The following is a 72,089-nucleotide window of genomic DNA, read 5'->3' on the forward strand; positions in this document are numbered from 1 at the left end:
ATTGACCATGGAACACATATCTTATCAACAGCTGCAGGTAACTTTTCACCAGACGAAACAATCTTTGGCAATGGCACTGCGAAAGGTGGTTTTCCTAGAGCACGTGTAAAATCTTACAAAGTATGTTGGTCAAAAACTGATGTAGCTGGATGTCATGAAGCTGATATTCTAGAAGCATTTGCTCATGCTATAAATGACGGTATTTATGTGATTTCGACTTCGTTGGGTGTTTCTAATGTTAAAGTTTTGTTTATATATGGGATTTCGATTGGGGCGTTTCATGCTGTTGCGAAGAATATTGTTGTTGTTTGTTCTGTGGGGAATGATGGACCTGTTTCTAGCACTATTATGAATGTTGCTCCTTGGTGTTTTACTGTGTCTGCTAGTACAATTGATAGGGAGTTTGTTAGCCAGATTAATATTGGTGGCAAACAATACATTAAGGGCTCCAGTCTTAGTAAAGGCTTACCATCAGGTCCAACACATATAATATATCCATTTTTGAAGTTTGTGTTGCAAAGAATCAGTGACAATTTGTTATTCAAGCAATGGGATCCAGGAACAATATCTCTATTCTCATATTGATTTTAGAACCTTGAGGACAAGGTTCAAGTGAACCCGGCAGCAATGATAGAGGGGTGTAACAATAGAATATATAATATTAGTTATTAGTATTGTTAGTGGGCTCTTGTTGTATTTGGGATATATATATATATATATATATATATATATAGGGGACGACTCAAGTGAGAACACTTGGTTAGTATGAGAAATGAGAACAATGAATCACGACCATTGGATTTGATTTTAATGGACTGGATTGGTTTCTCTTTCTGTGTTGATTTAAAATAAATGTTAAGGATCATGGAAAGAGAAACCAATCCAGTCCATTAAAATCAAATCTAATGGTCGTGATTCATTGTTCTCATTTCTCATAATAACCAAGTGTTCTCACTTGAGTCGTCCCCTATATATATATATATATATATATATATATATATATATATATATATATATATATATATATATATATATATATATATATATATATATATATATATATATATATATTGTCTTTGACACAATTAAATCAATCAATGAAATCAAAATTATTTTTATCTCTATTTGCTTAGCTTTAATTTTAATGACTTTATCTTTTATTGTTGAAATCCTAGTTCTATAGACTTGGTAGGATTAGCTTCCTATCATTATATGTTGCACAAGTGCATTCACCATATCTCACATAATCAACGAAAAAGCATAAGAAAGGATCAAACTCAAAATGAAATAAGAAATAATCAAAGAGAGATCAAATAGCTCTCAAGCCTTTGTAAGACTATCTTTAAGTTTATCATATCTCTAAACCTCAATGAATTTAAAGTCATAGCAAGAAATGGCTCAAAAATTTACAAGGATAAAAAAAATAGGATTTTGCAAACCACACAAACTTTATGCTCAAGGTAAAAACAAATGATCAACTCACAACTTCCAATAAATGAAAACAAGCTGACATATCATTAGATTACTCAAATGATCATAACATACCCAAATATAGGCCTTAAATTATATCTATAAGCTTCAAAAGAAAACTTAACTCAATTACACTAGGCCAAAGGGACATGTTCACAACAAAATTCCATGAAAAATTAAAAAATAGAATATAAAACCCAAACAAGAATGATCAAAGGAGCTCGAGCTCTAGAAAGTCAGAAACTAATCCTTGCTCCATTTAAAAGTACATGGAAATATAAAAATCAAATCAAAGAACTCAAAATAGTTAACAATGTTCTAAATTGACTTATTTTTAAATATCATTTATTTAACTTATTTCAAAAAAATATTTTACAATTATTCCAAGACAATGTGACATTTTAATTGAAATCTATTTACCGTGCGCTCTTGTGAGAATCAACGAATCTAAAATAGAAGAAAATTATTTTAAATCTATTTGGCCAAACACTTATGGGTCCGTTTGTTTTGGCTTTTTTTAAAAATGATTTTTATAGTGTTACAAAATTTTATGAAAAAAATTTTTACAAAGAATTTTTTTATAAAAACTTCAAATGAGAATTTTGTTTGAATAGTTATTCTTAAAATGTGATTTTAGGTATTTCATCTATCTATGGAGAAATAATTTGGATATCAAAATTTCAAAAAATCACTTAATTTTGAAGCTATTTCAAATAGATTTTCATAAAAATCATTTTTGAAATACAACTTTTTGAAAAAATTGTGATTTTGACTAAGTTTTAGTCTTCATTAATCTATGTTTATGTTCTAGGATGTCAAAATTATTGTTTCATTTTAGAAAAAACGAATATAAAAAAATTTGTAATATTTTGAAAAACGGTTTTGGAAAATCTATTTTCAAAAATACAAAGAAAAAAGTCATTTTTTTAAAGCTGAAACAAACGGGCCAATATCTAAGGAACTTTCCAATCTGTTCTTGTCCGGTAAGTCAAATATACTTCAAATTTGTGCCCTATTATCATAAGTTAAGGAATTAAAAGTTTAATTTTTTTTTTGAAAAAATATTTTTAAATTTTTTAAGAATATATATTTTTTATTGAGTTATTTAACATTTGTTTTAAGAACATATACCTTAAGTCTTTGTCATGTAAATAAATGTTTGATATTACCTCTTTCCATATGTATACTTTCTTATATATTTTTATGAGATAGTTTTAGAAAAGGGTTTTACATTATTGATAAGTTAAATATTATTTTTTAATTCTTGTGGTACTTTGATATAGAATATAAAATAAAAATAAAAGTTACTAAATATAATTTAATTTAGTATAACTATTTTTTTAAATACTCTGATAAAAAATTATGATCAAATACAATATTAAATAAAAAGAGAGTGTTAATTTTGAAATATAAAATTCTTTTATGGGTCAAGAGTGCATTATGAAGGATAGAAAAACACTTAGAAGGGGGGGTTGAATAAGTGTAGTCTAAAAACTTGAACGATAAAAACAATATGCACAGTTATTTTTATCCTGGTTCGTTGTTAACTAAACTACTCCAGTCCACCCCCACGGAGTGATTTACCTCACCTGAGGATTTAATCCACTAATCGCAACAGATTACAATGGTTTTCCACTTAGTCCGCGACTAAGTCTTCTAGAGTATCCTGATCACAACCTGATCACTCCAGGAACAAATGCTTAGACACAAGCTAAGACTTTCTTAGAGTATCCTGACCACCACGTGATCACTCTAATTACAACTGCTTAGACACAAGCTAAGACTTCCTAGAGTATCCTGATCAACACTTGATCACTCTAGTTACTTACAAATTAATGTAATCAATTCTAAGAGTATTACAAATGCTTCTGAAAAGCTATAATCACAACAGTGATATTTCTCTTAACGTTTAAGCTTAATCTCACTAATATATTACAACAGCAATGTAGTGAGCTTTGATGAAGATGAAGTTTCTGAGCTTTGAATTGAACAGCGTTTCAGCAAGTTAATATTCACAGAATTTGATTCAGAGTTGTTAACCTTGCTTCTCATCAGAACTTCATACTTATAGGCGTTTGAGAAGATGACCGTTGGGCGCATTTAATGCTTTGCGTGTTCCGTACAGCTTTGCATTTAATGTTTCACGCTTTTGTCAACTACCTCGAGCCTTGTTCACGCTGTGTCTACTGACGTTGCCTTTAATAGCTTCCAACGTTCCTTTTGTCAGTCAGCGTAGCCTGCCACCTGTACTTTCTTCTGATCTGATGTTTGTGAATATAATATTTGAATGTCATCAGAGTCAAACAGCTTGGTGCAAAGCATCTTCTTGTCTTCTGACCTTGAAGTGCTTCTGAGCGTGATACCATGAGAACTTCAGTGCTTCTGCTTCTGATCTCAAGTTCTTCTGATGCTTCCATAGACCCATGTTCTGATTCTGCCTTGACCATCTTCTGATGTCTTGCCAGACCATGTTCTGATGTTGCATGCTGAACCTTTTGAGACAAAGCTTCTGAGCGCTGATTTGTGCATACTCTTTATATATTTCCTGAAAGGGGAATTGCAATGTATTAGAGTACCACATTATCTCACACAAAATTCATATCCTTGTTATCATCAAAACTAAGAATATTGATCAGAACAAATCTTGTTCTAACACATTATAGGGGCTTAAAAAGTAATAATCATTAAAGGGGAGAATCTTATTTAAACAAAAAATTCAAAAGGGGAATATTTTATAAAACTATAAACATGATTTTAGTTATTGTAAGGTATATTTCAAGTGTTAATGTCAAAACTCATGAGTATATAGATTTGAGTATAAGACCTCTTTTAGTTTGATCAAAAATCTTTGATTTGATTTCAATCATGAGAATACAACATTGCTAAAAATTTTGAGAGATTTTTATTATTCATTATGAACCTCCTTGTCGCTACCGCGAAAATTAACAGAGTCGCCACTAACATATTTATCCTGAAAAGGAAGGGAGTGCCAGCAAACCACAAAAGAAAAACAACGGTCTCACGACCAGAAAAGAGGGCAAGGGAGTCGGTTACGCGAGGAGAAGGTGCTAGCACCCCTCACGCCCATCGTACTCGATGGTATCCATGCTTGTGTCTAAAACTATGGGTGTGTAAGCAAACTGCGCTAATCTGGACTAAAATGCATGCAAAATGTAGGGAAAAGAAAGAGTTATACTCGCACGGGCCCTACCCTCCTGCCTACGTATCCTTTTTAAGGAATCAGAGGTACCGTATCTCGGCTAACTAGTTTCTGTTTGTTTTGTGTTTTTTAGGTGAACGAGTTACATTCGCACTCCGCTGCTCGACCTTTGGAGACTTATGTTGGGAATGGAGCGGAAATAACAAGCTCTTAAGAAAAGAAAATCAAAGAGTGTGGTTTGTATTTTAAAGAATGCATGAGGAAAACCTAAGCTAAGGGGGAAAAGCTTGCTACCTATGTTATCATACAAAGGTTACAAGTCTAAACTTAGCTAGCAACCTACGGGGAAAAGCGAAAGGCAAACAAGGATATCACACAAACGAGATCCGCTCGTAAGGCAAACAACCTACTGGCACTGGCCAAGTAGTATAAAAGCGGTCCCGCCATAGCTAAGGGGAGCGGATCACCCGAGTCAACCAAGCATTAGACCTCGCGAAAATGATCGGGCCATAGACAAGAGGAGCGAGTCCCTCTTAGCAACCAAGCCGTCACGGATCTAAAAGGAAAACGATGCGTGCGTACACCGAGCATCAACGTCGAGCGACGCGAGCTATAGGAAATGTGGGGGTCTGATTGCATGAACCATTTTCCTGACATACTCGATAACAAGATCTTTTGCTAGCTGTTGCACCCCAAAATTTGCCCTCTTTCTCTGTGCTATAAGTTATGAAAGACATTTATTTCGTCTCTCAAAAATCCAGAAAATAATAAAGAGTTTTCGCTATTTTTAAAACAGTTCGGTACATAGGTCTTCTCCAATTACTTGTATAAGTCATGATTATATGATTTAACGCTCAAGGATTAATGGTTGAGAATTTGCATATGATGATCCCTTGGTCGTCCCTGAATCGAGTTTTGAATGCAAGTTTAGTCGGATCAAGGTGATATTGAATTGCTTGGAGTCCCGATTATAAAAGCAAAGCCCATCCAAATTCTAATTCAAATTCATCACAAAATTCATTCAAAATTCATTTCAATATAATATCCACCCATTATTCCATTCATTACAAAGAACCAATATTATCATCCAAAACTCATTACATTTACGCCTAAGGTCCATCAAATTTATAAACATCAATTCCAATACTTCACAAAATCATATTCGTTACAAAATAGTCCATGCCATTCATTACAAAAAATTGAATTATAGAAGAAAGAACCCATTACAATTCAGAAGTCCAAAGTCCATACAAAAGCCCATTCAAAATTCATTGAAAAAATCCATGTTATTACATTCAACTTCAACAAAGCCCTAGTTCATGAGCCCATCTCCAACTGATATGCACAATTTTGCAACCCCAACAAAACCAGTACAAATAGAAGCAATACAAAAAAAAAGAGGCCTAGAACCAATGAAAACAAAACGAGTGAATTCTGCAGCGTAAGGGTAACCAATTCAATCCTGCATTCTTCATAATAAACCATAAGAAAACCGAACCTGTAATTGTCAACACTGAAAATGGATCCTCTGCTGTCAATGTCTGCAGCTATGCCTCTACTGCTTGATCTAATGGCCCAGAATCAATACAAATCAATAAAATAAAATAAATTTGGTTTGAAGAGAGAGAAAGAAGATGAATAAATGGCTTAGATGAAGGCAGCATGGGCAGCAGTAGAGAGGACACAGGAGAGGATCTAAATCCGTCAACACTCTTCACTCACAAAGCCTGCATAAACACGATAAGCAATTAAACCATCTGAAAAAGGGGAAGAAACTGAAAAACAGAATTGGGACTCACCTCTAACAAAAAACATAACAAACTTTCAACGGAAGAGGACTCTCTCTCGCTCTGAGCAACACCCTGTAACAAAAATTCTTCAAACCTCTCTCAATCTTCTTCCTGAATAATCATCTTCTTCAGCTCTCCAATTGAATGAGCAAACAGTCATAACAGAATTTCAGAGCAGAAGAAAATGACCAGACGTAACAGAGAGAAAATCTGAAAGAAGAGCATAACAGAAAAAAGATAACTCACCTTGAACCAAAATGTAACAAACTCTTGGAGCTTCATGGTTCTTCATCGTTCATCATCAATCACCTCCAATCTTCTTTCTCATCACCTTCATCGCATCCTCATCTTCATTCAATCCTCACCAGAAAACTCAGAAGTTTCATCTTCAATCTCCTCCATCGATCTCTCTTCCAATGCAACAATATCGTCTTCACCAATCGCGCTTCATCATCTTCATTATCTCTGCACTTCAAACTTCAATATCGCTCGCAACAACAGTAATAAGGGATTTGACATCATCGCAACGGAGTTGATTTCAGAAGGATGCAGATGAATTCAGAAGAGGAAAGACAACATCACCTGAGTTCTTGAAACGATTCTTCGATTGTTCTTTGTCGTCGAGTTCAGAGGCACAACAACGTCACCGTTCATCATCATCTCCGATTCAACCTCATGTCATCGTCAACTTCGCCTCAGATCTGCAAATAACGACACTTATCATCATCGTCAACTTAAGAATAACAACACGCATCCGCACCTTCATCGTAAATCATCACGTTCAACTTCACTGAACCGAACTGATAAGATGAATTCAGCAACTATTAATTTGTAGATCTAGGGTTCTTCAAAGGATAAAAACAAAACTACTTTTGCATAAGAAATTAAAAAGGAAATAAGATTTGTGTTAATTCTCTACTTCATTCAATAGCTAGCCACCCATTAAATACAATAGAGTTCTTTTGACCTAATGGACTTGTTACAAACGGGCCTGGCCCAAACAGCAACTAAACTTATCAAACATAAAAATTATTAATTTGTAATAAAGCCTTGTAGCCATTTAGGCTTCAATTTAATTCTTGTGGGCCTACTATTATCAATACTATCCGGCCCAAGACAAACCTTGTCCTCAAGGTTAAGTTTGTTGTGATCCAATCCGCCTTGGGGAGATGCGGCCCAATCCAAGGGGGGCCCAAGCGCTGCAGAAGATTTTGGAACATTGGGAGAATGTGATACAGCTGTATTGGGAGAAGTATTCGGTGGGGACAGCTGTGGAGTAGATTTGAAATTGGCGTGGGAAACAGGCTGTAAAGTGGCATTGGGAACCCGCATAGCCACTGTAGCATCACGAGGCTCAACGGACAGATGAGGGGACGGTGCAGATTGGTTATCAAAAGAATCCAATGTAATGGATGGTGGAGATAAGGGCTTTGCGTGGGAACTCACAACAAACCCACGTGATGTACTTGCGTTTGGATCTGATAGATAATATTTCTTGGAACCATAGTTCAAGTCATAACTCATATTACTTTCCCACTTGTCTTCTGGTACTTTCAACTCTCTCTCCTTCTTTGAATCTTCATCACTTACTTTACTCTCTTGGCCACTCTCCTTCTTATATGTTGTTTTTTTCGTCACACTGTTAGGTGCAACCGGTGACTCTCCTTCCTCCTTCAAGGTATCAGCGGCGATAGAACCTTGTCTGTTTGTCCCTTCCTCATTGTTGGGAATAGGCGGTCCAACTGATGGGTATTTGTGATTTGTGTGCAGGTTTGCTGATGGCGGTTCACTCACGGTGGGCGCATCCGTAGGTTGAAACTCTGCTGGGATCTCCACAGAGGCGGTGAGGTGGTTTTCGTGAAAAGCTTTCAGCTGAGAAACGTGGATTACCGGGTGGATGCGTGAAGATGGCGGCAGCTCGAGGTGGTACGCGACAGCGCCGATGCGGTGGAGAATCTTAAAAGGGCCAAAGAAGCGCTTTGAGAGTTTCTCAGAGGAACGGCGGTGAACGGAGTGTTGACGATAGGGCTTAAGTTTCAGCCAGACAAGATCTCCCTCCTGAAAGGTACATTCTTTCCGAGTCCGGTTTCCTTGAACCACCATTTGTTTTCTGCTCTTGTTCAAGTTACTCTGTAAAGTGTTTAATAGTTCTTGTCTGTGTTGCAAGATGTCGTCCAAAGCTTCAATGTTAGTGTCGCCGGCGGCGTATTGAGGGAAAGAGGGTGGAGGACGGCCGTAAAGAGCTTCGAAAGGTGACATTCGGATTGCCGAGTGATAGTTTGTGTTATGCCAAAGCTCTGCCAAGTGTAAGTAGTTGAACCACTTCTTTTGATTTTCACTAGTGAAACAACGCAAATAAGTCTCTAAACACCTGTTTGTTACTTCTGTCTGTCCGTCTGTTTCAGGATGGTAAGCTGAACTATACTTCAATGTTGTGCCTTGAGCCCGAAATAGTTCTTTCCAGAAGGTACTTAGAAAAAGGGGATCACGGTCGGAGACGATGGAAGATGGAATTCCATGAAGGCGACAGATCTCTACAGCGAACCGAAGTGCAAGATCTTTTGCAGAAAACTTAGTAGGAAGAGCGATGAAATGGGAAAACTTGGTCAATCTATCGCACACTACCCAGATCACTGTATGTCCGTGAGAATTTGGAAGGTGAGTAATGAAATCCATACTTAAGTCAGTCCATACTTGAGTAGGTGTTGGTAGTGGTTGTATCAGCCCTTGTCTTTTTGTAGTCAAATACTTGTTTTGTTGGCATGTGGTGCAAGTCTTAACAAATTCCTTAATGTCTTTGTAAATACCAGGCCATAGAAATGAAGATGATAACCTGGCGAGGGTTGGTTTGAAGCCAGAATGACCGCCTGATGGTGTGCTGTGGTATTCTGTGATAATCTTGGTTCGCAACCGTTGAATATCAGGTATAAAGATTCTCTCTTTAAAATAAAGTAGACCGTCTTTGCTTTGGAAATGGTTCTGTGGTGAAAGATTTTTCTGGGTGTCTGTCATAAGTTTTCTTCCTTCTGGCTCTGATTTGTAGAACTCTCTCAGTTGGGTGAGGATAAGGGGAACTGGTGTGGAGACAGACAGAAGCAAGGCGTCGTCCTCATGGTGAATCCTGCTAAGCGCATCTGCCACTTGATTTGATTTTCCAGGTTTGTAGTGTATATCAAATTCAAAACCTTGTAGCTTAGATACCCACTTCTGTTGTTCTGGTGTCTGTATTGTCTGAGAGAATAGATTACGTAAGCTCTTCTGGTCCGTAAAAATATGAAATTTTCTGCCTATTAAATATTGTCTCCATTTCTTGACAGCTTCTGTTATTGCAAACATCTCGCGAACATATACTGAGGAGGCTTGTAGGCGGTTGCAAAGTTTCTTGCTGAAAAAGGCTATTGGGTGGTTATCTTGGGATAAAACGGCACCAACTGCTACACCAGAAGCGTCGGTTTCGAGCACAAAAGGTTTCATGAAGTCTGGAAGGGCAAGTACCGGTGTTTCCGTCATTTTATGCTTCAAAATTGTAAAGGCTGAGTCAGCTGCTGCATTCCATTGTAATTTAGTAAAATGTAATAAATCGGTGAGAGGAGCGGCGAGAGTGGCGTAGTGACGCACGAATCTCCTATAAAAGCCGGTGAGGCCTAAAAAACCCCTGAGTGCCGTGAGTGAACGTGGCTTCGGCCATTCTTGGATAGCTTGAATCTTAGCTGGATCTGGGGTTACACCTTCACTTGATATAATGTGACCTAAATAATCAACACTAGGGACAGCAAACACACATTTTGATAATTTTGCATAAAACTGGTTAGATAAAAGCAAGTCTAAAATAAGTTTTAAATGATGTGCATGATCAGAAATAGAAGAACTATAAATGAGTATGTCATCAAAGAAAACTAACACAAACTTTCGAAGATAAGGTCTTAGCAAATCGTTCATAGCCGATTGAAAAGAACTAGGAGCATTAGTTAAGCCGAATGGCATTACCAAAAACTCATAGTGCCCGTCAAACGTCCGGAACGCAGTTTTGTGAGTATCCTTAGGAGTCACCCGAATCTGGTGGTAACCAGATCGTAAATCGATCTTTGAAAAAATAGTTGCAGAACCCAATTCATCAAAAAGCTCATCAATTGTAGGTATAGGGAACCGGTCACGCACTGTAACGGCATTTAGGGCTCTATAGTCCACACAGAATCGCCATGAACCATCTTTCTTTCGAACCAATAGGACAGGGGAGGAATAGGGGCTGTTACTTGGTTTAATGATTCCATCCGTCAACATTTCCTGGATGATAGAAGTCATAGCGTCTTTTTGAGAGTGTGGATACCGATATGGTTTGACATTTACTGGTGCGGTGTTGGGGACAATGGGAATGTGATGGTCATGTGGGCGGGTTGGGGGAAGGCCTTTAGGGTGGTTAAATATGGTAGAATAGTTTTTGAGGATGGAAAGTATTTGTTGGGGTAGGTTTGTTTGTGGCAGTGTTTCGAGGGAATTGGAATTTGAAAAGGGATTAGTGGAGTCAAATGTTTCGCAAGGTTGGCAAAGTAAGAGGTGGAGTGATGCAATGGAGTCAGTTTGTAAGAGGTGACAAACATTGTTGTAGGATGAGGGAGCAATGAGTGTGTTTGAGTCGCCGGTGATGGTTATGTCATTGTTGTTATGAGTGAAAGAGATTTTTGGTATTGAGAAATCAGCCACTAGTGGACCCAAAGTCCGTAACCATTCCATTCCAAGCACCACATCAGCCCCTTCTATAGGAAATAAGTGAAAAGGAATTGAGAATGAATTATTTTGAAGTTTGATGGGGACCTTTGGACAAATTCCTGAACATGACAATCTAGAGCCATTTCCCACCATGACAGAAAAATTGGGAATTGGTTGAGTGTGGAGTTTAAGATGCTGTGCGATTCGAGGTTGTAAGATGTTGTGGGTACTGCCAGTGTCAATCAAAACAGCAACTGAGAGACCATTAATAGAGCCCTTGAATTTCAAAGTTTTAGGGGAAAATTTTCCATTGGCAGCTTGAGGAGATAGTTGAAAATATGTGTCATCCGGTTCTGTTTGTTCTACTGTTTCTGCACAATTTTCAGTCAGTTCCACTTGTGAAAGATCATCATCCTCAACGAGGAGCAAAAATTTTCCAGCACTGCACTTGTGGCCTGGAATAAATTTTTCATCACAATTAAAGCATAGGCCTTGAGCACGACGCTCCTGTAGTTGGGCACTTGAAAGTTTGCGGATTGGTAACTTGGCTGGTTGGGCTTGTGGTAAGGGTTTTGTGGCTGGGGTGGGGCTAGTAATAGGGGGGTTTTGGAGAGTGGTTTTGTTATAAGAGGAAAACGGTTTCTGAAACTTAGGTTTGGCTTCCCGTATTTTTGATTCAATAAGCTTAGCGAGACCTATTGCTTGAGAGATTGATGTTGGTTTATGAATGGCTATTTCATTTTGAATATCCGGATGTAAACCCGAAATAAAACAATTAAGAATAGCTTCACGAGATAGGCCTACCACTTGATTTCCCAATTTCTCAAATTGGGCTTGGTATTCCACAACCGAATGGGTTTGTTTGAATAACTCAGCTTGGTGATTGGCATAGGTTGAAGGCCCAAAACGGAGTTCGAGAGCCTTTGTAAAGGAAATCCAATCCGTTAGCTCATGATTATGGTGCATCCACTTAAACCAACCCAAAGCTTCACCCTTCATATAAAATGACATCATAGCTAAACGGTTTTCACTTGGTACATTATAAAACGTAAAAAACTGATCCGCTTGAAACAACCATTCTAAGGGGTTTGATCCGTCAAACATGGCTAGCTCTAATTTTGGTGTACGAAAAGAGGGAAGTTGTAAGGGAGGGGTGGTTTGGGGTGGTTGGGTATAAGGAATATTTGCAAATTGTGGAATTGAGAAAGGACCGCTGGTAGTAAAAACAGGAGGTGCTGTGTAAAAAGTGGGATCTAAGAAGGATTGGTGAGGGAATAATCTATTATAGGTGGAGAGGGTTGATGAAAAGGGGGTAGAGTAAACTTGGGGTAGGCTTGTGGGAATGGGTGTCTTTGTAAAAGAAAGAGGGGTATGAATAGTAGTGGTAGGAATAAAAGTGGGAATTGGAACAGTACCTGCAGAGTTTGTAGGATGACTAGGGCTGCCATGAATAGTAACAGAAGATGCAGCAGCAGGTGAATGCACAGTTCTGCTTGGGGTGGGTCCGCCGTGAACAGTGCTGCTGCCGTGAATAGTACCGCTCCCGTGAACAGTACTTCCGCCGTGAATAGTGTTTCCGCCGTGAATAGTGACTGCGGGAATAGTACTAGATGCTGGTTTTTCAGCTTGGGAGGCTAGTTTTGTGAGCAGATTCATGATATTGTCATATCTAGAATCTGAAACTTGCTTTTCCTTGTCCATTCTAGTATGTAGTCCCTCCAAATCTGAATGAGTTTGAAGGAACCTCTCATCCATTTGTTGTTGGGTTTCTTGCATAGCATTGTTAAGGTGTAGATGAGCTGCTTGGACAGCTTCTTCCACTATTTCTTTAGGGTTGGGTGGTTTAGGAGGAGCCATGAATTCAAGATGAAAGCACCAATTTGATAAGATGAATTCAGCAACTATTAATTTGTAGATCTAGGGTTCTTCAAAGGATAAAAACAAAACTACTTTTGCATAAGAAATTAAAAAGGAAATAAGATTTGTGTTAATTCTCTACTTCATTCAATAGCTAGCCACCCATTAAATACAATAGAGTTCTTTTGACCTAATGGACTTGTTACAAACGGGCCTGGCCCAAACAGCAACTAAACTTATCAAACATAAAAATTATTAATTTGTAATAAAGCCTTGTAGCCATTTAGGCTTCAATTTAATTCTTGTGGGCCTACTATTATCACGAACAATCTCGACGTCCACCGCTTCTTTCCGATTCAGAGAATTGTTCCGATAGGGGATTTAGAGAAGAGATGAGGGAGGACTCGTTGTGGTGGTGGCCGAAACACCGTCACGGTGATGCTCGTTGAAAATTAATCGGGGAAGAGGGAAGACTTCGCCACATTTTGAATCGGAATCAAAGAGGAAGCTCCGATCAGAGTGAGAGATAGAGCCAAGAGAGGTTAGCGCGTGAGAAGACGGAAGAGACGAGAGAGGATGGTGTTTCACTTTCATTTTTCACGGCGACGGAGGGAAGAATTTTGACCGGAGTAGGGTGAAAGGGACACCGGCGCCGTTCTTCGTTTGAGATAAGAGGAAGAAGCTGAAATGTGAAGGTTCACTCACGTCTAACCTAATCCTTCTTTTCATGTTAATTCTATGTTGATTGACATTAATGTGAATAAAGCGTGATTAATGGAAATTGATAATACAAAATTTGAAATAATTGTGATTAATGGGAATCAAATCCATAGACGAATCATTGGGCTCAGTCCACACGAAATGCTAGCCACACCTCACTCTAAGCCCAATCGTACACCACTTTTTTTGCTTGAAATGATAACTGAATGAAAAAAAGGCCAAGCTGTCTGAGCCTGCTTCCCTTGAGCCTACGCCCACAACTCTCTACACCACTGATTTCACATGAACCTCCCCTGTTGTATACAATTTTCTAGATTAGATTTGTTTTTTTTTAACTAGTTTGCTTTCTACTATTTTTAGCATAATAAAAATATGAAATCAATAACATTTGTTAGATTTTTTTTAGCCTTGTAAAAAGATATATAAACATGTAATTTTCTTGTTAGAATTTATTTGTTTTGTTACATAGTTTAGTTCTAACTCTTTGATAAAATGCCATGAAAAATATGATGTTTGATTAAATCTTTTGCTAGTATTTTCTATAGCGTGCTTCCTTGTTATTACTGATTTGTTTGCTGATATGTGCGAGATACTTCGAGAGAGCCTTCAATTGTGATTCGACTTGCTTCGTGTTCCACTTTATTTGTGGGGCACAAATTCTCTTCCAGTGCGATTTGTCTTACGACTTGATTTGCGTCGGGTTCCACTTTATTTGTGGGACACGAACCTATTTCCGATGCCAGTCACCTGATCTCTCATTCATTGAGATGTATACTCTTGTATTGTCTGGATTGTTTCTCTTGCAGGTTGCTCGTGGGGTTATGCTCGACGTGTACCACATGTCGCTCGTGATTTATTTTCACGACGACGCTTTTTGACTCGCTTTTCTTGATGATGGCTTATGCGAAGTATTTCGGACTTCTCTGCTTACGCTTGCTAGCTCATTGCAGATTTGCTATCCGTTCGGTATTGTCTCCTTGTCCCTTTTACCGCTTTCCGCATCATCCTATAACATGAGAAGTAGGACTTAGACATGCATCTGGCCAAGCCCTCGAAAGAGGCTCTGTTTTTGTTGTTGTGTTTATATTTGTGCTTTGCGGCAGGGAGTCACGGTGTAATAAGTCCTATATGGCGTTCCGTTAAGTCCTCATGGAAGGCATGCGGAAAGGGTTAGCAATCAACCCCTGCCCAGTCTCATCGAGTCCGTTCAGTATGCGCACACTATGCGTTGCTTGCTTCTGAACCTGCACAAGATCTTGTTATTGAGTATGTCAGGAAAAGGGTTCATGCAACCGGACCCCCGCATTTCCTATAGCTCGCGTTTCTCGACGTTGATGCTCGGTGTACGCACGCACTGTTTTTTCTTTCCGATTCGTGAAGGCTTGGTTGCTGAGAGGGACCCGCTCCTCTTGTCTATGGCCCGATCATTTTCGCGAGGTCTAATGCTTGGTTGACTCGGGTGATCCGCTCCCCTTGGCTATGGCGGGACCGCTTTTCTACCACTCGGCCATTGTTGTTGGTTTTCTTTGCTTTACGAGCGGAGCTCGTTTGTGTGATACTCTTGTTTTCTTTCCCTTTTCCCCTGTAGGTTGCTAGTTTGGTTTAGACTTGTACCATTTGTATGATAATATTAGGTAGCAAGCTTTCCCCCTTAGCTTAGGTTTTCTTCATGCATTCTTTAAAACACAAACCAAACTCTTTGATTTTCTTTTCTTAAGAGCTTGTTATTTCTGCTTCATTCCCAGCATAAGTCTCCAAAGGTCGAGCAACGGAGTGTGAATGTAACTCGTTCACCTAAAAAACACAAAACAAACAGAAGTTAGTTAGCCGAGCTACGGTAGCTCTGATTCTGCAAAACACATACGTAGGCAGCAGGGTAGGGCCCGTGCGAGCACAATCCTTTCTTTTCCCTACATTCTGCATTCATTTTAGTCCAGATTAGCGTAGATTTGTTACACACCCATAGATTTAGACACAAGCGTGGATACCATCGAGTACGATGGGCGCGAGGGGTGCTAGCACCTTCCCCCCGCGTAACTGACTCCCTTACCCTCTTCTCTGGTCGTGAGACCGTTGTTTTGTTTTGTGGTTTGCTGGCATTCCCTTCCTTTTCAGGATAAATATGTTAGTGGCGACTCTGTTAATTTTTGCGGTAGCGACACTAGTTCGGAAGCAAGCAACGCGTAGCGTGCACTTATCGAACGAACTCGATGAGACTGGGCAGGGGTTGATTGCTAACCCTTTCCGAATGCCTTCCATGAGGACTTAACGGAGTGCCACGTAGGTCTTATTACACCGTGACTCCCTGCCGCAAAGCATAAATATAAACACACCAACAAAAACATAGCCTCTTTCGAGGGCTTGGCTAGATGAATGTCTAAGTCCTACTTCTCATGTTAAAGGATGATGCAAGAAACGGTAAATTACGGGAAAGATAAAATGAAAAGGAATCAATACCAAACGGATTATGATCCGTAAAATGCAGCAGAATAAGAAAGAACACTAGAGATCCCGCAAGCGAGCTAGCAAAGCAATAGAAAATAGTCAGCATACCGATTAGCCATGTAAACAAACAAGGGTGGACGTCGTGAAAATAAATCACGCGTCAAGGTATGCGTCTAGCACAATCACAATACACCTGCAAGAGGAACAAGCAAACCAAGCAAACAAATATAAAGCAAAAGAAACGTGTCTCCAAGATGAGAACACGACACGAGTGAATGAAATCGTGTCCCGCAAATAAAGCAGAATACTCAAGTGATAAGTGTCGATCGGTGACTATCCAAATTCCTTGCACACTAGCACACAAGTTAGATATAACAACATATCGCAATCAGAATTACGTTATTTGAATGATAAACAAACAATAAGGGAAAAGCAAAGAAAACCGACAAAATATCGATTGAAACCAAATTTGAACATCACTAATGACTCTAGAAGCATCGTTATACTCGAAAAACACTATTCACATGCATAAAAACTCAAAACGATGCGAGAGATATGACAAAATGAAGTTGGAAAAAAAGAAAAAAAAGCATGTAACCGGTTACATGAATCAGGTAACCGGTTACATCACTGGCAGAAACTATTTTTTTGAGAAAAAAGGGTCACGTAACCGGTTACATGAATCAGGTAACCGGTTACATCACTGGCAGTAACGAAAAATGATCAAAATCAAGTCATGTAACCGGTTACATCAGCACCAAAAGCAAAAAAACAGCAAAATTAACATCCAAAAGCACTTCAATCATGCATCCAATAAGAGATATAATCAAGCACGAATTTGTCTCAATTTGCACAGCATTAAGAGCGTCAAACAACCACAACTAAGCCTCAATTCTCATGCATTGCATACTATCAACATCAATTATCAATCCACAAGTTCATGCAAGCATTAACACAAACACTTAAGGCACACAACAAGCCACAATAATGGATCCAATCAATTATGCACATAAAATTATCACTAATTCAAAGATCTAAGGCACAAGAATAATGATCAATCATCAACAATCATCAATTATTAACAAAAACCATTAAATCTATTCAAAATTCACATCATCACCACCAATTCAATCAACAACAATTGGATCTACCAATCAAACATCATTAATCATCACTTATCAACAACAAACAATGGATCTATAATCAAATTCACATGATGATCAACAATTAAACACTTAATTCAAGATCTAAATGCTTACCGAACGAAGATTCAATCCGAAGCGCGAACACGAACACGAATGTGAACACTAACACGAAACAAAGTCGAAGTTGCGAATCCGGAGGGAGAGAGAAGGAGATGCGCGCAAGAGGTGAGAGAGGGAGTAGAAATCCGGATCAAGATCTTGATTCTTCAATGCATGTTGTTCTTGAATTTGATGAAGATCAATGAATATCCATGAAGATTAATGAAGCTTTTGTGTATTTTTGTAGTTTTTGATCTTTGGAAATTGAGAGAGAATTGAGAGAAAGTGTTTATGAAGATTTTTGGTGAATTGAAGTTATGAGAGAATGTGAAGAAAAATAACTTATATAGTGAGGACGGTGAAATGACCAAAACGCCCTTAATTATCTCTTTTTGGCTCGTTTTCGAGGAAATACGGCTCGATTCGAAATTCGAAAGCGGGACCAATGTCAACTTGAAGATGACTAAATTTGTGACTCGTAGCCGTGATAATCGTCTCAATCCGATAAGCGGTGAAGAAATTATGCGCGTTTGAATGACGAGAAACGTCTATTCATCTGGCGCGACTGTGCGGAATTTTGTGAGTACCGCTCAAAGAATTCGATAAAACCCCATCTTCGGCTCGAAATATGAACAAGCGTGTGTTACAAAGAATCAAAGATAATGAAATTTCCAAGAGAATGCCGCCGGAATGGACCTCATACGATAAAAATCGAAGAAGTTATGAATTTTGAAACTTGTCGCGACATACTCGAAAACACACTTTTCACTAAAAAATCATGACGTTCTTCAAAATGCTAGGAGTTTTCAATGCATAATTGGTCTTCGGTCCGAACATATAAAATCTCGAGAAAAATGGCCCGGAGCTACAGTTAAAATCTTAAGAAAATATGACAAGCGGATCATGGGATATGAATTTTCTAAGGCCCGAAAACCTACATTCAACATCATTTTTCACTGCGAACGCTCCAGTAAACTGCGAATTCGACAACCTTCCTCATAGAATTGGTTTCTGAGTCAAACACGAAAGTTGTAGAGAACGTCGAAATAGTCCTGATAACGCAAGAACCAAGCTCATATCACTTTCCAAACAAGGCTTGTGAATTTTCTCATATTTTCAATGTATAAACCACATTTTACGCTGTATCTCCTTAAAACCATGAAAGCTTTTTATTATTTTTCCTCCCTTTTTGAATGACGAAATAAACGTCTTGGATAACTTATAGCTCAAATAAAGAGGGAAAATTTTGGGGTGCAACAGCTGCCCCTATTCAAACTTCTTGAACCTGACGAGCGAGAAACGAAAGTTTCGAACCGTTGAGGTGGAAGGAGATTGAATACCAGAATAAACTTGAAAATTTGCACTCTTGATCAATAGAAGACTCCGTCTTATAATAATAAGGAATGTACCACCCCGCAAGCAGAGAGAAAAAACTTCAACTGACCTGGATAATTAAATAAGCTCCAACTAGTGATAAGAAAGAACGACCACCCACAGACAGGGGAAAACACTTCAAATGATCTGGTTATCAAGAGAAGGAACATCTCGACTGATCTGAGCATCAGACTTAGCAGATGTCTCCGAACTTGCATCGGGACAGATGTCTTAGGTCGATCTGGGAATCGAGGGAGATACATCGGTTGATTCGGACATCAACGAATATAAAAGTATCTCTGATATGGGAATCATGATCTGGGAATCAAGGAAGACATCTCTTCTGATGCAATTAAATCATCAGGTAGATATTCCTACTAATCTGGGAATTAGCGGCTAACTCCTTCGTAAGACCACGAGGATCCAGAGGCGGTTCCTTCAAAATTGAACTGAAAATCAGGATAGGAACAATATCTCTTCCGAACTGTGTACGCCGGGGAAAGAATGCATTTAAACTGATCTAGACATGATGCCAGAAAATAAGTAGGACAATCTTCATTTGAAAGACAAAGTAAATCAGGTAGACATCTCCATCTGATCTAATGATAACAGTGGCTTGCTCCTTCGGAAGATCGACAGAGATCCGGAGGCGGTTCCTTTAACTAATCTGAATCTGAATATTAGGATAGGAACAAATATCTCTTCCGAACTGTGTACGCCGGGTAAAGAAAACGTCCTCAACTGATAGTTAGGCATCAGGACTGGGCAGGCGAATTCTTCTTCTGAACAAACTAAATCTTCAGGGAGTAGATATTTCCAACTGATCTGATGCATCAGAGGGCTTGCTCCTTCGAAATATCGACAGAGATCCGGAGACGGTTCCTTCAAAACTGAAATGAATATCAGGATAGGAACAAATATCTTCCACCGATCTGGGGGCATCGGGAATAAGAATCTCTTTGAACTGATCTGAGCTACGTCAGAAAATAAGTAGAACAATCCTCTTCTGATTCAAAACATCAGGATAAGTGCCTATAATGACTAGGCAAACATTACTCTCTGGGGAGCATTCGTATCTTAATAACTTTCCTGCAAAAAGAAACAGATATGATATGATTTATGCATGATGCATGTATGAATGTTTATGGAATAACGTTCCCGAGAAAGAAGATGCTATACGCTTTTGAGAATACTTATGCAAATGATGCATGATTCGGACGCTGCTTAGGGAGACAGCGGAGGAGCACTGAATTGCTGAAGAAATCTTGGAGAGAGTATGGAACTCTACGGGGAGGACAAGATGAGTGACCAAGGGTCATCATTGTAGGCTGACAAAGATGGGTCAGGAATCTGCTGGAGATGATCAAATCTAAACGCGAGCTCTGGCTGGGGAATAAATCCTTCTTGGGGATATGAATATCCCAATCGTCTGCTTGGGGAATACCCTGGAAACCTCACTGGAGAAGCAAATTCTCGACACTTTGGGGATGTGGAAAAAAGTGCAAGTCATGAAGACATCTCTGATGGGAAGTAACCAACTTGCTTGTGTAGAATGCATTCTGCTGGGGAAATCCTTGACGGAAATAGATTCTGCTGAGGATGCAAGTGAATCTCTTCTGGGGAAAGACTCAGTGGGGAAGATGAACACTTTTGCATAATGACCCGCTGAGGAAGAAATCTTCTAGGGATATGGAATTTGTCATAAGAATCTCTTGTTAAGCTCATTCCACTAGGGAATAAGATGACTCTCTTGGGGATACAAGTCAATCTGTTGGAGAGAATGCTCTACTGGGGAAATGAAGATTCCTGGCAAGGAACCTCATTAAGAGCTTGCTGGAGAATTAGATACCATCCAATCATGATTCAACTGGGGAAAAGATATTCCACCGGGGAACAAGAATTCTGAAGCACGGAAATTGCACTGAGATGTGCTTTGTTGAGGAGATGAGGATCTTGGAACAAAAGAAAACCTCATCTAGGCGCCCTCAGCTGGGGAATAAGAATATGTCCCTTGGCTAGATCCGCCGATGCGCTGACATGGCACACTTGAAAGGATGTACCTGCAAGGTAAACAGATGAACATGCCCCAGGATATAACATGACATCTCTGCCTGCCATCCTAGTTACACAAAACTTCGAAGTAAAATCAAAGGTTTTATCATTTCTAATCATGTATTGTAAAAGCAATGCAGTTTTCATATGCAAAGTTAACACAAACTCAGGACGTTTTATGCAAACAAATCAGTAAAAGAAAACAACTTTTGAGATGAAAAGAGCTTTATTAATTGATATGAAAAATGCCCGAGGAAGAGCGAACACGTTTAGGAAGCAATTCCTAGTAAGAGGTAACTGCACAATATTGAGTACAAGAAGAAATGGCAATGTGAAACGGATATCCATTGGTCTCGATCCCGCTATCACTCTTATAACCTTGACGCTCTCATCTCCTTGCTTTGGAAGACCGTACTTATTAGGATTGATCACTGCTCGACTTGATGACAGTCTGATATAATATAACGGAGCTTGTGGACCCGACTGGGATTTGTGGAAGCTTTAGGGATTTGAGTTGCCAGTAATGTAAACTCAAGAACACAAAGTCTTGCTTATCCCTCGGTCGGGAGCCCTAAACACAACGACTGGATTTTGTGAATGCTTTAGGGATTTGAGTTGCCAGTAATGCGAACTCAAGAACACGGAGTCTTGCTTATCCCTCGGTCGGGAGCCCTAAGAATTTCAAACATGTATGGAGAGTGATTGCCAAGGTGGCGTGCAAGATGTAGCCGTTCACTTTTGTCCCTTTTTTTTTGCCAAAGCCGCCTGTCATACCCCAAAATTTGCCCTCATATTTTTACGAACGTCATTTTATTTCGAATAAATGAATTGGCACAGTTGGTAAGAATTTGAGCGTGAAAGGTACAAGAGCGAGACGTCCCGGGTTCGAATCCCACTTCTAACCTTTTCTCCATTTTTATTTGTCTCTAACTATAGTTTAATTTTATTCTCATTTATATTAAAAATCACAAAAAAAATCATTTTTTATCTACTTAAAATTAATTTTCGTATTAATTAAATATGCTTTTTTAAAATAGTTGATTTTTCATTTTTATGCACTTTTTATTTAAAAAATAACCAAAAATAACATAAAAATAAATAAGGTAATTTTTTATTCAACTTTTGTCATATGACAATTTTCTTGAACATTTTGATTTGATTCTATCAAGAATTAAAACAAAATATTCATGAAAATAATTTGGTTAAAAGCTTTGATACTAAATTACTTTATTTCCTTTTTTAGTTTGACCTAATGAACTAATATAAATAGGTCTATTTGTACACATGTTAAGGAGGACAACAATCACACTCACGTACAAAGCCAAAAAACCAACTTTCACCACCACCCAATTTTTCTCATTGTAGCATTTCTCACAAGTTTTACAGTAATAATCTTGCCATCAAAAAACCACTTTTTCTTACATGTACATAATCCCTCACTAACATTTTTATTGAGTTTTATTTTTTTGTTACAGTAATCAAACCATTAAAACATCACCATGACCATCTAACCTTCAAATTTACCAAACTCTCATTACCATACCTGCAAGTTCAATCAAAACACCATCACCTTTCATGAATTTTAAAATTCACCATACCTGCTTGTTAGATGTCGTTATTGTTTTGCAGATCGGAACACTACATAAGCAAGAGAAAAGAGACCTTTGAAGACTCGCCGGTAGGTCGTGCCGCCCTCAATCGCACACGACCGCGGGAAGACAGCTCCGACGGCCCGATCTCAGCCCCGGGAGCAACCTCCGATCCAGCATCGGCCGCGTCACAACGCTCCTCCATGGGCACCGTTCAGACCAATTCACGGTTGAAGATCCAGCTTGGTTCCGGCGAATCATCCCTCACGACCGAACCACAACACCACCAGATCCGTCCATCGCAAACCCCACCGTCACGCCGTCTAAACCGCCGACGTTTTCGTTCAGTCACCACACTGAACAGCACCATTTTCGTTGGGTGTAATAGTTTAATTAGAATCTTTACTTTCTGCATTCCCCCGATTTTTGGTTATGTACTCCCCTCCCCGAAGCCATGTAATAGCTTAGGTTTACGTTTCCGCACTTTAAATTTCTGTAAATATATTAACTGCTAGTAATTAGGATGGTATGTCAAGATAATTAATTAACCACTATCTAACCTTAATTCAAGATAAGATAATCGAATCTAACTCACTCGCACACACTCACCTCTAGGGTACACCCCTTTTGGTTGCCTTTCGAAATAAGGTCGTGTCCCTCGAATGTAGAGGTACCCATTAGCAAAAGTCTCTCGATTAAAAATCGTCGCAAAGATCATAAGTCCCTCGATGACCCACGATGTTGCCTACGATGATATGATCTAGTCCCTCGAATGGTTGCCTACGAAACGATGATTGTCCCTCCGAATATTGCTAAAGGTACCTCTACCTGTTGCCTTCAACGACCTCTATGACCCTTCGATGACCCGCACGTCCAATATAAACAAGGACTACCTACTTCTATGTAGTAGGGATAGTCCTAGGAACTTTAAAAAGCATAGAAAAAGACCAACTATTTAGGGTAGTGCCCTTAATCTACCTAGCTCAATTAAAAATATCTTTTTCAATACTCTTTCAAAAAAAACTAAGGCTACGCATTTACGCTAAAGTCCTTACGCCCCTTTTTTGCAACTCAAAACAAACAAACATTGAGCTAAGTAAATTAAGAGCCCGTAGTTAATTACGGATGAAAAGGGTGCTCACACCTTCCCTTTTCATAACTTACCCCCCGAGCCTGTTTTCTTTTCAAAGGGTCTTTTTCTGTACTTTTTACCTTTCCTAAAATTGGACAAAATAAAAGTCGGTGGCGACTCATGCTCACCGCAATATTGTTGCTTATAAAAATAAAAGTCAGTTCACCGAGTTACAGAAATGGCGACTCTGCTGGGGAGTCTTTAAAGAGGGGTTTACCTTAGGGCTTAGATCCCTAATGTTTGTTTTGTTTGCTTTATTTTTCAAGGTTGTTTTGGGAATTAAATGAAGGCCGAATCCTATACCCGGATTCAAGTACACTTAAGATACGAGTGGCATAGTCATGGCGACCTCTTTCACATATGTGAGAGATGAGTCAATATGAAGTTCACACTTAAGTTAGGACTCCATAGATATATGCACACCTTGCTCAAATGAGGGAGGTCTATGTATATGCCTTTGGGTGCGCCGGAGCTTAAGGACCTTTAGTTACCCTTTAACCCATCTTGGCCTTTAGGACGTAGTGGGGGGGCTACTCTTGACAAATGTTAAGGGCCTAGTCGCTACCCGATACTACAACTCAGATAGGTTCTTTCTTAAAGTATCATTGCATGATGCAAATGTATCATGTCCGAGGGTGCTTTAGAGGGGCTGACAATTCTGAGTAACTGGTAGAACCCTGTTACTAAATTCACTCTTATCCATAGAAGTACCTTTGGGAAGGGTAGTTACTTGGTCAGACTTCATGCAAGCCATTAAACCTAAGGACACTTGTATGACTTGTGTGTTATCTAACCACTTGATTTCCTTGCAGGATTTGTTTATACCCTAACAATTTGATTTCCTTACAGGATTTTGTTTGAAATATTTGTAGGACTTACTCGTTATAATCACCTAACTAACCTTTTTCAAGGATCTCAATTATTTAGGACGCAAAATTTCCAGGTACAATTATGGAAGGACTATCAAGAGCCTAAATTCCTATCAAGGGGCAAGAGGATTTATTTTCCTCTAGCCAGATACTTTTCAAAACTCGAAAGTAAAATAAACTTTTGTCAAGGGGCAAGAGGATTTATTTTCCTCTGGCCAGATGCCTTCAAACTCAAAGGTACATTTCCTATCAAGGGGCAAGAGGATTTATTTTCCTTTAGCCATATGCCTTCAAACTCAAAAGTACCGTACCCCGAATCAGAGGCTATGACCCACTAGATATGGTGAGCTTGATTCTTATAGAAGGATGTCCAAAGATGAAAAGTCAAAGTTCTTCAGACGAAGTTGCTACCAACAGACAAGCTTCTCATATTCTTACTATTTTATTCTCCCTGAAGCTGTACACTTACAACTCTTGTGTGACTTCGTCAGAATCTTCTTCCTAAAAGTAATCTAAAGTGTCCTGCAGGTTCAGACACTAACACTCGGTTTGTTTTCCACTATGGGGCACTTGACCATTCGATTGATGATCGTCAGCCATTCCGAGACAAGGTTCAAAGCCTGATCGACACAAAGGTTATCATCAATTGTACCTGGAATCCAAAATTGAAATTCCCCTTCGAATCAATGGATCTTCTGAAACAATAAGTCTATACGGAGAAAATCTCCTCAACTTTGACAATCTCTATATCATCATGCATGATCATGCGTAGTCTTTCTTGTTTTGATTCAATACTGCTTATATTCATACTTGTTTGTTTTTGAACTATAATAATGATGCATTGAACATGTTTGTCTTGAAAAATCCATTCGCTCTCGCTCTAACATGTTTTTCTTTGTTTGTGATGCCAAACTCTCGGCGATAAAGCATAATAACTCCGAAGGGAGAATGACGAACACCGATAACCTCAATTGGTGTGCTTTCGAGTAAAACCCTATTGATGATGTACAAACATTGTTTCAAATCCCCAAACACTGGAGATATAAGGAAGTTAATCCCTTGTCAACCCCTTTGAGCCTTGAAGTAGGAGTTTCTTTTCTATGCGAAAAACCCTCACGTTAACCCAGGGGCAGGGTAGTGTTCAGTTAACCTGATTAAGTGTTCAAAATTCAGCAGGAGCTCACATCTAAGGATACAACAATGGTTATCCTTCAAAAGGTTGAGGAAAAGTCGAGACCGCAATGGTCATCTCTCGCAATAGGAGGTCAAAATATGACGATACAACAACGACTATCCTTCGTCGACCAAGAAATGAGACAGTCACAATCTTTCCAGCAAATCGAAGACATCTCAGGATCATACAACCCGTTCAAAAAAAAAAAGAACCGAAAAAAGAGAAAAGAAAGCCCGCTAAGTTAACAAACTTGAAAACAAGCGACTTAGGCAAAATTTAGGGCCTCCCGCTGGACCGCAAACCTGAATTTCAAAAGAATTTGTCCATGCAAAAGTTAGGGAAAAATGAAAAACCCGAAAAGAAAGGATGGCAGAACAAAAAAGATCCTCAACAAAAGGGAAAAGTCGCGTGACTACAAATTCAAGATCGTATGATCAGACATCAAGAATAAAAGGTAAGTGACTATCATGTCCAAACACCTCATCAACTCCTCAATCGTACGTCTCAAGCTCCTCTTGAAGGATGAATGCTCGCATCGAGTTAACTGAACTTAGGTTGGAGAACATCACGAAGGGGGTGGGCACCAATAAAATTTTACGCCTAAAATCTTTTTTTTCTAAAACTGTGAACCTGGCCAGGTTACAACCCTCAAAAGTCCTAATTGAGGCACGGTTAATTCGAAAGTATACTGTAACGAGAATACGATAAACTGACTCCTAGGAGTTTTGCTAAACGCTTGAGTTGGTATCACTTCACCTTTCACAAAAATCGATGTTTTAACATCCTTTCAAAAAATATTTTTTAGAACTTCAAGATAAACATGAACTTTGCATTAGAATTATATTTCTCATAATAAACATTCTTTGCATATGAACAAGTGCTTGACATCAAGAAAGTTTCTATCATGAACTGCAGATGAAAATTTTAATCCTCTCAAGGGACAAGTTGTCTTCAGAGCTCCGTTGAGTTCGAGCGAGAATATCTCAAATCCTGATCATCCTCAGGGGCACAAAAGCAATCTAATACTCCGTTGAGTAATAGTTCGGTCAATATGGGGAAATCAAGTCAAGATTCGAAGAATCTCTCAAAGGTGTTGAATAATCAGGGGCATTCACCCAAGCGTATTTGAAACTACCTCTGACCCGGATCAATCAGGGCATTGTTCCTAAGTTCATGATACTAGGGCATGTTGCTTATAACAGCACAAATCTCAAGAAGACCCCCCGACATGCATGTTTCAGAAGTGCTCGGAAAAGCAAAAATATTTTCTATGACTTACTCAGTTAGCTAAAACGCCAATATGTACAAGGGGCATGACATGTTACTGTCCAATTCACCTGGGGCAGTCAAGTCGAGATTCAAATAATCTCTCAAACAGTCAAGGATTTATTTTCCCTGCAAAACACTGACATAATTTACTGTCATCATTAATAATATTTTGCATTCATACATCATATACCTCATAGCATATGCATAACACTCTCATTCATTTCAAAAAACTTACAATACATTACATGCATCATGACATTGCATAAAAACTAACTTTGCCTTTTAGGTCGACCAACCGGTCAGGAAAATATCATCAACAAATCAATCACTATCAAATGTACAGTCTGGAAGCTTGAACCCCAAATTCCTGAGAAAATTTCTGGAAGCTTGAACCCTAGATGTTCTGAAATCTACACCAGATATGTTCCGGAAGCCTGAACCCTAGATGATCTGAATTCTACGCCAGAAACGTTCTAGAAGCCTGAACCCCGGATGTTCTGAAAATCTACGCCAGATATGTTCCGGAAGCCTGAACCCCGGATGATCTGAATTCTACGCCAGAAACATTTCGGAAGCCTGAATCCCGGATGTTCTGAAACTCTCTATCAAATATACATTCCAGAAGCATGAACCCTGAATATTCTAAAATCCTCCATCAGATGCACATTCTGGAAGCTTGACCCCCAGACTTCTAAAACATTCTTATCAGATAAACATTCCGGAAGCTCAAACCCCGAACATTCTGAAAATTTCTATCAGGTGCACATTTTGCTAGCATGACCCTCTAGACTCCTGACAAGTATCTCTTTCAGACGGCATCTGCAAGCCCGTCTCCCACAATGTCTTATCAAACTCATTAAATGACATCTTTAACACATCGACAATGGAGTCACAAATTGATCATGGCAATGGAGTCAAAATGATCACGGCAATGGAGCCACTGACAATGGAGTCACAAATTGATCATGACAATGGAGTCAAAATGATCATGACAATGGAGCCACCGACAATGGAGTCACAAATTGATCATGACAATGGAGTCAAAATGATCACGACAATGGAGCCACTGATAATGGAGTCACAATTGATCACGACAATGGAATCAAAATGATCACGGCAATGGAGCCACCGACAATGGAGTCACAAATTGATCATGACAATGGAGTCAAAATGATCACGGCAATGGAGCCACCGACAATGGAGTCACAAATTGATCATGACAATGGAGTCAAGATGATCACGGCAATGGAGCCACCGACAATGGAGTCACAATTGATCACGACAATGGAGTCACAAATTGATCATGACAATGGAGTCAAAATGATCACGGCAATGGAGCCACCGACAATGGAGTCACAAATTGATCATGACAATGGAGTCAAGATGATCACGGCAATGGAGTCACAATTGATCACGACAATAGAGTCAAAGTGATCATGACAATGGAATCACGGCAATAGAGCCACCAATATAGTCCTGATTCTTAGTAATAAGAGGTGGTCAAGACAATGGAGTCAACGATCTAATCTTAATACTTTGGCAATGGAGTCAACAATTCAATTCAGAAACAATTCAGAGGAGATTGAGGATAAGCAATTCAGATACAGCCTAACGAACGGTTCATTATGATGTTCTCATCTACTCATCATCTTCAGATGCAGTCTAACGTACGACTACACTCTGACCTTCATACTATCAAAAGACCAGTGGCATCTTTAAGCCCACCTCCGACAGCATCCTGTCAATCCAACTAATGGCATCTTTAAGCCCATTCAAACCATCAATAGCACTACTCCCTGCACCAGCAAGTGCAAATTTTTGGGTATTTTAGTGTTCAATCCTCTTCCACCTTCAGATCCCGAGTGGCGAATACGCCAATCTACATCTTCAGGTTTAAGAAGATTGAACAGGGGCAAGTGTCATACCCCAAAATTTGCCCTCATATTTTTACGAACGTCATTTTATTTCGAATAAATGAATTGGCACAGTTGGTAAGAATTTGAGCGTGAAAGGTACAAGAGCGAGACGTCCCGGGTTCGAATCCCACTTCTAACATTTTCTCCATTTTTATTTGTCTCTAACTATAGTTTAATTTTATTCTCATTTATATTAAAAATCACAAAAGAAAATAATCATTTTTTATCTATTTAAATTTAATTTTCGTATTAATTAAATATGCTTTTTTAAAATAGTTGATTTTTCATTTTTATGCACTTTTTATTTAAAAAATAACAAAAAATAACATAAAAATAAATAAGGTAATTTTTTATTCAACTTTTGTCATAAGACAATTTTCTTGAACATTTTGATTTGATTCTAGCAAGAATTAAAACAAAATATTCGTGAAAATAATTTGGTTAAAAGGTTTGATACAAAATTACTTTATTTCCTTTTTTAGTTTGACCTAATGAACTAATATAAATAGGTCTATTTGTACACATGTTAAGGAGGAAAACAATCACACTCACGTACAAAGCCAAAAAATCAACTTTCACCACCACCCAATTTTTCTCATTGTAGCAATTCTCACAAGTTTTACAGTAATAATCTTGCCATCAAAAAACCACTTTTTCTTACATGTACATAATCCTTCACTAACATTTTTATTGAGTTTTGTTTTTTTGTTACAGTAATCAAACCATTAAAACATCACCATGACCATCTAACCTTCAAATTTACCAAACACTCATCACCATACCTGCAAGTTCAATCAAAACACCATCACCTTTCATGAATTTTAAAATTCACCAAATATCCTCACATAAATTAACAATTCTGCTTGTTAGATGTCGTTATTGTTTTGCAGATCGGAACACTACAAAAGCAAGAGAAGAGAGACCTTTGAAGACTCGCCGGTAGGTCGCGCCGCCCTCAATCGCACACGACCGCGAGAAGACAGCTCCGACGGCCCGATCTCAGCCCCACGAGCAACCTCTGATCCAGCATCGGCCGTGTCACAACGCTCCTCCGTGTGCACCGTTCAGACCAATTCACGGTTGCAGCTCCACGCTTGGTTCCGGCGAATCATCTCTTATGTTGTTTTTGCCTCCATGATTATGTTGTTGAGTTTAGACTTCATATTGATTGTTAGTTTTATTTAGGAAACTTGATTTGTGATGTGAAATAGAAAAATATAATCTTGTTTGCGAGACCAACATAAGCATGAAAGAAGAAGAGTTTTTATTCTGGTTGTTGTTTAATCTCTTAATAAATGGTGGAATAATTTTGTTTTCCTCTTGTGCCATTCATTACATGCCATGTGTCAACAAATTATTGGTGCAAGTCAATGTTGAAAAAATCAACTCAGGTAACGTGAAGAAAGAATTATTGGTGCACCCTCTTTTCATTTTTATTTCTCATTTTCACTTTATTTTGTTAAGTTATTTTATTTCATTTTTTATTTTGCATTAATTAAATGTTTTTTTTATTAGAGTTTAGAGGTTTAATTGGGCTTTTGGGCCTGTTAAGTCACTGCTTTCATATTCCTACATTCAATCCATGATAATTGTTTTTTTTTTGTTTTTTTATTTCTTTAATGTGTTTTATTTTAATTTCATACAAAAATATGTGATTAGATTTTTATTTCCTATATAAAAAAATACAAAAAAGTAATATTAAAATTAGGTTTTACTTTTCATATTAAAATATCAAAAATTGTTAGAGTTTAATTTGAATTTCTAGACTTTCTCTCGTCAATTTTAATTAATATTTTTTCCATTTATTCATCTATTATTTATACATTGTTACTAACATTTTTCATGTTTTTTTTTGTGAGGTACTATCATTGAGGCTCTTGGATAATTTTGTGGACATTTACAAGTCGCTAATTATTCTATATTTAATTATTTAATTCCCGCAATTTTTACCAATTATGTAACTGCTCATTGGGTGTAATAGTTTAATTAGGATCTTTACTTTCTGCATTCCCCCGATTTTTGGTTATGTACTCCCCTCCCCGAAGCCATGTAATAGCTTAGGTTTACGTTTCCGCACTTTAAATTTCTGTAAATATATTAACTGCTAGTAATTAGGATGGTATGTCAAGATAATTAATTAACCGCTAGCTAACCTTAATTCAAGATAAGATAATCAAATCTAACTCACTCGCACACACTCACCTCTAGGGTACGCCCCTCTTGGTTGCCTTTCGAAATAAGGTCGTGTCCCTCGAATGTAGAGGTACTGTTATACCCCAAAATTTGCCCGCATCTTTTTTCAAGAAAACTCCATTCTGAAAATTAAGAGTCTCATATAATCATGGATTTTTATTTCAACAAATATCCTGACATATGAAATACTTAGTTTTTAGAATTTTTTTCTTATACAGTAATTTGGCTTGCAGTTGAATTTATTCTTACGCAAACGCCAAATACTGTTTATTACTTCACACATGCTATTTATTTATTTACAAATAAATAATACTGACACAATTGGTACAGAGTTAAATCTTTTTGCAGACGCAGAATCAGGAAACTCAGACTGTACTGGTAACAGTCAGTCGACAGTCAAACTGCTGGCAGTACAATTCTCAGTGTTTTGTACCATCAATCAAATCAATCTTTTACAATTCAAAATTCCAAGATTTTTGTTCTAGAAGTCTTCTGAATATCACGCGATTAGCAGAGACTCAACACTGCACAAAAATCAGGTACGCTTAACTGTCTCCTACACAAACAGTCCCTGACTAGGGTTTTCTTGTTTTTACAGGAGAAACAAGTTTTTGAGACCTCAAATGGATTTCATGCACATCCATATATCTCAAAGTACCATCATACAAATTTTCAAACTTCAATTCACTCAGACGCACCGTCAGCAGCTCAAACAGTCAACAGACGACCCGTTTGACTAAAAAGTCAACAGACAGTCAAAAATGATTTTTTTTTGTCAAAATCCATATTTTGTCAAAGGATTCATCATTTGATCATTGGATGATCATAATTCATCAAGGAAAGATAAAAAATCAACAAAACCCTAAGATTCAAAATTAGGGTTTTTGCCTGAAAAGTCAACTCAACTTTGACTGGTCATAACTCTCTCATCCTTCATCCAAAAAATTCAAACCAAAGCTCATTTTGAAGGAAATTCAATTATCTTTCAAATGCAATTGATCCCATGGTCATTGCATTCACCATTTGAAAAATATGACCAATGACATTACAGGTCATTTTCAAAGTCAACAAAAAGACACTTTTTTCAAAAGGACACACAAGGAGCATCAAAAATCATTTTGACATGAGACCAAAGACATTGGTTAGAGGACTCTTTGAGGTTTCCAAAAAGTGAAAGAACTCCTTCATATGACAAAAATTGAGGGATTTACAACTTGTTGAAGTTGGCTAAATTTTGGAAAATGCATAAAAACAACATTGCTCAAAAATGCATTTTTTCCAAATGGGGCCAAGTTTTCATGGTTCAAACATCATTACCATAATATTATGGGCCTCCCACGACCAAGACAAGGCCCACTCCATTTTTTATTCATTTTTGGTTTAATTTTATCACATATAAGATTAAATTAAAAAAGAAAAATGGATGGATAAAGAATAGCTTACAAACCAAGCATGACTCATCAAGAGAATCATTCAACTCTGCCCCAAGCCAAGTACAAACAGAAGGAGGGTGGAAAATCAAGCCATGGTGGCTTAAATGCAAAGCTACTCATGTTGAAAAGGTCAAGATTCCACAAAGCTAATGAATGCTTCTTAGCTTCACTTCCAAGCAGCTCTTGGCCTATAAAAGAACTATCATACTTCACAATCACAAGAGGACGAATTCAGAAGCATTCATAAGCATATATCACTCTTGTAACAACTTGTAATATTCAAAGAAACTTGAAATTCGAATTTTAAGTTTCAGCCAATTTCAATACAAACTAAACATTCAAACATCATCTCTGAGCTTCACTGAAACTATTCCAATCAATTGCAAGTCTTAAACCTCATTGAATCGAGCTACACAGGTCACGATTTGCTCAAACAAAAACCAACTCATATCTGATCATACACGCACATTTAACAAGATGTAGATATATATTTGTGTTTAGATTGGTGCTCTGGTCGTTTCTGGAGCTTTAATTAAGTTTTAATGACCGTTTGCACAAAACCACCATTTTAGGGTTTCTAAGCTCAAATTTAGGGTTCTTCATTAGAGCCAAAATTAAACCAAATTAAGGGCATGGTTACATTCAGTGGAACAAGACGAATTTAATGGTCCTATTGCGCCTGATTTCTATGCTTGTTTACACCTATTCGCTATTTTGCAGGGATGAGTTTAATCTATTACAGCGCTTCTAGCCAGAAAGCGCTGTTAAAAGTGGTGTCTGGAGGTTGAAGATGATGCGTGTCCTCACTCCATTGGCCAGCCAGCGCGCGCATTCTTTTAAATTTTCCTCTAATCAAGTGTTTTGCAGGTATACTGATTGCCATGCGCCTCAAAATCTGAGCCTTCTGATCCACTTTCCATCCAATCCAACGCGCCAGATCATGCATGAAAATCATACTCCCTCATAATCAACCACATCTGATTAGTATCCTTTTATTTTTATTTCTATTTTAATTTCTTTGCAAAATTAATTAAAAATAGTTAAAAAAAATCCAAAAAATACACAAAAAATATTTTTAAGCTTCTAAAATAATATATTATTTTCTGAAATAAAAATAGTTTATTTTTCTTCATAATTCCAATATTTTGCATAATTAATTAGTATATATTTATATATTTGCTTTTTAATTATTTTCAACCAATAAAAAAAAATCATAAAAAAAATTATTCTTTATATTAAATATTGTTTATATATTATAAACTAATTTTGTACATATTTAGGATAATTTTCTCTTTAAGTTTTAATTATTTGTATAATTATTTGCATAATTATGTCTTAATTAACTTAATAAACTTCAAATCAATTTCAAAAATTCCAAAAAAAATTAGTTTTGTTTTAAAATTAATTAACAAGCACATTTGAACATATTTTTAAGCTTAATTTCTAGGTTTAAATTTATTTTCTTTTTCTCATTTTAATTTAATTAATTATGCATTAAATTTAAATTAAAATCAATCATAAAAAAAAACCAAAAACATGCATTTCTCTATTTATCTTATTGCAATTTAAATTCCTAGATAAATGTATAGGTTGTCAAAATCATGTAAATAGGCTTAGTTTACATTTCCTGCACAATCGATGTAATAGCGTAGATTTACTTTCCGCTCTTTACATTTCCGCATTTTAATTTCCAGCAAATATAAACTGCGTGTATGTCAAAGATAAAATTGAACCGTTAGATCACTAACTTCAAAGATAAAATATCTGAATCCAATCACAATCACACTTGCACCTTTTAAGGTAATCCCTTCTCATTCTTTTCAAAATCAAAGTCAAAATTCTACTGTTTCGAGTACAAAATCGAACCTTTTGTTTGTATCCGGTGAAAGGATAGATTTTTAAAGGAAATAGGATAAAGACCTTACAACTCAGGGTAGACCTCCTAGTTTGCTTGCTCAAATCAAAACAAACAAAATTCTCATACACTGTTGTTTTTCAAAACAAAACTTTCCAAAAAGACAATATTTTGTATACATCCAAACACGGATCATTACAAAGTTAACGTTCTTTTCAAAACATCTTTCGAAAGATAAACAAACATTTTGTATACATCCGCACAAGGATCATTACAAAGGTATTTGAAACCACATATGAGCATTCTAAAGCAATTGAAAAGTGATCGAAAAACAAGTGAGCTAAGCAAACTTAAGAGCCCATGGATAACCATGGATACAAAGGGTGCTAACACCTTCCCTTTGTATAACCTACCCCCTTACCCAGAATTTCTTAAAGGTCTTTTTTCTGTTTCTTTTATAAACCTTTCCTTAATTGGATAAAATAAAAGGTCGGTGGCGACTCTGTGAATTTTCAAAAATGCGAAAGCATTAAGCGATAAAAAGAGTCAATTCACGTATCTCTCCCGCTCAGAGGTATGGCCCGAAAAACGGAGGTCCACAGAACTGGCGACTCTGCTGGGGAGTCACTTTCAAAAAACAAAATGTTTTCTAAAGGGGTTACCTTAAGAGAATAGATTACTTCGATGTTTTCAATTGTTTGACTTGATTGCTCTATTTTTCAAAGGTTTGTTTGGGTATTTTGCTTGTGTGGAAGATTCTAACCCGAATCTCGAGATACCTTAAGTATATGACAATAGACCAAGGAAACTGTACGGCATGTACCGATACGGTTGATCTGGTAGTCATCGTTAGTGCGATACTTTGGTTTATACTGATGTCCCTTGAAAATGATCAAGGAGTATATTAGGCTTCCGAAATGTCATTAAACACTAATTTGTCTTAGAACCTTTTTAGTTGAACTTGACTTATGGCCTATTAAGTGGCTAGCTTTGAAATTGATCGAAGTTAGTTATCCTCGAGGAATATTTTGATCGGCCGCTCGAGCGCCGTATTGAGATGTTACTTCCAAGGATCATAGAACCCGAATACTATTCTAGGACAGGTTTTAACCAACTCAACTTCAGTGGGGAGGGTATCACCTATCAGCTCCATGCAAGCCTTTAAACCTAAGGCTATTGTTTGATTTGTTTTTGTGTGCCACATGTTTGCATCATAAGCATATCATTTTCTCACAAAACACTTCAAGGATCAAAGAGTTTACCTTTGTTTTTGCAGGTAATGGCTCCCGCCACCCGAGATTACATCCGAATCAACATCTCAACGGTACCATCTGAACTAAAAGACTTAGTGTCAGAATTCCCCAGGAATGTTCAATTCACCGAAAGGCATGGTCACCTACTCCATTTGGTTACCTCAAAATTTGAAGAAGACATGATACGGGTCCTGTTCCAGTTCTTTGACCCTGAACATCATTGCTTTACCTTTCCTGATTACCAGTTGGTACCCACTTTGGAAGAATTCTCTGAACTAATTGGATTGCCTGTTCGAAATCAATTACCTTTCACTGGTTTAGAAAGGATTCCAAAACCTGAAGTCATTGCTGCTGCTTTACATCTGCGAAAATCAGAAATCGAGTCCAATTGGGAAACAAAGAGTGGAGTTAAGGGTTTGCTTGCCAAGTTCTTATTAGAAAAGGCTCGACTACTGCTAGAAAACAAAAGTTATCCAGCTTTTGAGGAGGTTATGGCCCTTTTGATCTATGGGTTGGTTTTATTCCCAAATCCCGACCAGTTCATAAGTGTACACATCATCAACCTTTTCCTAATCCGTAACCCGGTACCAACATTGCTGGGAGACATTCTACATTCTCTACACACTCGTACCATGAAGAAACGAGGAATTCTCATGTGCTGTATACCACTACTGGCTAGGTGGTTTACATTTCATCTTCCCCGATCAATGTTGAGAAATGAACAAAGAATGCAATGGTCTCGCAGGATTATGTCTTTGTCTCATTCAGATATCCGGTGGAACAACTTCTTTCAAAGAGACATTACTATCATTGATCATTGTGGAGAGTACCCTAATGTACCACTCCTTGGCATCAAAGGAGGCATCACTTACAATCCCTCTTTAGCTCTACGCCAATTCGGATATGCAAGGAGCAACGGTCCTCATGACATGATTATTCGTGGCATTGTGTTTGATTACGAGAATGATTCTCATAGACACCGACGAAGGTTCATACATGCATGGGACAGTGTCTATAGAATAGAAAGCAAAACTTTGGGGCAATGGAATTCTATCCCTATGGAACCTTACCTCAAATGGGTCCGCACTCATGCTCAGAAACTCATTATGCCATATCCCGCCATTCTACCTGTGACTATTGAGCCAGAGGTCGAAGGAGACGAACCCCACGTTATTCTACACCCGGATATACCAACTGACCTAGAAGAGTTGCAAAAATCTTGGGTTCAACTAAAAGAGGAAAGAGACACCTTCAAAGCACACTGTCAAGACTATGAGAGAAGGATATTGGAGCTCACCGGACAGCTTCAAGAAGAACAGCAGATCAACACATTCCTGGGGGCAAAGAGAAAGCGTCCATGGGAGACCTGAGGGATCATTCATTTCCTTTATTTCTGTTTTGTAAGCCCAAATGAGGCAAAGAAAAAAAAGCAAAAAAAAAAGAAATAAATTGTTTAACTAATGTTTGTTTCTTCTTTGTTTTAACAAATCTAAACTCTAAGATCCTTGAAAACATTGCACACACATTTCATTTCATGCATTGCATATAAATTTCATTCATATACATTGCATCGAGTCATACACATTGCGTAACAGGTTCTCATGACGGATTTCTCATCTCCTCGCTGTTTATTTCAGTCAGAAGAGATGGAATCTGAGACAAGCATCAAGAATCTCGAAGCACAGAATGCCCAAGTTCAAGTGGCAATTCTGGAACTGGCAAAGGGGCAACAAGAACTGAAAGCCCTGATAATCAAGAAGAAAAAGAAGCCCAAAGGATCTGTAGGCTTGAGTCACCTGAAAAGGAAGATCAAAATCTCAGTCAAAAAGTTCAAAAAGCCACCGATCCCTGAAACAGTCGGTGATGGTGAACAAGAAGACAATCAAAGCAACCAGGGTTCTGCTAAACCCTCTCTCTCTTCAAATGAAGAAGATGATCATTCTGGGGACGAACCGGATGATGACAAATACCAACAGCTGGAAGACCGTATGAAAGCTATGGAGATACAAAAAGTACCTGGTTTAGATTTCAATGATCTGGGGCTCATCTCAGATGTTGTTATCCCTCCAAAATTCAAAGTTCCTGTCTTTGCAAAGTATGATGGAGTTTCTTGCCCGAAACTACATCTGAGATCCTATGTGAGGAAGATACAACCTCATACAACAGATAACAAATTGTGGATTCACTTCTTCCAAGAAAGTCTGTCGGGTACACAACTCGAGTGGTACTACCAGCTGGAAAATACCAAGGTTCATACTTGGGAAGAATTAGTTGCTGCTTTTTACAAACAGTACCAATACAATGCTGATCTTGCGCCAACCCGTACTCAACTAAGGGGCATGTCTATGGGACCAAAAGAAAGTTTCAAAGGATATGCACAAAAGTGGAGAGATATGGCTGGAAGGGTTCAACCACCCTTATCTGATCGCGAACTAGTCGACATGTTCATGGGCACTTTAACTGGCCCTTTCTATAGCCATTTGCTGGGAAGCTCATCATCAGGTTTCACTGACCTGATACTGACCGGAGAACGTGTCGAAAGTGGCATTCAAAATGGAAAAATTCAAATAGGTTCCTCCTCTGGTACTACAAAAAGGCCCATCAGCGGGAGAAATGAGGTCAATGCAACACAAATTCAGAAAAGTCGCAAAAGTGAGCAGCATCAATCTGTAGGGGCAGTTCTGATCTCCGCATCTGCACCTCAAAAAGATCAACAGCCAAAATATACGCATCGACCAGATGCACCAAGAAGAAATTTCACCAGAATCAACATGCCAATCTCTCAGGCATTGCAGCACTTGCTAAAAGCAGATCTGATCACATTAAAAGGTCCTCCAAAGAATGTCAACACTTCCTCTCCGAATTATCGCCCTGATGCGACATGTGCCTATCACTCAAACTGTCCAGGACATGACGCAGATCACTGCTGGGCCTTGAAAAATAAAATACAAGATATGATAGATGCTGGGGAAATTGAGTTCGATCCTCCAGAAACTCCAAATGTCATCACTGCACCTATGCCAAAGCATGACAAAACTGTTAACTCTATCCTGGACACTGTTTACATCTATGATGTGAACGAATTATCAACTCCACTCTGCAAAGTCAAAGGAAAGCTAATCCAAGCTGGTTACTTTCCAGGGTGTGACCCCGACTGCTTTATTTGCTCATACCTGCCCAATGGTTGTGAAAATCTAAGAATGGGAATTCAAAAGTGGATGGATCGCCGTATCATTATGTTTGAGAGGCTCCCTTCTATGGACGTGCTGTGCGAAGTCTTTGCAAACGGGATAAGAATAGAGGATATCTCAGTGATCTCCAGTTTACCATTCAAAATCTCTGCCAAGGCTCCATTCAAAATTTCTGCTACACTCAAAGTGGCATCAGTAGTCATTGCTAGTCCAACTCCATTTCCATACTCCTCAGACAAAGCTGTCCCATGGGGATACGACACTAATGTTTATGTTCATGGAGTTAAGCAGGGTACCTCGACTGAAGAGGCCGCAAAGTTAACTACTCCAACTGTGGGTAATATTGTGGGTACCAGCAAGATCACGAGAAGTGGAAGAATCTTTTCACCAGAAATTTCTCCAAATGTTGCTGCTGGTCCAGTCCGAGTCCCAGTTCCTAATCAAGATAACAGCGCTCGAGGCAAAGAGCCACAAGTTGAACAAGTTCAAACCCCGGTGGAGATCACTGCTGAGGATCCATCAAAGCAAGAAGTGGAGGAAATATTGAAAATCATCTGCAAAAGTGATTACAATATTGTTGAGCAACTAGGGCACACCGCTTCAAAAATCTCAATGCTATCTCTGCTAAAATATTCAGAAGCTCATGCCGAAGCTCTGATGAAGTTCCTTAAAGCTGCGCATGTGCATCAAGAGATCTCAGTCGACCAATTTAAGAATTGTGTTGCCAATCTAACCTTGAACAATGGTCTCGGTTTCTCTAATGTGGATCTAACCCCTGCTGGAAAAAATCACAACAAAGCCCTACATATCTCCATTGAATGTAATGGCACCACTTTATCTCATGTGCTAGTAGATAACGGGTCTTCTTTGAACGTGTTACCGAAAACAGTACTAGAAAAGCTTGACTTCGAAGGAATTATGTTACAAACAAGTGATGTTGTGGTAAGAGCCTTTGACGGGTCAACAAGAACGGTATACGGAAAAGTGAATCTCCCAATCAGAGTGGGTTCTCAAATCTTCAATTCTATCTTTTACGTAATGGAAATTCACCCAGCCTACTCCTGTTTACTTGGACGCCCTTGGATACATGGGGCAAACGCTGTAACTTCTACCCTGCATCAGTAGTTAAAATATCCAGTAAAAGGAAAGATTGTCACAGTCTATGGCGAAGAGGAATATGTGGTTAGTCACCTAAGCAATTCCAAATATGTTGAGTTGGAGGACGAATTCATCGAAACTCCATGCCAATCATTTGAGGTGGTCTCCCCAGATGTCTTTACCACCAAGCATATTCCTGCTACTCCAACTACAACTATGGCTTCTCTCAAAGATGCCAAAGCCATGATTGAACAGGGTGATTGCACAGTATGGGGACAGCTTCCCGATATACCCTACAAGTCTGACAAGCTAGGCTTGGGCTATGATAGTGAAGATCAAAAGAATGATCAAGGTCCTCGTTCTGGAGGATTAATGTCACACTTCGTTAGCCAAGAAGTAAACGCTATTGAAGATGAAGGAGTGTTCTTGAACCATATCATTCAGCCATATCCAGATGAGATTCCACCCATTTCCATGGGAATGTGGGATGCTGTGGGAGAACCAAGTGACGGGTATAATTATCAGTATACCGCACCTCAGAATTCTTATGTTGCTATGGAAGACATTACCCCGACTGGATGGGGTGATCAAATTGAAAATGACGAAAGTTTCACAAGTCCCGTCACTGAGCAATATCAAAATCCACCCAAAGAAGTATGGGACACGCTAGGAGAACCCAGCGGCAAATATGAAGGACATTGTCCCAACTGGATGGGATGAACATTACGATGACAATTTCACTTTTGAAGAAGCCAGGGAAATACCAAATAACGAGGGTTGCTTTCTGTCAGCATACACTCCTCATCAGGATGCACAATTCTCTATTCAAAACATCATCCCGACTGCATGGGACGGCCTTATTGAGCATCTTGCTCAGCCAGCAGAGATATCTCAGCCTGGGCTCTCGTATCCAGCAGAGTATATCACTTATCCCGAAGGATCACTGGCTCATTTTCTCACTAATGAAATCAATGCTGTGGAAGATGAAGAAGACAACTGCAACTGGAACAGCTGGATACTCCCTGCTCACAATAATGGATTGAACAACTGGAAAGCTGAGGATGTGATCTCCTTTGACCAGGAGTAAATGCCATTTCCTGTTTTCTTTGTGTATATTGTGCAAAGATAAAAATGGTTCCTGAACAATCGAACCATGAGCCTGAAAGCCGTGTGCCTTGCCCAAAGCACACTGGCCCTTCTATAAGGGCTTATCATATCATGATCATGTGCATTCAATAAAATCATGGGACGCTTGCATATTTAAAATTTTGTGATCCTTTTTCTTTCTTTCTTCGCTTTCAAATAGCTATGTTTTTTCTTCACACACACTCACATAACTAACATGCAGATTCACATACACTCTGGATCCAGTCAACAACGATTCTGCTATTACGCGTCATGACTTTGAAAGTCCGATCTACCAAACTGAGGACGAAAGTGAGGAAGATTGTGAAGTGCCAAGAGAAATTGCAAGGCTGCTAGAACAAGAAGACAAGGCCATACAGCCTCACGAGGAGCCAATTGAGGTCATCAACTTGGGCAGCAACGACGAAAAGAAAGAAGTCAAAATAGGGGCTGATTTAGAACACAGCATCAAGCAAAGACTGATTCAAATGCTGCGAGACTACGTCGAGATATTCGCCTGGTCCTATGAAGATATGCCAGGCCTTGACACATACATTGTAGTTCATCGCCTGCCAATCAAAGAAGGTAGCACTCCAGTCAAACAGAAACTACGAAGGAGTAGGCCTGATATGTCAAAAAAGATCAAAGACGAGGTTGAAAAACAGTTCAATGCCGGATTCCTAAAAGTTGTAAGTTATCCTCCTTGGATAGCTAACATCGTGCCTGTACCTAAAAAAGACGGGAAAGTCAGAATGTGCGTGGACTACAGAGATCTGAACCGGGCAAGCCCCAAAGATGATTTCCCTTTACCACACATCGATGTACTGGTTGACAATACCGCACAATGCCAGGTATTCTCCTTTATGGACGGATTCTCAGGGTACAATCAAATCAAGATGGCACCCGAAGACATGGAAAAAACAACCTTCACAACACCCTAGGGAACCTTTTGTTACAAAGTAATGCCCTTTGGTCTGAAAAACGCAGGAGCAACCTATCAACGTGCAATGGTAGCGCTATTTCATGATATGATTCATCAAGAAATAGAGGTGTATGTCGATGACATGATTGCAAAATCCAACACCGAGGAAGAACATCTGGGTCATTTACACAAGTTGTTTGACAGACTCAAGAAATACAAGTTGCGACTGAACCCAAATAAGTGTACCTTTGGAGTAAGATCCGGCAAACTCTTAGGTTTCATCGTCAGCAGCAAAGGAATTGAGGTTGATCCCGCCAAGGTTAAAGCCATTCAAGAAATGCCTATACCTCGTACCGAGAAACAAGTCAGAGGATTCTTGGGACGTCTAAATTACATCGCCCGATTTATTACCCACATGACTACTACTTGTGTGCCGATCTTCAAACTGTTGAAGAAAGATCAAGTGGAAAGGTGGAATGACAAATGCCAGTTAGCCTTTGACAAAGTCAAAGAAGATCTCCAAAAAACTTCAATCTTGTTGCCACCTGTGGAAGGCAGACCTCTGATAATGTACATAACTGTGTTAGAAGACTCAATGGGGTGTGTACTAGGACAACATGACGAATCCGGCCGAAAGGAGCACGCAATCTACTATCTTAGCAAAAAGTTTACCGATTGTGAAACAAGATACTCACTACTCAAAAAAACTTGTTGTGCCTTAGCTTGGGCAGCTCGCCGACTAAGACAGTACATGCTAAATCACACCACTTTCCTAATCTCCAAGATGGATCCCATCAAATACGTGTTCGAAAAACCTGCTATCTCTGGAAGAATAGCGAGATGGCAAATGATCTTAACAGAATATGACATTCAATACACTTCACAAAAAGCAATCAAAGGAAGTGTGGTAGCTGATCATCTGGCTCATCAAGCAGTGGATGATTATCAAGCATTGAACTTTGACTTCCCAGACGAAGACATTATGCTAGTCAATGACTACAAACAACCAGGACCAGAAGAAGGACCCGAGCCAGGATCCCGGTGGACTATGGTTTTTGACGGAGCTTCTAATGCACTTGGCAATGGCATCGGAGCTGTGATCATTTCCGCCGCAGGAGGTCATACACCATTCACTGCCAGGTTATGCTTCAATTGCACTAACAATATAGCCGAATACGAAGCATGTATTCTGGGTCTTAAAGCTGCAATCGATCTAAGAATCAAATTCCTGGAAGTCTACGGAGACTCGGCCTTGGTAATCTACCAAGTCAAAGGGGAATGGGACACGAAGCACCCGAATCTAATTCCTTACAAAGAATATGTGCTGAGTTTGATTCCTTACTTCGAAGAAATCACTTTCGAACACATCCCACGCGAGGAAAATCAACTAGCTGATGCTTTAGCTACCATGTCATCCATGTTCAAAGTCAAGTGGGACAACGAGGCGCCTATGATCACCATTTACAGGCAAGATGAACCATCATATTGCAATGAGATCAATACCGAGGGAACAGAAGAAAAACCATGGTTCCATGAAGTAAAAAGATATCTCGAAGCTCAGGAGTACCCTGAAGGGGCATCCATTAACGACAGAAAGTTTCTAAGGAGATTTGCTGCCAAATTCTTTCTAAGCAATGGAACCTTATACAAACGCAACCATGACTCGACTTTACTTCGCTGTGTAAACAAGAAGGAAGCAGAACAGATCATGAAAGAAATACACAATGGTGCCTTCGGTACTCATTCCAGTGGACATACAATGGCTAAAAAGATCCTTAGAGCAGGTTATTACTGGTCTACCATGGAAACAGACTGCCATCATCACTCCCGAACATGTCACAAATGCCAGATATACGCTGACAAAGTACATGTACCTCCAGTTCCATTAAGCTTCATGACAGCTCCTTGGCCTTTTGCAATGTGGGGTATTGATATGATTGGAGAAATCAAACCTACTGCCTCCAACGGACATCGCTTTATCCTGGTCGCTATTGACTACTTCACAAAGTGGGTAGAAGCAGCTTCATTTGCTTCTGTTACCAAGAATGTGGTGGCCCGGTTCATCAAATACAATCTCATTTGTCGGTACGGCATCCCTGAACGAATTATCACGGACAATGGCACAAATCTAAACAACAGAATGATTACTGAACTTTGCACACAGTTCAAGATCAAACATCATAATTCTTCTCCATATCGACCAAAGATGAACGACGCGGTGGAAGCTGCCAACAATAACATCAAGAAAATCATACAAAAAATGACAGTAACCTACAAAGACTGGCATGAGATGTTACCTTTTGCTCTTCATGGTTATCGCACATCTGCGCGTACTTCAACAGGGGCAACTCCATTCTCCTTAGTCTATGGTATGGAGGCAGTTCTTCCAATTGAAATTCAGATTCCTTCCCTAAGGATTATGAAAGAAGCCAATCTAGACGAAGACGATTAGATTCAAACACGATTAGACCAGATAAACTTGATTGATGAGAAGAGGCTCGCAACTATTTGTCATGGTCAGCTATACCAAAAGCGTATGATCAAAGCCTTCAACAAAAAAGTCAAAAGTCAAGCATACCAAACTGGTGGCTTGGTTGTCAAACGCATCATCTTACCACAAGGTGATCCCAGAGGCAAATGGACTCCCACCTACGAGGGACCATTCATAATCAAGAAAATATTCTCCGGCGGCGCCATGTTGCTTACCACCATGGATGGCGAGGATTTCCCACACCATGTGAATGCTTACATAGTCAAAAAATACTTCGCTTAAAAAGAAAAAAACAGCTCGCTAAGTTGAAAACCTGAAAGGGAAACTTAGGCAAAAAATGAGCGTCTCGGTGGATTGAAAACTCGAAAGGGCGGTCCAGGCAAAAATTAGAGACTAAACAAATACTATCCCGGTAGGCTGAAAACCTGAAAGGGCAGCCTAGGCAAAAGTTAGGGAATGAAGCATACAACTATGTTCCGTTCAGCTGCCTACTCACCATCAAGATTCAACACCTCAAAGACACCGATCAGTCCAATCACTTTCTTCCAACAAGTGAGGGATGAGATGCTCGAAGACAGATTGGCAATAGCAGAATTGAAACTTGACTGGATTGTTTTCACATAGCTATTTATCTTTATAAATATTTTCCAAAACTTTATGACAGTTTCCTACTTCTAGGATTGTTGTCTCCCTGTGCTAATCAGCCTATCATGGCTCTTTTTCAAAAATCAATGCAGCTTAGGCTCAAAAATCACTATTTTCACTTTTTCTGTTTTAAATACGTAAACGTCCCAATGATAATTCTGAATGAACATGTGCATTTGAATATGATTGATGTTTACCAGGAAAAACAGGAATAGCATTCAGGTAATGTCCCAATTATCTGGACATCATCCCATCAGAATAAAATCCCCAAGAGAAGCGCATTTCTCAGCAAATTCCTCAAAAAGATTTTCTCTTCAAAAGAAGTCTTATCCCCCAGCAGGGTTGTTCCAGATTACTATCTTCAGAAGGTGTGATCCCCCGCACCCGGACATGGTCAGATAGTGCATCGGAGGATTATGCATCTTCCTCATTCCCATTTGAAAGGGCATCAGAACTTCCAGCTACCTTTCATTCCCAAGTGATAGTCAAAGATCCTTCAACAGAGCACCATGGTTCTCAAAGAATTTCCCCAGCCGAGGGTACTCAAACAAGACAAAAGATCATCAACAATCACAATATAGTCATATCCAGATGACTGACGGAAATTTATTTTCCCAAATAGAAGCTTGACATCATATTCATACATCACATATTCATATTCATACATCACACATTCATATTCATATTCATACATCATACATCATACATCATACATCATACATCATACATCATACATCATGCATCATGCGCGTATTCATACGCATATTCATACACAACATAACATGCCTATTTCTCCTTTAGCTCACATTACATGCATCATAAACATTGCATATCGCTAACTTGATTTTTTCAGGTAGACAGATATCTTCAACAAAGATATTCTCAATCACATGCAGTATTCACCTGAGTTCCATGAACGATTCTCTCAGATATAATCAAGCCGAAGATTCATTCTGATCACTTATCAACTCAAAAACAAGCATCACAGATCTAAAGTCGATACCTTAGACGGTTCCATAACGATCTAACATCACAGATCTAAGTCGATACCTCAGACGGTTCCAGAACGATCTAACATCAAAGATCTAAAGTTGATACCTCAGATGGTTCCAGAACGATCTAGCATCGCAGATCTAAAAGTTGATACCTCAGACGGTTCCAGAACGATCTAACATCGCAGATCTAAAAGTCGATACCTCAGACGGTTCCAGAACGATCTAACATCGCAGATCTAAAGTTGATACCTCAGACGGTTCCAGAACGATCTAACATTGCAGATCTAAAGTTGATACCTCAGACGGTTCCAGAACGATCTAGCATCACAGATCTAAGTCGATACCTCAGACGGTTCCAGAACGATCTAACATCGCAGATCTAAAGTTGATACCTCAGACGGTTCCAGAACGATCTAGCATTGCAGATCTAAAGTTGATACCTCAGACGGTTCCAGAACGATCTAGCATTGTAGATCTAAAGTTGATACCTCAGACGGTTCCAGAACGATCTAGCATCGCAGATCTAAAAGTTGATACCTCAGACGGTTCCAGAACGATCTAACATCGCAGATCTAAGTCGATACCTCAGACGGTTCCAGAACGATCTAACATTGCAGATCTAAGTCGATACCTCAGACGGTTCCAGAACGATCTAACATTGCAGATCTAAAAGTTGATACCTCAGACGGTTCCAGAACGATCTAACATCGCAGATCTAAAGTTGATACCTCAGACGGTTCCAGAACGATCTAACATTGCAGATCTAAAGTTGATACCTCAGACGGTTCCAGAACGATCTAACATTGAAGATCTAAAGTCGATACCTCAGACGGTTCAAGAATGGTCTAACATCAAAGATCTAAAGCTGATACCTCAGACGGTTCCACAATGATCAACTTTCAAAATCTAAAGCAGAAAAAACTTTGGACAAGTTCCGTAGCAATCATCCTCCTAGACTTAAAGCGGTAACCTTGGACGGTTCCGAAACAGTCAACACAAAGACTTTCAAATCCTTCATCAAGATATAATCAATGGATTCATTCTGATGAACAAACCATCAACCCATTTACCAGGTGGCATCTGAAAGCCCATCTCAGGTAATGTTCCAATCTGCCAACAACATTTCGCAGACGACATTCAAATGCAACTTCCAACATCTCTTCTGTAACAACCGGCTTAAAAATTTTCGAGTCGCCACCATTATTTTTATCCTAAGGGATGGGAATTAAATGGATAACCCTATATTTTTAGAGATTCTAAGTTCGTGAGTTAATTAAATAAAGGGAAGGTGTTAGGCACCCTTTATTTCCCTGGTACTCAAGGGGACCCCCTCTAGATCTAGGTTTTTTTTAAGGTTTCGAAAGCATTATTTTCATATTTATAAAAGAAACAGGATTTATTTATTTATTAGAGGACTCGCTTCAATTTTCGATTGAATGCCTACGTATCTCCTTATGGAGAATCAGAGTCCCAATTCGTAGTTCGGGTTTGGTTTGTATTTTTTATAGGATTGTATAATTACTTTCAGATTCTCCTTTGAATTTCGTCCGGTTTAGAAAATAAGGTAATTGTAGGCGTAGTTCGAAGTTTGGTGAAAAAGCAATTATACAATCCCTTTTTTATTGAAATTAATATTGATTTAGTATTAGAAAGAAAGATTTAAATGTTTTGAGATTTTCAATTGAATGTATCTATAATAATTGAATTAAAATTTAGTAAAATATGTATTAAGAATTTATATTAAAAGTTAGTAAAATAAAAGGTTTAATATCCAAAAAATTATATAAATATGTCTGAAGTGATGATTTTTATAAATTATATTAAATAAATAAATGTTATGATAAAAATAAAAAGTTAAATTTTTTAAAATAAAATAGATTGATTAATTTAATTAATTAAGTGACACAGGGGGTATTAAATTAGAATTACAGGTGTATTAGAACATATAATTAGGCCCAGATGTAAACCTGAACCCAATAAGATAGGAGGGGTGTATTTTATACATCTTTTGTAAAAAAGAGTAAAATAGGGGTGTAAAAAACATTGGGCTAGGCCCATTATCAACACACCTTGATTCGTTCGGATCAGGTGTGGGGAGGAACACGCGTTTAGGATGCGCTTGCGTAATCTGGTACGATTGATCTAATCAAACGGCTCCCAAGGTCTAGCCTCGGGGCCATCGATCTAAAGTAATTCAAATGGATGGCTGTGATTTAGTGTGGACCAGGGGTATATGGTAAAATTGATGTACTTTATTTAATAACAATAAGGAAAGGTGGAGAATCATTTAATTATGTTTCTTTCAATTTTATTTCATTTCCCAATATTTTTTTTTCATTTTTCTCAAACGATCCTTCTTCTTCTCTCTCTCGCTTTTGTCTCTCCGTTCAACACAAAAATGACAATAACATGCATGAATCAAAACCCAGAAATCCTAAATCATTCTTATAACCCCAAATCAGATCATAAACACGCAATTAACATTATTCAACATATGAATCACAATCCCAAAAGCTAAGTTTTCGAAGGGGTTACCTCAATCCAGAAATTCTTTTCGAATAGCGTTCCTCTCCGTCTCCGATCTTCCTTCTTTGCTCTGAATCGCAGGTACGGTGAAGGATGAAGTGGTTCGACGAATCAACGACGATTTGGGGTTTCAGGCGTGAAACCCAAATCGAGAACGGCGGCGAACTTCTCTGAGGTTTTTAATTTAGGGTTTCTTTCGTGAGAATCTCCTCTTCTCCTCTTTCTTCTGCAATTTTTTCGGTGCCTCTATCATTAGTATTGCGTTTGTTTTTATAGTGTTAGGATTTGTTATATTAGGAAAAATTATGTTTTGTTGTTACGAAATTAAATTGATTTCGATTTGGTTTGTAATTAGAATATTGAATTGGGAAATTCTATATCTCTGTTCGTTTTCAGATTCGATTCATATTTGGAGTATTTTGATTTAGGAAATTGTTTTAAAGATTGATTTGTTTTATTGATACATTCAGATTTGATTTTTAGAGTTTTGATTGAGACTTATTGTAATTGATTCATACTTTCTTCAATTGGTTGTTTCGATTTTGTACACACATTTATCATTTTCTGTTTTTTTTTATTTCAATGCAGAAAAACCAGATTTGAGTTTATAGTACTAATGGCAGGTTGATTCGATTTGGAAAGATTGAATATCATCATGGCAATTTTTGTGATTTGATTGAAGATAATTAAAATTTGATTTGGGGAGATTTTTGTTATGTGTTAATTTGGAATGGAGATTTTGTTTTTGCAAATATTTGTTGTAATTTACTCGCAAAGAAACTTTTCCTTTTGACCATCACATTCCCTAATTTTCTTTTGATGATAATAAAGCTAATAATTATGTTAACATATGTAACAAAATAAATATCAAATTTAAGAATAAAAAGATCGTAATCTAAAACTTAGTGATAATTCTAAAACTTAGTTACACATAATAACCACAGAAAAATATAATTTAAAAGTTAGTAACCTATGATGATAATAATAATAATAATGACAATACCAAAAATAAACTCTCCTCTTTTTTCTCGTTTTCTATATTTTTTATTCTTTTATATTTTATCTCTATAATAAAATGGTTATTAGCAATAACTTTGACTAATTTGATGGGTAATAAATTAATATCTAATGCTGATCGATAAAAAGTAACTCTATCTTAATAAAATATACAAATTTCTAATAATTTCCTTTGCTTTTTTAAAGGAAAATAATTTAATATTAATTAAACTAAGGTTTTAAAGTTTAAATTTTATTTTCTAAAATTTATAACAATAATAATGTACTAATAATTATAAATATATACCGATGAAAATAAACTTTAATTTACTTAATATAAAAAAGTTCTAGTCTTGCTAACTTAATCTACAATATAACACATATCCAATAAAAATATAAAAATTCTAACCTAGAAACCGTGAAACCAAAATGATAGCAGTTATTGACTATTCCTTTTTTTTAGGGAAGCAGTTAACAGTAACTACACCAATTCCTAATACCATAATTAAAATTTTAAATAACATTAAAATTTTGTTTTATTACTTTCCTTTAAAATAGTAACCGAATAGTAATGCTAAAGTTTAATAAAAAGGTAATTGGACCAAAAATAATTCTAATAGTAAATAAATTTAAAATTTTAAAAGTAAAGAAATTTTATAAAATATTTATGCGAGCTAAGAGAAAGTAATAATTTATACACGTCCAATAATAATAATTTGTAAAAGATGACAAGAGAGAAAAAAAACACACAAAAATGTAGAATTTGGGGATCGAACTCATGACCCTATGCTTGAATGTCTTACCTCTTACCAATACCTCTTACCAATTGCACTATTTGATTTAATTGAAATAAAAAAGCATTTGAGAGCATATGAAGGGCAAGTAAATATTTGTTACAAGAAATTTAAAATACGCTGTATATTTTGGAATATACAAAATAAATTGATGTCAAAATATTAGTAAAAATAAACTAAAAATTATGAGACTCAAGTTTAAGAAAATTCGACTGTTAGAAATATGGCGGGCAAATTTGGGGTATGACATCTTCTGATCAAGGTAAGTGCAAATTTTCAGGGCATCTAAATATTCAATCATCTTCTACCTTCAGATTTCAGACAATCTCTTCAGGTTTAAGAAGATTGAATAGGGGCAACTGTTATACCCCAAAATTTGCCCGCATCTTTTTTCAAGAAAAATCCAATCTGAAAATTAAGAGTCTCATATAATCATGGATTTTTATTTCAACAAATATCCTGACATATGAAATACTTAGTTTTTAGAATTTTTTTCTTATACAGTAATTTGGCTTGCAGTTGAATTTATTCTTACGCAAACGCCAAATACTGTTTATTACTTCACACATGCTATTTATTTATTTACAGATAAATAGTACTGACACAATTGGTACAGAGTTAAATCTTTTTGCAGGCGCAGAATCAGGAAACTCAGACTGTACTGGTAACAGTCAGTCGACAGTCAAACTGCTGGCAGTACAATTCTCAGTGTTTTGTACCATCAATCAAATCAATATTTTACAATTCAAAATTCCAAGATTTTTGTTCTAGAAGTCTTCTGAATATCACGCGATTAGCAGAGACTCAACACTGCACAAAAATCAGGTACGCTTAACTGTCTCCTACACAAACAGTCCCTGACTAGGGTTTTCTTGTTTTTACAGGAGAAACAAGTTTTTGAGACCTCAAATGGATTTCATGCACATCCATATATCTCAAAGTACCATCATACAAATTTTCAAACTTCAATTCACTCAGACGCACCGTCAGCAGCTCAAACAGTCAACAGACGACCCGTTTGACCCAAAAAGTCAACAGACAGTCAAAAATGAATTTTTTTGTCAAAATCCATATTTTGTCAAAGGACTCATCATTTGATCATTGGATGATCATAATTCATCAAGGAAAGATCAAAAATCAACAAAACCCTAAGATTCAAAATTAGGGTTTTTGCCTGAAAAGTCAACTCAACTTTGACTGGTCATAACTCTCTCATCCTTCATCCAAAAAATTCAAACCAAAGCTCATTTTGAAGGAAATTCAATTATCTTTCAAATGCAATTGATCCCATGGTCATTGAATTCACCATTTGAAAAATATGACCAAAGACATTACAGGTCATTTTCAAAGTCAACAAAAAGACAATTTTTTCAAAAGGACACACAAGGAGCATCAAAAATCATTTTGACATGAGACCAAAGACATTGGTTAGAGGACTCTTTGAGGTTTCCAAAAGGTGCAAGAACTCCTTCATATGACAAAAATTGAGGGATTTACACCTTGTTGAAGTTGGCTAAATTTTGGAAAATGCATAAAAACAACATTGCTCAAAAATGCATTTTTTCCAAATGGGGCCAAGTTTTCATGGTTCAAACATCATTACCATAATATTATGGGCCTCCCACGACCAAGACAAGGCCCACTCCATTTTTTATTCATTTTTGGTTTAATTTTATCACATATAAGATTAAATTAAAAAAGAAAAATGGATGGATAAAGAATATCTTACAAACCAAGCATGACTCATCAAGAGAATCATTCAACTCTGCCCCAAGCCAAGTACAAACAGAAGGAGGGTGGAAAATCAAGCCATGGTGGCTTAAATGCAAAGCTACTCATGTTGAAAAGGTCAAGATTCCACAAAGCTAATGAATGCTTCTTAGCTTCACTTCCAAGCAGCTCTTGGCCTATAAAAGAACTATCATACTTCACAATCACAAGAGGACGAATTCAGAAGCATTCATAAGCATATATCACTCTTGTAACAACTTGTAATATTCAAAGAAACTTGAAATTCTAATTTTAAGTTTCAGCCAATTTCAATACAAACTAAACATTCAAACATCATCTCTGAGCTTCACTGAAACTATTCCAATCAATTGCAAGTCTTAAACCTCATTGAATCGAGCTACACAGGTCACGATTTGCTCAAACAAAAACCAACTCATATCTGATCATACACGCACATTTAACAAGATGTAGATATATATTTGTGTTTAGATTGGTGCTCTGGTCGTTTCTGGAGCTTTAATTAAGTTTTAATGACCGTTTGCACAAAACCACCATTTTAGGGTTTCTAAGCTCAAATTTAGGGTTCTTCATTAGAGCCAAAATTAAACCAAATTAAGGGCATGGTTACATTCAGTGGAACAAGACGAATTTAATGGTCCTATCGCGCCTGATTTCTATGCTTGTTTACACCTATTCGCTATTTTGCAGGGATGAGTTTAATCTATTACAGCGCTTCTAGCCAGAAAGCGCTGTTAAAAGTGGTGTCTGGAGGTTGAAGATGATGCGTGTCCTCACCCCATTGGCCAGCCAGCGCGCGTTCTTTTAAATTTTCCTCTAATCAAGTGTTTTGCAGGTATACTGATTGCCATGCGCCTCAAAATCCGAGCCTTCTGATCCACTTTCCATCCAATCCAACGCGCCAGATCATGCATGAACATCATACTCCCTCATAATCAACCACATCTGATTAGTATCCTTTTATTTTTATTTCTATTTTAATTTCTTTGCAAAATTAATTAAAAATAGTTAAAAAGAAATCCAAAAAATACACAAAAAATATTTTTAAGCTTCTAAAATAATATATTATTTTCTGAAATAAAAATATTTTATTTTTCTTCATAATTCCAATATTTTGCATAATTAATTAGTATATATTTATATATTTGCTTTTTAATTATTTTCAACCAATCAAAAAAAATCATAAAAAAAATTGTTCTTTATATTAAATATTGTTTGTATATTATAAACTAATTTTGTACATATTTAGGATAATTTTCTCTTTAAGTTTTAATTATTTGTATAATTATTTGCATAATTATGTCTTAATTAACTTAATAAACTTCAAATCAATTTCAAAAATTCCAAAAAAAATTAGTTTTGTTTTAAAATTAATTAACAAGCACATTTGAACATATTTTTAAGCTTAATTTCTAGGTTTAAATTTATTTTCTTTTTCTCATTTTAATTTAATTAATTATGCATTAATTTTAAATTAAAATCAATCATAAAAAAAAACCAAAAACATGCATTTCTCTATTTATCTTATTGCAATTTAAATTCCTAGATAAATGTATAGGTTGTCAAAATCATGTAAATAGGCTTAGTTTACATTTCCTGCACAATCGATGTAATAGCGTAGATTTACTTTCCGCACTTTACATTTCCTCATTTTAATTTCCAGCAAATATAAACTGCGTGTATGTCAAAGATAAAATTGAACCGTTAGATCACTAACTTCAAAGATAAAATATCTGAATCCAATCACAATCACACTTGCACCTTTTAAGGTAATCCCTTCTCATTCTTTTCAAAATCAAAGTCAAAATTCTACTGTTTCGAGTACAAAATCGAACATTTTGTTTGTATCCGGTGAAAGGATAGATTTTTAAAGGAAATAGGATAAAGACCTTACAACTCAGGGTAGACCTCCTAGTTTGCTTGCTCAAATCAAAACAAACAAAATTCTCATACACTGTTGTTTTTCAAAACAAAACTTTCCAAAAAGACAATATTTTGTATACATCCAAACACTGATCATTACAAAGTTAACGTTCTTTTCAAAACATCTTTCGAAAGATAAACAAACATTTTGTATACATCCGCACAAGGATCATTACAAATTCAATTTACAAAGGTATTTGAAACCACATATGAGCATTCTAAAGCAATTGAAAAGTGATCGAAAAACAAGTGAGCTAAGCAAACTTAAGAGCCCATGGATAACCATGGATACAAAGGGTGCTAACACCTTCCCTTTGTATAACCTACCCCCTTACCCAGAATTTCTTAAAGGTCTTTTTTCTGTTTCTTTTATAAACCTTTCCTTAATTGGATAAAATAAAAGGTCGGTGGCGACTCTGTGAGTTTTCAAAAATGCGAAAGCATTAAGCGATAAAAAAGAGTCAGTTCACGTTTCTCTCCCGCTCAGAGGTATGGCCCGAAAAACGGAGGTCCACAGGTACCCATTAGCAAAAGTCCTCCGATTAAAAATCGTCGCAAAGATCATAAGTCCCTCGATGACCCATGATGTTGCCTACGATGATATGAATAAAAAAGGAGAAATGTTAGAAGTGAGATTCGAATCGGAGACCTCTCGCTCTTGTACCTTTTAACCTCAAATCCTTACCTACTGGGCCATGTCACTTATTTGAATTAAAATGACATTTATAAATATATGAGGGAAAATTTTGGGGTATGACAGCTGCCCCTGTTCAATCTTCTTAAACTTGGGGATGTAGATTGGCTTGTGTGCCAGTCGGAATCTGAAGGTGGAAGAGGATTGAACACTAGAATACCAAGAAATTTGCCTTTGCTAATGCAGGGACTTTTTTGGAGATGGGCTTAAAGATGCCATCCAGGCAAAGTATTGTCGGAGATGGGCTTAAAGATGCCATCCAGGCAAAGTATTGTCGGAGATGGGCTTAAAGATGCCATCAGTGGATGTATTGACGTGTGTCAAACTGAGTCGTACATTAGACCGTATCTGTGGTGTCGGAATTAAGTTGTTGGCTCGATTTCCTTGAGCGTCTGAATCATATGAGTGAATTGATTGTCGTGACTCTATTGTCATGATTCCATTGTCATAAATTCATTGTCGTGACTCAATTGTCGTGACTTCGTCGCCGTGACTCTATTGTCATGATCGTTTATGAACTGACTACCGGGATTAGATATGTGACTCCATTGTCGTGACTCAATTGTCGTGACTTTATTGTTGTGACTCAATTGTCGTGACTTTATTGTTGTGACTCAATTGTCGTGACTCCATTGTCGTGACTCAATTGTCGTGACTCAATTGTCGTGACTCCATCATCGTGATTCAATTGTCGTGACTCCATTGTCGTGATCATTTGTGGTGACTCCATTGTTGTGACTCCATTGTCGTAACTCAAGTGTCGTGACTCCATTTCCATGACTCCATAGTCGTGACTCCATCGTCGTGACTTCATTGTCGTGACTCCATTGTCGTGACTTTATTGTCGTGACTCCATCGTCGTGACTCCATTTTCATGTTCTTTTCTGAATTGAGTGTCATGATTAAGTCTGTTTCTTTCTTTGATCATGTCAACACCGTTCGTGATGATAGGATTAGATCTTTGAATGTTTATCGTGTCAGTACCGTTCGTGGTGACCGAATTAGATCTTTGAATGTCGATCGTGTCACTACCATCCGAGGTGGAAAAATTAGATCTTTAAGGTTGATCGTGTCAGCACCGTCCGAGGTGGCAGAATTAGATCTTTGAAGGTTGGAGATATTATTTATCTGCTTGTACTTGTATCCTGAAAAAAGGTAAAGTTAGTCTCTATGCAATGTCATGATGCATGTATTATGTGATGAGTCTCTCAAAATAAATGAGAAACTTGCATGTTATTTATGAATTTATTATGAGGTTATGCAGTGTATGAATATGTTTATGATATATGATGTATGAACATGATTTAGTGATTTTTTCTTGATTGAGAAAATAAATCTCTGTGTCATTGTGATTTTGATGCCTGATCTTGTCTTGAAGATATACAGCTGGAGATTTGTGATTTCGGCTTGGGGATGAAAGCGATTTGAATGATTGATCTTGATGTACCCTGTCTGGGGATAAAAGAGGTGAATAACCTTGTTTGGAGAAGGGATTGAAGATAGCTACTTGAGGAATACCCTGTGGGGATATGATCTTGTGAAACCGGATCTGTGGGAAGACACGGATGTCTTGAACGTTGCCCCCAGTGATTATAGTAACTGTTATTCCTGGGCTTGTATTGATTGGGACACACCAGTGCGTGTTGGTCAAAGTGTCAAACATGCCTTGCATGGCTTTGCCCCAGTTAGTAGGGATTTTAAAGAGATTCGCCTCGTGATGACCTTATGAGATGTGTACTATGGGTGACATGCCCCTAGCACCCATGAACTTAGTAGGATGCCCCTGAATCATCGGGAAGTAGCTTCATACCTACTTGGGTGTATCCCCCTGATTGTTTGGCATTCTTGAGAGATTCTTGGAATCTTGACCTGATTGCCCAGATTGATTGGACAAACATGTCATGCCCCTTGTAGGAGATGTTGCTTCTGAAGTGATTTTGTATGTCGGGATAACTGTTAGTCATTAGTCATACCCTGTGCAGGTTCTTCCTGTTGCTAACATTTGAAATTATGTAGCAGAATATGTTTAATAATGAATTCATGAGATGCAATGCATATGTCTATCTTGATTTTTGAAAAACATTAAAACGGGGTGTAAAAGCGTGATATTTGTAAAAATGTGATATCAACTCAGCGTTTATGGCAAACCTTAAGGAGTCAGGATACCCTTTTGGTGACAGTATGCTTTTGAACTAACCATGCTTTAGTTAGGACTTTCAAGGGTTGTAACGTGGCTTGGTTCACGGTTTAAGAAACAAAGGATAATGGCTCAAAGTTTATTTGTACCCATCCCAATCTTCGTGATGTTCTTCGATCCTATGCTCAGTTAATTTTACGTTTAAGTCCTAACATAGCTTGAAGTTGTAACTTTGACCTTTGATGGTGGTTAAAGCCCCAGGAGTTTATTTGGACAGGCAGTCATCCTTTTTGTAATATTGTGGAGGATTTGTAACGACCTCTTTTTTTGACTTTTATTATCTCTACCTTTTGCCTGAACTATTTATTTTGAGATTACAGTCAGCGGGATGTTTGGCTTTTTGATATGTCTCCTTCACAGGTTTTTGACTTAACAATTATTTCTTCTTTTTGGTAGATATTGACTGCATGACTTAATATTCACGGGAACCCATCATTATTTGTGTAAACAACGGCTAGTATAATTGAATTAACTGAGTAACTACCCTGCCCCAGGTTATGATTAAGGGTTTTAAATTGCACAAGAAAGAAAACTTCTACTCCTTAGGCTCAAAGGGGTTGGCGAGGGATTAACATCCTTATACCTCCACTGTTTAGGAATTGAAACAATGCCTGTACATCGTCAGCATAGTCTGTTCAAAAGCATTACTGTATGAGGTTGCGGTATCGTTTTCGTCATCCTCCCTCAAAAGGCTTACAACTTAGCAGGAGTTGAATAACACAAACAAAATGCAAGGTAAAGACACAATTTAAAATGAGTGATAGCGAAATAATTTATTCAAGACAAACATATGCAATGCACTGATGATGATTATTAAAACAGATAATGTCTATTATAAGTCGAATGTTTAAACAAATAAGATAGAAGTTGAAAAATCATCTTTCGGGCTCGCCCTATTCAAATCTCTGTAATCAACACACATCCTGACCTTTCCGTACTTTTTAGGTACAGGAACAATATTAGCTGTTAGAACAAGATTTGTTCTGATCAATATTCTTAGTTTTGATGATAACAATGTATATGAATTTTGTATGAGATAATGTGGTACTCTAATCCTATGCAATTTCCATTTCAGGAATCACATAAAGAGTATGCACAAAATCAGCGCAAGAAGCACTGACTCAGAAGGTTCAGCATGCAACATCAGAACATGCTCTGGCAAGACATCAGAAGATGGTCAAGCAGAATCAGATCATGGTCTATTGAAGCATCAGAAGAACTTAAGATCAGAAGCAGAAGCACTGAAGTTCTCATGGTATCACGCTAGAAGCACTTCAAGGTCAGAAGACAAGAAGATGCTCTGCACCAAGCTGTTTGACTCTGATGAATTTCAAACGTTGTTCATACAAACATCATATCAGAAGCAAGTACAGGATAGCAGGCTACTCTGACTGACAAAAGGAACGTTAGAAGCTATTAACGGCAATGTCAGTAGATGCAGCAAAAGCAAGGCTCGAGGTAGTTGACAAAAGAGTGAAACATTAAATGCAATGTTGTACGGATCACGCAACGCATTAAATGCTCCCAACGGTCATCTTCTCAAGTGCCTATAAATAGAAGTTCTGATGAGAAGCTGAAAACAACACTTTGCGCAAACATACAGAAACGCTGTCAAATTCAAAAGCTCTCAAACTTCATCTTCAACCTCACTTCATTACTGTTGTAATATCTTAGTGAGATTAAGCTTAAACTTTAAGAGAAATATCACAGTTGTGATTATAGCTTTTAAGAAGCATTGTAATACTCTTGTAAGAATTGTTTACATTCTTTTGTAAGAACTAGAGAAGATCAAGTTGTGATCGGATTCTCTAGAAAGTCTTAGAGGGTATCTAAGCATTGTGTTCCTAGAGTGATCAGGTTGTGATCAGGATACTCTAGAAGACTTAGAGGTTATTTAAGTGGAAAACCATTGTAATCTTGTGTGATTAGTGGATTAAATCCTCAGGTGAGGTAAATCACTCCAAGGGGGTGGACTGGAGTAGTTTAGTTAACAACGAACCAGGATAAAAATCATTGTGCAAATTGTTTTTATCTTAAGAGTTTTTAAAGCTACACTTATTCAAACCCCCCCTTTCTAAGTGTTTTTCTATCCTTCAATTGGCATCAGAGCGCCGGTTCTAAGGTGTAAGCACTTAACCGAATGGTTTACTCGAAAATTCCCATTAACATCTCAAGATCAACAAACTGAGTCTATGGAAATTTGGGAAGCCTTTTTGACTCCAAGGTTATTTTCCCATCGCCTTCGACCATCAAAAGGTCAATGTATTCTTATGTGCTACCAACCAAATTTGGTCTCGAGACAGTTTGGGTTGGTTCAAATAAAACCCAAGTGTTTATATGAGAAAAGAAACCATATGTGTTTCCATACCTTGTACTTGACTGAAGAAGAATGTAAAACAAAAATCAACAAATACGTTGGCACCACCAATCTTCCTCCTGTCTCTTTCGAACCTGCTTTTTATTCTACACCAGACTTTCATCAATGGTGGACGGATTATTATAGCTCCCAAATCTTTGATGCTGATAGCCTTGCTCAAGAACTAACTGCAGCTTTTACTAATGTGTAGGAGAATTTTCAAAAAGGTACTTCAACTCATATTAAAGAAATCCAAGCTTTTCAAAAATTCTTTGAAACTATCTACAGGCCTGATGATCTTAGTTGGACCGTTCGTGAGGCTGCAGTCATTTTGCGCGAAAAGTTTTCCGCCAAACTGGATAAGTTGAAGTTGCCCTCGTATGTTCGACCAGAACTACGTTATGAAGTGGCTTTCAAACTTAATCCTCCAAAATTCCCTCCACTACCAAGTGCTGATTTTGGTGTGGCTCTAAGTCCTCCTTTCCCAGACTGGTTCGTGTGTGGGAATGCTCTCAAAATTCTTCGAGAGAGTACCAAAAAACGCGCTGAACGAGTGGTTCCGACTAAGCATACCTTGGATACTTTCAAAGGACATCTTCATATAGATCTTAAACATGTTCGTGTCCTGACCCCAATACCTGAAGGTTTGGATTAAGACAATCTTTTCGACTGACTTTTCTTTTCTTTGCTGATATACTGATTTCAGTTTCAACTACAGCTGTTGCACGAAGGAGGAAGATCAAGGAAGCTTCTGCCCAAAAAGATTCTGGGACATCTAAGAGCAACAAGCCAAGTGAAAGTGATTCCATCGTCACTGGCAAGAAGCCCACGGTACATACTCATCTCATATTCTGGATTTTGTACAATCTGTGAGTAGTATCCATCTTACTTATCGTCTATTCGCCAGAGCTCGAAACCCCCAACAGGTTCGAAACGGAAAGCTTCCTCGACAGCTGCCTCAGATGGCGAAGATAAATCCCCTCCCCAAACTAGACAAGGACACAAGAAGAGACAAAAAGCTGTTACCCCTTCAAGAAAAGGGAAAAGGATAAGTCCCTCTAAAACTGTTTCTCCTGGTGATAAGGCGTCCTCTGAAGAGTCTCCTTTGAAAACTGCTAGTAATGCTTTCGTTGTGGAAAGTCATAATTCAAGTCCAGACAATATCCCAACCAAGGTATTTGGGTTCCACCCCACATATTATCTTGTGATCTTAACCAAATAATTAAACTGACATTTACCTTGTTATTGCAGGAAGACGCTGGCACTGCCACTTCAGGTTTCAAGGACCATGGATTTACCATTAATGTTGACAAACTTTACGGTAATTGTCAAACTTTAACTTTCGTCAACTAAACCCCTCAAAGGCTTATCTTTATGACTAACTTTGCTCTGTTTAACATAGGTACCTCTCAAAATCAAACTCATGTTCTCTCGCCAGTCTTTGAAGACGTTAGGCCAATTGCTACCATATTGCCTAATGAACCAGTCGAAGAAAGTCACTCCACTGACGAATCCCCACCTACTCATCAAGACAAAAATTTGGAAGAAGATCATCCATTCTCAGGCAGCGACAATGTGAACCCCCAAACACATGACAGTGAAGATACTGCGTCGGAGCAAGATGCTATGGAAGAAATTTCTCAACCAGAAAAACAAGATCCTCAAGGGACTTCGACTCTTGATACGAAAACCATTCCTGAGACAACTTCGACGCTTGCCCCCGTGAAACCTACTCCTTCGGAGCTGAAACAACTTAAGCAAACTGATCCTCTTAGTTTCTTAAAGGCTATCATGGATGCGAATACTTCTTCGCCTTCGGAACTTAATGTCTCTCCAGCTGCAACTGTAGAATCTAGTGATAAAGAAGATATTCCTAGCCTCCTCCGACAAATAAAAGAGAGATTCTTTGGGGTCAATCTTGTAGACGTCCTCAACCGGGAACCTATTAAGAGTCACAACTTAAATCAACTTCTAAAGAAGGTAGATTTGCTTCAAGTTTCCACAGAAGTTTCAGAGGTAATTGTTCTGTTAGGCTCTCTACTCGAGCAACTCCAGGCCAACATTCTTCGAAAGCAAAATGTCGAAAAAGAGCTATCTGAGACAATGGCCTCTCATGACTCTTCATGGAACTCTGCTGTGGACGCAACGAAACAAGGTGAGGCCCTCAAGCTTAAACATTCAGAAAATCAGAAAGCCTTTGATGATTATGAGAAGAACATCAACTCCTAGAAACAAGAGATAAAGGCACTCGAGGACAAGATAAAAGAAGCTGAACGTTGTCAGGCAGCCATACAAAAATCTAACCAACAAGATTTTACTCGAAGTGGTGCAGTCGGGAATTAAACATTTCGAGACTGCACAGAAATTAGTGCCAGAAATCGAAAGATTGAAGAAACATCGGGCACTAATTGAGCTTCGTATGTCTTCGTGGGAGACTCAATACTTGAAGATCAAAACGGATCTCCCTAAGGATTTTAACTAGATGTTTTCAGTCCTGTTACTTGTTGCACCTTTGTTTTGTAATCGAAACTACTGTAGACTCATAATATTTGTATGCTTGACTCCCATTTATATCTATAATGTTTGCCAGCATTACTTTTAGCGAATCTAAACATTTCTGCCAAAATATATCTTTAGATTTTCTACAGTGCTTTTTATTTAATGTAACGTGTAGAACCTGAACATCTTTCGCAGCATCCTTGCCTCTAGACTTGACGTTTCCCCTTCTCTAGCCATAATCATTATTAAACAGTGACGTCACTTTCTCCAAAACGTCGGTTTAAGACGTGCGTGCATCAGTTTCATGATTACTTCTCAACTTCCAAGGGCGGGAAACGGCGGAAGCCATAACTTATTTCTTTGGAAAACCAACCGCAGTCCAATCACTCATTAACAATTAAAAACCACCCTTCAATATTCCCAGTCTATATAAAGGGTCAAATATTGTCTTCATTTCTTCATTCATGCGCTTTCTCTCCAAACCAAACACAGAAAAAGAAAACACACAACTTCTCTCTCAGAACACCTTTCTTATCTTGCAATGGCTGAAACTCTCTCCTTTAACGACATCAAAGCCCTCATCAGAGGCGAGTTCAGACTCTCTGAGGATGAACTTGTTCGTCATTTTATCAATATCGAAAACCTCTTTGTCAACCCAGAACTGGACTTCTATTTTGAAGAAGTCTTGGAGGGTGCTATTTACCCCAACATGGTGGCAGAATTCTGGATGAATGCGTCTTTACGCATAGATCCTGAAGGTAGGACCACCATTGATTCTGAAATTCGACACGCTCGTCTCAGCATCACTCCCACCACTATTGCCAACCTAATAAGATGCAATAATTCTGGGGTAACTTTTGATGACAACAGTTTCAGCATGACTACTCATCTCATGCTGAGAACTCTTATGGACAACGATCGCTTCAGCGCTAAAGTCATCAGGATCTGGCACCAGATGCTCGTGGGGAACTTCCAACCTCGGCGGATTGATGAAAACAACATCATGGTTGAAGACTTGGAGTTTATCCTCTGTGGTCTTCGAGGGAGGAAAATTAACATTCCTTTAATGATCTTTAAAGGACTTGTTAAAGCTGTCTCTATCGGTGTCGACCGTCGAGGGGGTGTGACCTGTCTTCCATACGGGAGACTCCTCAGTTACATTTTTCTTAAGAAAGGTGTAGTGAGGAGGATGCGTGATTCTGGAGCCAGGGATATGTTCGAAGCCGAACCTTCGCCTGTGCTGTCCTTGGAAGGCTTGGACCAAAGGATCAACTAGGCTAGTTTTTTTCTTAGGGTTTTTTTTTCTTTATTTATATGCCTTCTTTTTCTTCTTCTTTTTTTTGTAATCTTGGATCCTGTTTTTTGGATCCTTTGTAATGCATGTACTTCCATGCTTTTAAATGAAAAATATTTTTGGTGTCTCCTTAGACTCTTTTCCTTCCATTTAAAATTTATTCTGATCGCAAAGCCATTTTGATCAACGTAGCGTATATGTTTTGACACATGCCTGACCATTTTGGCTTTTCGTAGTACCCTGAGTATCTACGTTTTTGCAATCCTTACTTCGTACATACTTGGTTTATATCTCTTCAAATATTTCCCGTTTACTCTTAAGATCCTACGATCTTCTGCTAATTCTTCAATTTCGTAAGCATTGTTCGAGAATACTTTCAAGATTCGAAAGGGTCCTTCCCAATGTGGGGACCATTTACCAAGTGCCTGATTCTTTCGATCTATAGGTAAAATAACTTTCCAAACTAAGTCATTATTAACAAAAGTTTTACCTTTCACCTTTTTATTATATGCTCTGGACACTCTTTCCTTTTGCCTCTTTATCATTTCCAGTGCTCGAAGTCTGTCTTCATCCAAATCTACTAACTCATTCATCATTAAATATGATTTGGTTGCCCCCAATTCTAACAAAGCCTCAAGTCCAGCAATTAATGCTTCGTATTCAGCTTCATTGTTGGAGCATAATGGACCTTCGATTTTAAACTTGAGCTTTGTTGGAATTCCATCAGGAGAAATTATCAATATTCCAACCCCAGTACCCTCTCTATGCGTTGAACCATCAAAGTATAACTTCCAAGGTTTTAAGTCCATATAATGCTGATGATTCTCAACCACCGCATGGTCGACAATGAAGTCTGACACAATCTGACCTTTCATTGCCTTGAGAGGCTGAAATATTAATGAATATTCAGTAAGGGCCAAAGCCCACTTTCCAATTCGACTATGTAGTATTGGCTTAGATAACATATGTTTAATAACATCACAATGAGATGAAACGTAAACATCAACTGGCTTTATATAATACTTAAGTTTGATACAGGAGAAATACAAACAAAGGCAGAGTTTTTCTATATCAGTATATCTAGTCTCTGCATCATTCAGTACTCTACTTAAGTAATAAATGGCTCTTTCGATGCCATTCTCACCTTCCTGGGCCAGCATGCTGCCTATTGTTTTATCTGACGCTGAAATGTATAGGCGCATGTGCTTCTTCCCATTTGGGGGAGACAGAATTGGTGGACAAGTCAAGTATTGCTTTATCTGATCGAAAGCTTCTTGATGTTCAGCACGCCATTCAAATTTTCCTTGCTTAAGCCGAAGTAGAGGTGAGAAAGCTTGCGTGCGTCCACTCAAGTTAGAGATAAATCTCCTTAAGAAATTTATCTTACCCAATAATGATTGTAGTTCTTTCTTCGTGGATGGGGACTTGGTTTCCCTAATGGCTTTCGTCTTGTTCTGGTTAATTTCTATCCCTTTTTTGTGGACTACGAAACCCAAGAAATCACCTGCCTGCACAAAGAAAGCACACTTAAGAGGGTTCATCTTCAAGCCATATTTCCTCATTCTTTCGAATGATTGGCTCAGATGATCGAGATGACTCATACCCGAGGTAGATTTTACCACAATGTCATCTATGTATACTTGCATGAATGTTTCTATAAAGTCATGAAATATAGAATTCATTGCTCTTTGATAAGTTGCCCCAGCGTTTTTCAAACCAAAAGGCATCACAACCCATTCGTAAGTGCCTATTGCCCCTGGGCAACGAAATGCTGTCTTGGATACATCATCTTTTGCTATAAAAATTTGATTGTATCCCGAATATCCATCCAACATGCTCAAATACTCAAAACCTGCGGCTGAGTCTACTAGCATTTCTGCTACAGGCATGGGATACTCGTCTTTAGGAGTAGCTGCATTAAGGTCACGAAAGTCTATGCATACTCTTAATGAGCCATTCTTTTTAATTACAGGTACTATATTAGCAATCCACTCAACATACCTTGTAGTTTGAATAAATTTGCAACGTAAGAGTCTTTCGACCTCTGCTTTAATCTTTGAGTGAATCTCTGGCGCGAATCTTCTGGGAGTTTGCTTTATGGGCTTCTTCCCTTCTTTTATTGGTAATTTTAGTTCGACTAAATCCCTTCCTAGACCAGGCATCTCATCATAGTCCCAAGCAAAACAATCTCTATTTTCTTTCAGCATTTTGATGACCGTTGCTTTCAATTCTGGTTCTAGTTTCGCGCTGATATATGTTATCCTTTTTTGATCATTGTCTCCAAGATTTACTTCTTCAAGTGGATCTTGGGCCAAAATCTTTATATTCGACGCCATTGGGTCTTTTTCGAATCCCAAAGGTTCCTCGTCGTATATTGCATCCAACCTTTGGTTTGGTTCTTCTCTTATGACCTCTTCGTCTGGAGCCGTGTGTTCAGGGAGTTCGAAACTCTCACGTATCTCCAATTCTGTTATTCCTTCTTTGGTTAGAACTGCATCTAACTTTGTATTTGATAGTTCGGCTTCGAGAGTCGCCTTCCTTTTGTTCTCGGCCACATAGGCCGAAATCTTTTCGAAGAACGAAGACTCAGACATGATTAATGTCATCGTCCCAGCCTGTTGGCCGTACTGTCGGATAATTCTCCAATGGTGCTATATCTGGTGGACCATCCATGATCTCTCTATCCCATTGGAATCCATTTGGGTGTAACGTTAAATAGTACAATGCATTTTTATTTGGGGTATACATCTCTTCTGCAACATGACAAGGGCCTATGTTTGCCAGGTTCCTGTCGAAGTTGGTTTTGTTCACCTGGTTGACCTCAGCCATGTAGTAACTCTGATCACCTTCGATATTCTCCACTATACCATCTTTTCTCCAAATTGTCACCCTCTGATGCATTGTTGAAGGCACAGCTGCTACCCCATGAATCCATTCCCTACCAAGCAAAAGGTTGTAGTTTGCCTTTGCTGGTATAACCATGAACATGGTTGGCCTGGTAACTGAGCCTACTGTAAAATTGACTTGAACGACTCCCAGTGTTTGTCCTATTTTGCCTTCGTAGTTAGATAAAACCATGTTATGTGGCCTTATATTCGTATCGAACATACCAATTCTTTTTAGCATTAATTGAGGCATTAGGTTCACTGCTGCTCCCCCATCAACTAGGACTTTATTAATGCCAATGTTCTCACTCTTAGCCCTGATATAGAGTGGCTTCAAATGATTTCGCATACCCTCATCAGGCCTTTCGAAGAAAGCATTTTGTTCTTCTACTGCACCATTATTCAGCACATAGTAACACACAGGTTTGTGTTTTGTCATTTCTTCGATATCAGCCTCTTCACAGTCTTCTACTTCAGTTTCCTGATTAAACTCGTGAGGGAGTACGGAAACAACATTGCAATTCAAGTTTATAGATGACACTCCATCAGAATCAAAATCATTTGTCATTCTATCCTCTTCTTTCCAGGAATTCGAACGCATCTTTTCTTCTTCATCCAAGAGTTTTTCAGCTTCGAATAATCTGCGTTCCACCAGAGGTTTGTTTGACTTTGCCCCCTGGTATGGGACTTGGTTGCTACTAGATTCTCCAGCTTCTCTTGGCCTGTATTCCTTCTGAGCCTTTTTTATTCTCTGATGCCTTCTCCACTGGGACCGAGACATAGGATTTTTTCCTTTATAATTCTCCAATCGATACGCCTCTCGATTTGGTCTTTGAAATTGTTTCCTATATGCCATTGCAGTTCTACCACCTTGGTCCCAACTTCGCCATTTGTTGGTTCTTGCATCAGCTTGCACCCACCTATCCCTTGGCGCATCTGCAGGGATTTTGAAAGTTACCCTTCGAGCTCTGGGGTGTGGGCTATCAGGCCTCTTTGTTGGAGTCCATATGTCGAAACCGTACAGGTTAGGACGCAACCCCCGAGTTTCTCGACTCATGTAGAAATACACACGTTCGAATGATCGTGCTAGCATTTCATCATAGACTGCCCCACATCTTGGGCACAGAGCAACTTCAGTGTTTTCTTTGTGGCATCTGACCGAAAATCCTACCAAGCTTTCCTCCATCTTTGGGTACAGTTGTAGTAGGGGATTTGGTTCTCTTCCTGGGTGTTCCCATCTTTCGCGTTGAACCCTTTCAAAGTTGGCTTCGACCCTTCGATTCAGCATGATCGAACACCTTGGACACATCCATTGCTTACCACCATTTCTCTCGTGGAAATTCCAGAGATATTCTTTGAGGCTTTCGGTTCTTGGAGGAATTTCGATGCCCCCATTTTGTCTCGTCAGCCATGTCTCTAGTTCGCCAAATTCAGACACTGGTCGTCTGGCGCTGACCATGTTAACCGCTGCTGGAGGAACTTCAGAGATCTAGATTTTCTGGAGTTTCATCCTGAGGCCTTCAGTGGCCTCACTGTTTTCTTCCTTCGATGCTTCAGTTATTTCTGTCTTGGAAGATTCTTCAACAACAGTGTTGAAGACTATTTCACCTTTTAGGCTTTCAGTAGCCTGCTTTCCATTGAACATTGCTTTAGTCTCCACAACTTCAACTTCAGATGCCTCCACCATGTTGATATCTTCTACCTCGCAGAGGCTAGCGTCGGCAATGTTCAGGGGATTGGTATCGACCCTCATATGACTCTTGGTCTTGTCAGCAAACTTCAACCTTCCATCATTGAGAGCATTTTGAATTAGATCCCTGAAAAGAAAACATTGAGAAGTTTTATGGCCTAAAAACCCATGATATTTACAAAAACCTCTTTTCTTCCGTTGTTCCAACGGAGGAATTTTTGAATTTGGAGGTAGTATCATTTGGCCATCTTTTACCAATAAATCAAATATTTCATCACACTTGGTAATGTCGAATGTATAAGTTTTCTTAGGGAACCTATCATTCTTATCGTTTTCTACTGGGTTTTTTCCATTGGCAGGATTTAGCAATTTGCAGGCGTAAGGTGGCGCTTCTTTCAATTCAGCTAAGTCTATTTCGACTTCTTCAGGGTTATACGAGTCATTGAAAGACTCATCATCAGCGTCCTCGGCTTCGACGTACGCTACTCTCTCTTTCTTATAACTTTTATTCGCCCTAACTTTTTCTGCCTTCAGGCGTTCGACTTGTCGAACCCTGTCTGCTAATTGGGCCATGTCCCTAAGGTATTGGGTATCTAGTTTCTTTCTTATTGAATAATCTAGACCACCTGCAGCCATTTCGACAAGTTCATGCTCTGGGACTGTTGTAAAACACCTTGATTTCAACAAACGGAACCTATTTAAATAATCATCAATTGTTTCTGTGAATTTTCTTTTAACACTGGCCAATTCTTTCAAACTTATCTTAGTTTGACCCATGTAGAATTGCTCATGGAAAAGCCTTTCCAAGTATGCCCATGCATCTATCGAATTTGGTGGCAAAGTAGTAAACCAAATGAAGGCATTCTTTGTCAGCGAACTAGGGAAATATTTGATCCTTAAATCCTCGTTTCCCGCTAAGTCTCCTGCTTCTGTCAAATATCTAGCAATATGTTCCACCGTTGACTCATTAGTTTCGCCTGAAAATTTTGTAAATTTGGGTACCTTAGTGCCCCTAGGCAATTCTGTCTGCATGATATAATCTGATATAGGGGATGTATAGTTTGGACGTCTAAGTCCAGTACTAAGGCCATTATTGGCCATAACCCTTTCTATCATGGCAGTTAAGTTATTTTCTGTAGCCAGATTTTCTCTTCTGACTCTTTGAACAACCTCATCTGGGTGTTCGTTCCTACCCACAATCCTTAATCTGGGTCGCTCCTCCTCCGTTTCTTGTCGAACGGGGACGGCTCTTTGATTTGAAGCTTCTAAGTTAATTACTGGAGTTCCTTCGAACATCTCTGTTCTTCGTGAGGGGCCTACATCCCTAGTGGCTGTCCTAGATGACGGAACTATATCTTGTACACGTTCCAAAATGGGCCTCTCTTCTTGATTCGAAGGCTGTTTGTCTTTCCTTTTAGGTGGTGTTATTCCCATGAATTCCGCCATTCGATTCATTTGAGATGATATCTTTTGGAAAGTCTCCATGTTTTCTCTATTTGTAGTAGTAACATTTGCCATTAGTGGGCTTAAAACTGAAGTCAATTCTCTGGCCAAAACCCCTACCATATCATGGTTGCTTGCATCCATCTCTTGTCGAAATGCTGCTTGGTTATTTGTGGTAAAGTGGGGCACCTGGGTAGAAAAACCAGTATTATGTGCACTTCGACCCACTGAACTAACATTCGGTGAAAATGTTGCATTGTTAGTTGGGGCATATATAGATCCTGCCCCTCGTATGCCTGTTCCATATGGGTATGGCATTCCATATGAACTATTTGGTCTCCATTCGAAGGCAGAATTTGTGCCTTGACCAGACAAATTATTTGCAGCATTTGTCGAGGCAAACAATACGTCCTCTGCGCTTGTGGATGAGGGTGCGGTTGTCGACACTGAAACTGGAATAGTCCCTGAAAGCCCTGTATTATTTTCAGGCAAAGCCTGGGAATTATCTGCAGGTCTCGATCCATTTGGACCCGTTGCATCTCGTGTTCCTTGAGTAGAAGTCGAATTTGCCGCTCCTGATCCTGAACCTTGTGGGGGATCTCGATCACCCCCTGCACTGGCCGTAACGACCATTTTCTTGTTGTACCTTCGTTTGGGAATCGGTTGTGCACTGTTCTTTAATTTACCGTTCCTAAGGTTCATACAAGATCTTGATATTGTCTAGACAAAAATAAAGCAATTGATAAAAACAATCTGCTTGACACTGTCCCACTGGGCGTGCCAATTTGTTTACGGTGATTTCCGGTAAACAACCGCTAGTCTTCCAAACTATAATAAATATGATTTGGTTACTCGCAGGATCGACTAGATTGATCCTAGGACACATAGTCAAGAAGATTGTTATCAATGTTTATTCGAACCATATTCATGATTTGTCTTCTTCAATAAGCGTTGTTCGATTAAAGAACAAATAGTCTTGATAATCACTTTGTTATATATAAATGTGACTTCAACGAAAGGATAAGTAACATAACATAGAAAATTAAAAGGACTGTTGAAACGTAAAGAATCTTAAACTGCAGAAATGTTAAAGACTTTGAAAGTAAATAACATGAAAGTAATTCGAAAGTAAATGACATTAAAGTAAAGATACAGAAATGTAAATGGCAAGAAGTAAACGAAATGCAGTAATTCTGAAAGATGTTTAAAACAAAAGATAATACACATGTATTAAAATGGTGGTGTCATACGTACATTTTCTCAGCGAACTCTTTCTCTTAACGCTTGATACTTGAGTAAATATGTGAGTGATTTGTACAAAATGAACACACAGAATCCTAACATTAAGACTCCTATTTATACTAGTTTCGACCTTAACGGTCCTACACTAATCTGCTGCCACGTTTCTCATAAGAACTTCTAGCGACGCCATCTGTTACTTGGACAGTTACGAAACCGTCTTCGAATTTCAAATCTTCCCTCCTGAGTCCGTCTTCGACGCGTGGCAGTGTATTAAACAAACACTACGAAAAACACGCTAAGTAATAATACTTGAATATATTTATAAATTTTGTCTAAGTCCCCGAAGACACATACTTTTCACTAGCTTTCAGTATCCATTATCTTCCTAGCGAACTTAGAAATCTTTACTCTCGAAGCATGACCATCAGTAGCCATTCTTTTATTTTTAAGGGATGGCCATCAGTAACCATCTTTCCTTCGATTTTCTACTTCTTCGAAGGACAAATACTACAAAACGAAATCTTCAGCTAACAGCGGCGAGGAAAGTACTTGCTTGAGGTGTGCCAGTGCTTGCTCACACTCTTCGGACCAGTCAAAGGCTGCTTCTTTGCGTAGCAGTTTAAAGAAAGGGAGGGCGTGCTGGGCGGATTTCGCGACGAAACGTGATAGCGCAGTGAGCATCCCGTTTAATACTTGGATGGATTTTTTATTGTTAGGAGTAGGGAGCTCAGAGAATGCTCGGCATTTATTCGGGTTGGCTTCTATTCCCCGTTCGGTCAGATAGAAACCGAGGAATTTTCCTGCTCGGACGCCGAAAGTGCATTTCTCTGGGTTGAAGCGCATCTTGTAGGATCTGGCCCGCTCGAATACGCGCTCGAGATGGGAGGTGTGGTCGGTGTCCCCTCGAGACTTGACGATCATATCGTCCATGTATACCTCGAGGGTGTCGCCGATCTCCCCTAGAAACACTTTGTTCATCATTCGTTGATACGTGGATCCCGCATTTTTGAGGCCGAAGGGCATTACGTTGTAGTAATAGTTTCCCGACTCGGTCATAAACGCCGTGTACTGCTTGTCGCTCCTCGCCATGGGGATCTGGTTGTAACCTGAATAAGCATCCATAAAAGACAATAGTTTATAGCCGGCCGAGTTGTCGACCAGTCTATCAATGTTTGGTAAAGGATAGGCGTCTTTTGGACATGCCCGGTTAACATCAGTATAATCAACACACATTCTCCATTTTCCATTAGATTTCTTAACAAGTACAACGTTTGAGAGCCAATTTGAATACTTGGCCTCGGAAATAAAATTTGCCTCTAGGAGGTCTTTTACAGCTTTCTCGGCAGCCTCCGCTTTCTCGGGAGACTGCCGACGCCTACGTTGAACTACGGCCTTTGCGGCTGGATCGATGGAGAGGTGGTGGCAGGCGACCTCGGGGTCGAGTCCGGGCATTTCCGCGGCGCTCCAGGCGAACAGATCAGCATTGGCTCGGAGGCAGGCTATGAGCTGCTTCCTCGGAAGGTCTGGGATCCCTTTACCGATTTTCACTACTTTGTCAGGGTTTTCGCCCAAGGGGACCAGCTCGAAATCTCCGTCCGGAACTGGTCGGAAGGGGTGAGGTGACTTCGACCGCGTCTCTTCCCCAGTCTTTAGTTCTTCCTCTGCAAACCGGGCATCCAGGTCGACTGAACTGACGTTGGTTGTCTGATGCTGGTCTTCTCGAGGATGCTTGTCTTCGGCCCTTGGCTTTTTGTTGGAGCTGGTCGGTGGAGCGATCAGTTCTAATCCTTTGACGGAGGCGTCGAAGATTCTTCTGGCTGCTTCAATATCGG

The 72,089-nt window shown here is 38.5% G+C and overlaps 2 long non-coding RNA genes across 3 annotated transcripts; both read right to left on the reverse strand.

Moving 5' to 3' along the window:
- Positions 1-6,331: 6,331 nt before the first annotated feature.
- LOC131620260 (uncharacterized) lies at positions 6,332-7,221 on the reverse strand. 2 transcript variants are annotated; one of them, XR_009289006.1, is made up of 3 exons: positions 7,181-7,221; positions 6,430-7,121; positions 6,332-6,357 (listed from the first exon to the last, which is right to left on the reverse strand). It is a non-coding gene; the product is annotated as an uncharacterized LOC131620260 (long non-coding RNA). The 2 variants fall into 2 exon arrangements; XR_009289007.1 differs by having other exon boundaries at positions 6,430-6,554; positions 6,667-7,215.
- Positions 7,222-29,324: 22,103 nt separating this feature from the next.
- LOC131616877 (uncharacterized) lies at positions 29,325-30,035 on the reverse strand. Its single transcript, XR_009288291.1, has 2 exons — positions 29,692-30,035; positions 29,325-29,550 (listed from the first exon to the last, which is right to left on the reverse strand). It is a non-coding gene; the product is annotated as an uncharacterized LOC131616877 (long non-coding RNA).
- Between the last annotated feature and the right edge of the window lie 42,054 nt (positions 30,036-72,089).

The sequence above is a fragment of the Vicia villosa genome, linkage group LG7 (assembly GCF_029867415.1).
Source record: "Vicia villosa cultivar HV-30 ecotype Madison, WI linkage group LG7, Vvil1.0, whole genome shotgun sequence".
NCBI lineage: Eukaryota > Viridiplantae > Streptophyta > Magnoliopsida > Fabales > Fabaceae > Vicia > Vicia villosa.